At 35.0% G+C, this 72,089-nt stretch overlaps 2 protein-coding genes and 2 long non-coding RNA genes across 4 annotated transcripts in view; all 4 read right to left on the bottom strand.

Annotated features, from left to right (window-relative positions):
* Positions 1-27,297: 27,297 nt before the first annotated feature.
* LOC136800584 (uncharacterized) lies at positions 27,298-29,224 on the bottom strand. The gene is made up of 3 exons (XR_010845726.1): positions 28,901-29,224; positions 27,864-28,065; positions 27,298-27,606 (listed from the first exon to the last, which is right to left on the bottom strand). It is a non-coding gene; the product is annotated as an uncharacterized lncRNA (long non-coding RNA).
* Positions 29,225-44,388: 15,164 nt separating this feature from the next.
* LOC136800583 (uncharacterized) lies at positions 44,389-46,112 on the bottom strand. Its single transcript, XR_010845725.1, has 3 exons — positions 46,012-46,112; positions 44,975-45,176; positions 44,389-44,717 (listed from the first exon to the last, which is right to left on the bottom strand). It is a non-coding gene; the product is annotated as an uncharacterized lncRNA (long non-coding RNA).
* A 7,224-nt stretch (positions 46,113-53,336) lies between these two features.
* Positions 53,337-54,953, bottom strand: LOC136800608 (uncharacterized). The gene has a single exon (XM_067057255.1). It carries the CDS (start codon positions 54,910-54,912, stop codon positions 53,560-53,562), a length of 1,353 nt encoding a protein of 450 aa, XP_066913356.1. The 5' UTR covers positions 54,913-54,953; the 3' UTR covers positions 53,337-53,559.
* Positions 54,954-71,596: 16,643 nt separating this feature from the next.
* Positions 71,597-72,089, bottom strand: part of LOC136800777 (uncharacterized) — a 1,667-nt gene continuing 1,174 nt past the window's right edge. Inside the window, exon 3 of the mRNA XM_067057434.1 lies at positions 71,597-72,089. This exon is cut by the window's right edge and continues 437 nt beyond it. Coding sequence (XP_066913535.1) covers positions 71,597-72,089 — 493 coding nt within the window.

The raw sequence follows: 72,089 nt of genomic DNA, 5'->3' as shown, positions 1-72,089 counted from the left end.
ACGATCGAACCAAATCGAATGCAATCGACCGATTGAAATTCGATTGTCGAACGCAATCGAATCTCAATCGAACGTCAAAATTCTGGGTAATATTCGATTGGTTCGATTGTTGTTCGACTGGTTCGATCGTCGATTCCGTTGATTGAGATCGTCTGGCTTTATTCTTGCAGCTTCCCAACATCCAAGCTCTCAAACATCACAAGCCGAATGAAATTAATTTCGATTTCCCGTAGAAATTATGCGATGAACAATCCGGGGGTCAATGATGAATCGGCGATCGATTGCGTTCGATTTGGTTCGACTGGTTCGATCGTCGATTCCGTTCGATTGAGATCGTCTGGTTATAATGTATTGCCACATACATAGACCTTTTTTCAAAGAGGCCACCCTGTTGAATAATTATGTAGTCCAGCAGAAAAACAATGATAAAACCATGCATAATTATTACAATATGCATGATACAGCAATTATGCATGGCTCTATCATTGTTTTTATGGCTGGACTACATAGTCATTCAACAGGACGTCCTCTTTGAAAAAAGGTCTATTAGATTACCAATAACAACAATTGTTGCACAAACACTTGTAATTTATGGGCGCGAGCACCCTGTTGCTAAGAGGTTGGCTTAAAATCGAAAATGAAACCACTGAAAATAAAAGTAAAATTGGCTCGCACTTAAAATCCCGTAATCTTGATATACTAGTTTCCGTTCCACTTGTCCGTTAATTTTTTTAATCAAACTTTAATCGTTCGATGAAGTTCGATTAGTTCGATGGTTCGATTGGTACGACAAGTCCACGATTGATTGGGTCTGGTTTAGTAGGTCTTTACTGTCTGGACGACCCTGTCGGGGCGCACCGGACAGTCTGGTGTTTTTGTCCGGTGCCAAAAAGTATCCTTTCTTTACACCGTGGTGGTGGTGAGTCCAGTGTCCAGTGTCAAATGCCGGGAGCTCTAGGCACCGGACATGCGTCAGAAAAAAATTAATGCGCACCAGACACATCGGACTTCGGACTTCCATAAGTCCAGTGTTGGGGTTGTCCAGTGGTAAAAAGTATTCTTATCTGACACCAGACATCCACTATGTCAGACGTGCTGTCGAGTCCGGTGCGCCGGCAGGGTCGTCTGTCTGGAAGTTAGTCCGGCGGCGACCCAGGATCACCCTTACAATTAGTAAATATGGGTTTTTGTTTTATTTTCCCATCATATGGTCCCTTGGGACCCCAAAACCGGTTTTTGCCAAGCTGGCAAAGGTGGGGAAAATTTTTTATGGGGGCTTGAAGGGGGTAGGGTCATTTTAGCCTGGGGGTCCTTAGAAAGTCGATTTTTGAAGTTCTCATTTAGCTAAAACTGATTGTACCATCAGATAGAGCTTGAAGAGTAGATCTCCAAAATGGGGTCATTTGTCTCATTTGGCGGACTTAGTCCCCCGGAATTGGCTGATACGTCTTCAAAAATTCAATATTTTATGCTGACGTCAGCATTTTTGAGAGAATTTCCAGCGAAAGATACCACTTTTAACAGATGCGTCTCGAAGAGTACTATCGATTAGAGGGGTCATTTATAGGGTTTCCTAGTCTAGATCATGAGATATTTGAGTTTGAAATTTTGCTGACTCAGCAGAAAAGGGCCAAAAACGTTGAAAAACGCTGACCTTGACCCTACCCCCTTCAAGCCCCCATAAAAAATTTTCCCCACCTTTGCCAGCTTGGCAAAAACCGGTTTTGGGGTCCCAAGGGACCATATAATGAGAAAATAAAATAAAAACCCATATTTACTACTTGTAAGGGTTGATGCAAAAAAGCCCTTTTCGCCGCCGGACTAAGTGCGAAAAAACAGCACTTTTTGCTCCAGACGTTTCCAGAGGGCACCTGAGGGTCCTATCATAACGATAATGTACTGTGAGAAAGGGTAACTTGCAACAGTGGAGGCTAAAATGCAAATCAAAGATCTGGTTAATGGTCATTAAAATACAAAGTTAAAAATCAAAACAAACCTGATTTTAAAAATGTATACCGTGAGACAGGGTAACTTGCAACACTGGAGGGAAACATGCACATACTCCAATTAATTGACCAACTAAATCAGTAAAATTTCAAAACAAATGATTCGCTCACTGCTCTGCTCTACCATTTTAGAATCTCATATTTTGCCGCACAAGTATTTTTTCAATAAAATCGCAAGTAAAAAAAACAGCATGGTTGGATAATAAAAAATCATAAATTTTCAGATGGCGGGAGTTCAAATGTTTCTCGATGGCTGCTGGACATGCAATCTCCAGTTACGAACATTTGGCACGAGTTCCTGTATAATCTAGGCAAAAAACGTTATAAATAAGAAAACATAGTAAGTATAAGCAGACTGTGTATTTAATTGCCTCTAAAACTCTTTGCACTCAGGGCTCGAAATAACGATATTTAGGTGGTCGGACACACTGTCCGATCAAAAATTGATTTGGGTCGGACATGTCCTAAGGCTTTTAAAGTAAAATGGGTCGGACATGTCCGATTGATTTTTATGTGGGGTATACTTCAAGTCTAATACAAGCCTCTGATAGAATTTTACATTGATCACGAAGAAGCTAAACAAATGTCAATTAATGGTCAGAAGCCCATGATTTTTACTTGAAGCATGCTTTCATTTGTTGAGAAAAAGCATCACACAAAATGAATATCTAGCACTAATGATCGCAACTTTGAGAGTTTTTGTGTGTAAATAAAGAAGTTACTAATTCTATGTGAATTACAATTTCTTTTGGAAATTTCACAACGCATCTGACAAATTTTTCGAAGGCACCAAAAGTAATTGGGTCGGACATTTCAGCAATTGGGTCGGACAATGTCCGATGTCCGACCGTTATTTCGAGCCCTGTGCACTGGTAGAAATTTCTCAAACTTTCAACAATGAGGTCTTGATTTAGAAAGGGCTGAGCATTTTAGCCTCCACTGTTGCAAGTTACCCTTTCTCACGGTATTAGTCTGTACTTTGAAAAATATATTTGAATTTTTCCTGTTTTTCAGGCAAAATGTTTGACACTTTGAATGTTAATGTTGATGATTGTGACATCAATGAAGAGGACTTCTTGACTGAGATAAATTCATATCCATACGACGAGCCAAAGCCATTGTGCAGAGGAGTAAATATGTCACTTGAAAATTCGCTGCTTCTTCACATGGCATTTTCCAGGAGGCACAATCTTACAAAGGCTGCGTTGAAAGATCTGTTATCCTTGACATCATTGCATTTATGTAAACCAAATGGATTCCCAACGACCATTGATCAAATGTATAATGTACTTGGTTTGCAAGAAAGTGAAGTAACAAATGTATATTACTGCAGTAATTGTAATATATCGTTGGATAAACCAAGTGACAAATGTATTCATTGTCCAAGTAAAAAACAAGACCATTTTGTATACAATAATGTTCAATCCCAACTGAAAAGGATTTTAAAAAGTAAGGACTTTTATATTTGTATCAAGATTTATGTACTGACTTTACATGTATGTAATGGGAAAAACTTTCGTGAATTTGAATAATTGGAGTATTTATGCATTTTACATTTTGTGAAGATAAATTTTCATGAATAGACCAAATGATTGTTTAATAGAAAAATAAGGTTTCATTAATTATATTTAGAACCAGGTGTAAAGAAATCGTTGTATAAGCCAAAAATAAAAACACAACCAATTTACAGAGACGTTTATGATGGAGAAACATACTGTACCAGAATCTCATCAAAGCAGGATATTTTAACAAGAGCCTGAGTTTAAGATGTCAAATGAACACGGATGGTGTTAGTCTTTTCAATAGCAGTTCTTTCTCTGTTTGGCCAGTATATCTCCGCATCAATGAGCTGCCACCTAAAACGAGGTTAGAGTTTTAATAAATCAATTATGATTAAATTGACTTTTCAAAGATCCTCATTCTTTCGAGGTTTGAAAAATATATATTTTTTTATCATTGCTTTAGCCCAGGTTTAAAGTTCCCCCTAAAATTTAGTCGAACCCTTATCGTATTTCCTGAATAAGAGCCACTGTTTATTTTAATGATTTTAGGGGCGACACTTATTTTGAACTTGAGATTTAATTTAACATTTCTATTTTTCTTCAGAAAATCAAAGAAGTACAGAATATTTGCAGGTCTTTGGTTTGGATTCACTAAACCATACATGCGCACGTTCCTACGGCCATTGGTTGACGAAATTAAAAAACTAACATTTCAAGGTGAAAATCTGTTTGTTTTCTCTGAAAACAAAATTGAATCTGAATTTGAGATCAAACATGTTTCTGTTTAAAATAATTAAGTTTCACTGCATGAAAAGTTGTCTTCTCTAACGCAAGATATATGACGAAAAGTTAACTTTTCTCTCAATTTTCTTGTTTTGAAATCATTGAATTTTCTTCTGTGCGAAAACAAGTAACAGTGAATCTTCACTATTTCTCGAAAAGCTTAAATTTTCTAAATATCGACATAATTAACTTTTCGATGTACAAAATGATTACATTTTTAGCCACGAAAAGTACTACTTTTCTCTGAAGTGAAAATATAAGACTTTCTCCACGCAGTGAAGATTCACTTTTACTTGTTTTCTTGTCCATGGAAATTTTAAATTCAAAATTGAGAAAAGAGGAACCTTTTTTGTAAAAAAAATAACGAAATTCTTTTAATGAAAGGAAAGATTAACAATTTATTATTTACGCATTTTCGAAAAGATGCAGATGTCTAGACCAGAAATAACCAACGTTTCGTTATTGGGAATATATATTCTAGCTTAAAAAAATACTTGATCCGCCTCATTTCATAACATTGAAAAGGTAAAAAACTTCTAATATGGAAACAATAAATTTCTGGTTACTGTAGCGACAATTAGATGCGAGATTAAATTCGATAAGATATTGAATTATTAAATATTCTTCGATGATTTTCTTCTTTAAAATTAAAGTCAATATTAAAAAAATCATATTAATATCTATGTACTCATAATTCTTGTGCTAAAAATCTAAAGTATGCCTTATTTACATAAAATGACATAAATTTATAAGATAATGTAAGATAATAAATCATGATATATAATTTTTAAAACAATGGCAATAATTAATATGGTATAGAAGGAGCTTATAGGGTTGGGGGATATTTCTGACAAAATTTGACATTGTAAAGCATTTTTCGAATTTAAGAAATAAGATTTAGGTTACGGTTCAAGAAATTGTATTGGTATAAAAAATGATGAACTAATTAATAAAAGAAGTACAACAATTACTCCTTCAGTTGTATATCGTTCCTCTTTTCCCGAGGGTTCTCCGATTCTTCGTTCATTGAAGCATTGAAGATGTTTCTTTTGTTGTGTTGTCGAACAATCATCTTTACTTCTTTTTCTTAATACCATTTATTTCTTGGTCTTCTGATGAGACGATGTTCATTTTGTGATAAGTTTTCTCCACACGTCTTTGACATTGCACAGAATTGATGTTTCGGCTCCCACCGCCGAGCTCGCGATACGTTTTTCGACCTTCTGTAGAGAGAAAATGATAAAAATTATATTCTACTTTTTAAACAGGATTATCAAACAGATTAATTGTCCATTTATTTTTATTGAAAATTGAATTGAACTTTAAATTGAAAATAACTAGTAAAAATCCAAAATGACTTGAAGATTACAAAAAAACATAATAGCAAGAAAGAAATTACGCGTTTTAGACAGGTTATTTCAAAAATAACTTGAACGAGTGAGTACTTACATGATCATTGCATGGCCTCTTTAGCATTATTGACGCATATTCATCGCCAAGTCTTTACTTGGTTCACTGTAAAGTTCGTGTGAAAGCATATTACAAGATTTCGTGACAAATCAAATTTCTTTCCCTCTTTTAATTTCTGCCAATTAAAATCTCTTTATCAACATTTTTCTATAAGAGACTTAATTGGACTGCAATTGAAAATATCGTAATTTCTCCACAATTATAAATGTGTTAACACAGGGTCCCAAAGGGAATGGTGTTGTTCAGTTCAAACAGTTAATTGTAATTTTTTGATGAAACCGCCGAACAAATTTTTCAGCCTTTGAAATATCGCCAAAAAAGAGAAACTACGAATCGTTCTTTTCTTCCATCAAGTTAAAGCATTCGAGTTTAATTTTAACAAGTTTAATTAATTGAACTGTTTTTAGGAGCTCTTCGTATACACCACTGCCCCAATTTTACGAGAATTAGTTAACGCAAAAGCTTAATACTACACGTTTTTTTATAAAAACAAACTATATAAGAACATAAGGCTTAAAAGGCCAAAATGTTAAGAACAAGTTAAGAATATTTCAAGGCTTTGGGAACTCAAAAACACCCGATTTCTTACGAAAATGGCCATAAATACTCATAAAATGGGGGGGGGGGTAAGAACATGTTAAGCACACTTTTTAGGCTTATTTCCGAAGGCAAAAATTTTGGATGTTCTTATATGCCATCTATAATGTAAAATACAGGCTTAAATGCAACCTACTAGCCGTAAGCAAAGCGTCACAAACGCTGCGAGGCCCAAAACAGTGAATCGCTATACATTCAAAAAACTCAAACGAAACAAAGGTAGCTGTCGAAGGATTATACTATTTTCATTTTATGAAAGAATTCCTCAAATAAATTGTTCTTCTTTCCTTCTACAAAACACCCTTGCATTTGATTCAAATATATAAGGAGTAAAAATTGCCTCGCATTACATTTGTCAACTATAATGAAGTAAATCGAGATTAAGACTTAAATAAAAGATCTTTGAAAGATTTTGAAAAGTTTTGCAAGTTTTACAAAAACACAAAATTTTAAAAATAATCTCAAAATGGAATGAAATGAAAGCTTTAAGTCATGTATAATGAATTTGAAGAAGATTAATTTGAGCATATCCAGTTTCCAGCCCTTAAAACAAAAATCGTTTCTAAACATCTCCAATTAGTCTTGTTGTAGAAAATCTGGTGAAGATGCTAAAGCACAATGCTTCAAAGCCAAGAAGGGGAGGATTTGTAAAGCTTTTTTAGTAGATTGACAAAATGTATAGAAAATATTTTAAACTTTTAAACTAACACGAGTAAACGTATCGATGAATAGATTTTACCGGTATTTTTGTAAAGATTAAATATTTCCAAGAATAAATTCAGGCGAATTTTCAGCTATAGCCTCACCTAAAACTTTTATGTTAATAATGAATTAATGAGTTAATAATTTTATGTTAATGCGTATAAAATCAAAAAAACAATTTTGCATACAATGCATTAAAATCAATAAGTAATTGAAGAGGGAATCTTCATACACAACTATTTACTCAACTCCATTGAGACACCCCTGTGTCAAGACCTGCCGCTGGATAAACAATTCTTTCAAAATCCCAATGGGGATAGAATTTATATACTTTTTGAGTTCAAAAATATAGTGGGATGGTTTTGAATGCAATTTCTTAAATATAATTTTTATATGGGGATGAATTCAAAGTCAATTTCCCAGTGGGGCTGAAATGATAGGGTATTTTTCATCAGAGGATGAAGTTTTTGCTAAATTTTCCAGTGGGTTGTGGTTCCATGTGGGAAAAAGTTCCACAGGGGCTGTGAGACAGGGATGTATTGAGTTTCTTTAAAAGTAGTGATACAAATTTTACAAAATTGGCCTGCAAATAATGCAAATAATGCTGAGGTTGCGCGAAGTGTGGTTTGCACTTTCAGCAATTGTTGATCTGACTTAATTGTCAAAATTAAAGATTTAAAAGAAAAATCTAGAATTTAAAAAATCTGTAAATCATAGAGTACAAAGAGAGCTAATTACACCCCTGTCACAGTGTTACAGCCCCGGTGGAGCTTCTCCCACTATGGGGATGAAAGTTTATACAGTGCAATTTCTAAGCGGAGACGAAACAAAGTAAAAGATGTAGGACATTTCTTTCTCCTTTCGCCTTAAAAATTCTAAGGTGCGAAAAAGAAAAGCGGCACCTAGTTTGGTCAACAGAGGACACCTCTTCTTTTTCCTGTCATCACGCTAACAGGCACAGGGGTCATTGGACAATATAAAATTTCTTAATTAAAAAATAATCTTGTCAATCAAGAGATCAATCCTAAAAAACACATTCTCATCTTGCTCCCATAAAATTGAAATATTTATTTTACGTTTGCCAAATCAGCTGCAAGAAAATCTGCTCCTTACTTTTATCCCGACGTAGAGATTATAATGTTCTTAAAAAACGAAATTATTAACTTTTTTTATTGTATTTGATGATTGTATTTTCGATAAATTTGGCATGAAAATTTGATATTTTCATGAAAAATATTTTCGTTTAAATTTCAAGACGAAAACTTTATATTTTCTTGAAATACAAACGAAGAAAAGATAGTCAATCTGGAAACATGAGAGATTTCCTTTTTAATGAAAAACGACAAAAGAAATTATCCACCTTTTCGAAGCAAGAAATATTTAAAGATTATCTTTTTTCAAGAACTTAAAGAAAAAGAATCTTTTCTTAAAACTGTAAGGAAAAATCGATATTTCCGCAATCGTACGTTCGAAAACATTAAGTTTTCAAGGACAAGAAACTGGAAAGACATATATTTCATGCAGTGTTTAAAGTTAAAGCTAATTTATAGAGAATGATTTGAGATATTATGAGATTTTGTTTTGAAATAAAATAAAAAAATAATGTGAGCACAATTCAAATAAAATGATTCCATCAAATTTTTTTTACTAAGTGAGCAAACAATCTTTTATCTTAGCAACAGTAGCTAAGCAATTAGAGTATTTCCCTTGGTGGAACAACCCCAATTGGGGGTTTGCCTTGCGAGTTCAACTAACGGTTTCAGCCCCCCAGAAATCTGAAAGGCACCTAGGCCAAGTTAGGGGTGGGAGGTATTTTGTTGCAATTCTTTGCAATTCTTAATATTGAATTTTAGATATTTATATTTTTTACCCACAGCACTCAGCTTCTCATCCAATTTTGATCCCGTTTCTCGTTTCCTTCAACATCATCTTTTGCTACATTTTTCAATTGTGATTGTTTTGATTTACAGCCGCCATTTTTTTAACATAATAATAAACCAAACCACCCCAAAATTCAGAGAAAGGAGTGGCGCTTTCCACTACCTTTGGGCAAATAGCTATCGAAAAGAGAGCCTTTGGATCGCCTCAACTGTGATCGTAAACTTACAACTTACGTTTGTTCAGGCTTTTCAGTTCAGATTGATGATGAAGAATTTGATGGAAAGTTAACCATTATTGGTGGATTATTTGATTTGCCAGGTAGTAATTTTTTATCCTGCATGATTTGAATAGCTTGCTTTCGTATCGTTTTCTTATATGAGATGAAAGACTTTTTACCAAATCAAACATGATTAATTTTTGTAATTTTTGTCTTTTCATCAGTTTTCAATGACTTAAATCATCCATTTTAGGATTAAACTGACTTTTTAAACTTTTTCTAATCTTCAGCAAAATGCTTGGTTCAAGAAATGGTCCAATTTAATGGGTATCATGGTTGCAGCTGCTGTGAGGGTGAAGCAGAAGGATCAAATGTTTATTTTCCATTTGATGAAACTGAAAACGAAGGAAACCAAGAAAAAACATTTGCGCAAGCTGCAGTTGCATTGGATAACAATGAAACAGTAAGAAAATGTTACGTCATTTATTATAGCAGATTGAAAATAATTTTTCAGTGTTTATGGTAAATTAAACATTGTATTGGTAATAACGTCATCATAAAATGTTGGCCTTCCGCTGACCAGTTTAAAATAAGATTACTAAAATCACAATCTTAGCATTTGCTTATTTTTTTGCAAATTCAACATAAGGATGCTTATAAGCGTTATGCTTAAAATAAGAGAGTGAAATTATTTATTGCCATGAAAAGCAAAATGTGAAAATTATGTTTCCAATATCAAGCCTGAACATGTTTCTTCAATGTTTCCTAATAAGATTTTGACAATTCAAGCCTTGTTTCTTCAAATTCTGAATCTTGTGTACAACTATCACTTTTCACGATGCTAGCCCGAAAAGTTGGAATCATTTTGATTTATTTTGTTTTAAAACTTTTTTATTGGACAGGTTTTCGGAGTACGTGGATATTCAATTCTGGGTGAACTCCCCTACATTGATATCATATGGGATATTCCATATGATTACATGCACGGAATATTTTTGGGTGTTACTAAGTAAGTGTGGAAAAATCGTCAGTTTAAACCAATCATTTTACAGAAGTACTTATATAACCTCAGGATGACCTACTACCCTTTTACATTATATTGTTACATTACAACTTTTTTAATTCAATTTCAATTTTATACTACTAGGCTGTTATACTTTTGCAAACAAAGAGCCTCTGCGGCAGCAAATATCTAAATAATTTTTGTTCCTGTTTATTCTGTCACAATTTGATGTATTAACAATTTTTACACTTCTTTTGCACATATAGATCTTTGACGAAGTTGTGGTTGGATAGTTCCTTTTCTAAGGAGGAATGGTATCTTGGTAATGATATTCATGTTATTGACAAGAACCTACTCTCCTTAAAACCACCAGATGAGGTCACCCGCCGTCCGCGTAGCCTGTTTGCCCATCGAAACTATTTTAAAGGTATTTAAAACCAACGTTTATATGTATTAAGGCAATTACAGACATTTATTTAATGTGTGGTGGTATATCAACTGAAACTTTGAACGTAAATGATAATGATTACAGTTATCCTGTGAACATGTAATGTTAGAATAATCAAATGTGTTTGAAAAAAGGACAAAAATAATTTATGCATCGCAAGTGTAAGGGTATTGATATTATTTTATTCATTTCATTTTATTTATACTTCTAAAAACCCCATGACACTGCATTAAAACTTTTCATTTTTATTCCATTTATATAGCAAATGAATGCAGAAATTGGCTCTTCTACTACGCGCCTATCCTCCTTCAAGGAATTTTACCAGCACCTTATTTTAGGTAATTAAACATGAATTTATACAAAATTTTTCATCATCAAATAGTATATAATGATAAAATGAAAAGTAATCGAGTCTTATCTCAAAATAAGTGACAACTTGATAGAGGCTGATATCCTTTGAATTGAATTATATTTTTATTGAGCTTTTATTAAAACTAAGAGGTTCTTTTATTTGCTATATTACTACATACAACATGACATTTTTTTGTTTTAATTCGTTTTTAGTCATTTTCTTCTTCTGGTTAATGGATTTTTCGTTCTTCAAAAAGAGGAAGTAACTGAAAGTGATCTATCCTTAGCAGAAAAATTCTTGAGGAGATTCGTTAAAGATACTGAAAAGCTTTACGGTAGGCTTTCTTTGAAATGCTTTCGAATCTGTAGCCATTGAATATATTACATTACATACATACATTTAAGGTTAGTAAATACAGAGGGTTAAGTCCACGTATAGATCTAAAAACACTGAAAAGATACTGATTTTACAATGAATATCTTTTTCTACATTATCTATTACTTTTCTTACTAGGTAAATCAGAATGTAAAGCAAACTTTCATAATCTAGTTCACTATCCAAGACAAGTACGTGTTAATGGACCTCTTTGGGCGTCTATGTCAGGGTTCAACTACGAAAATTGGAATGGGGATTTCAAGTATTATTTTCATGGAACACAGATGATTGAAAAACAGGTATAAAGCTGTGATACTGTATTTTCTTTCTTTTCTCATCTGTCATGAAAGTTTTATACATTTTATATGTTTTAATCATATATTTTTTGCTTTAATTCAGGTAGTTAAAGCAGTCAATGTAGACATGAGACTCCCAGAGTTAGTTTCAAATATGAGCACTTTGACACCAGAGTGGAGTTTTTATAACAAACTAGTTGGAAAAAGGTATATATTTAAGCTGAAAGCAAAAAGACCCCTTACAAAAATATTTGAAAATACAAACCCCTAGGATTAGGGGGAGAAACTATAAGTTAACGGTTTTCTTTCATGAGAAATGCATGAAAATGTGCCAACAACCACAACCCCACTATTTTATTACCATGGTAGATTATTTATTTCCACAGTATTACCAGTATCTACAGTAATACTACATAGAATTGTTCCAATTTTGGTTTTTACTCAAGCTTTAGCAAAAAAAAAATCATTTATTTGATTTTTTTTAACACTTTAGAGATGCTGAAAATGAATTTCAATGTCATGGACCCTTCACAACTCTCACAGAGACCCCTAACATTCCTCAACTCAAGGAATTTGTCAATCAAGGGTAATTAAACATTAATACTATATATTAAATACCAAAACCTTTAGCTATAGGTTTTATTGTGTTCAAAAATTGATTTAAAGTTTTCGGATCAAATTGATAAAACGAATTCAGAGGAGATCTCAGAGCCCTTGAAGACGAGCTGCATTGTTTGCTAGAGATTTTAGAACTCCTGATTAACAAATTTATGATTTATTTCTCGTGAGTAAAAGTTACTTTGATTGAGGTTTTTGCATTGTATTCTAGAGATACTTTGTATGAATTCCAAAGACTACAAACAAAATGCTTTGCTCTTAAATCTGAAAAATATACCCGCTCACCATCAAGAGACAACGCTGCCATTCATTTCGATTTTCATGGTGACAACAAGTTTGGTTTGATTAACTATTTTATACAGGTATATGTACATAAAATTTTCATGTAAATACACGGTCAGCTTCAGACTATACATGATTTCAATCTAATTTACTCGTAATTCACAGAGATTCTAAATCTGAATATATTATTAAATTTCAATGTTTTATTTGTACTTAATTATGTAATTATTAAATGAATTACAAAATTATTTATTTATGTAGTCAAAATTTTGACCGCATTTTTACAGACACAGTGTAATGTCAAATTTTGTTATGCTAGATTTTTAAACCAAACTGGGACATATACTTATTTGTATTAACTTTGAGGCCTTTTTAAGAAATAAAGAATGTATGAAACTGATGTAATATTAAATGTATTAATTCACTCAGCATGACATTGCCTTACGTATCTTGGTTAAGCGAACTATTCGGTCCAAAAATTTGAAGTTATAGATTTATAGATAATATTTCATCAAAAATATATTTCAAAACCAAAAAATTAAAAATCCATAACTCGGAGTTTCATGCTCTAAGCAATCATCAGATGTAACTAAAAAATTAAAGACAGTCCAGACAGTTTCCGTTTAGAGGACATTCATTTTTTGCACGACAGTTGCAGGTTTCATGGGTGGTATCATTGGCTGTTTTGAATGTCCTCTAAACGGAAACTGTCTGGATAAGCATTTAATATACCAATGCACGGTAAAATCCTCCCCAGACGACGAGGGTGTCAACTACATCGGCCTTACCGAAAATACATTCAAAACGAGATGGAACCAACACAAACATACTTTTAGGTATGAGGAAAAAGAGAATTCCACTGAACTTTCAAAGCACGTATGGAAACTACAGCGCAAAAACATTTCGCCCCTGTTATCCTGGAAAGTCATCGATCATGCAAAACCCTATTCAAATGGGGGAAAATCGTGCAACCTTTGCATGACCGAAAAGTACCATATAATTACTTCCAAAGACAAACTTATAAACAAAAGAACCGAACTTATCTCCACTTGCCGTCATATGAGCAAATTCTTTTTAAAAAACTTTAAAGACGTCCCTCCGGACACATTTGATGTCCTTCGTGACAATTCATAGTTTTACGATTTTATCACTTTTTTACGACTTTTTAATCAGCATTTTACCAACTTTGTAACATATGTTTTCACACAGCTTTTTAATTTTTTAGTTACATCTGATGATTGCTTAGAGCATGAAACTCCGAGTTATGGATTTTTAATTTTTTGGTTTTGAAATATATTTTTGATTAAAGAAGCTCTACTCCTGGTTGGTTTTATCGAGCACTCTTTGAATATGATTTCACCTTATTTGATAGATAATATTTCATGTTTTAGGTAAACGAACGTGAGCATATTTTGGCTGTCTTGAATTTATTGACGATGGTAGATGAAGTTCCTTACGGAAAATTTAATGATGAGACTTTCCATGTATCTCACATAAAGTCTTTTAAAAGGTATATCTATTCGTTTTTTTTCTTTTTTTACTCTTTTATTAATAGAAATATAACGTCAAAATATAAAATAAGGGAAAAAAAGTAAATGTCCATCTTAGAGGTGGTAAAACATATTTAGGCTGAAAAAATGCTCAAATATATCTGTTGCTCCAGGAAGATTAGTCCTTCTGAAATCATTTCTTAATTATTGTTCTTTGTTCTAGGTCAGATGAGTATGTAGCTATCAAAGTAGGCAGCATTTTGGACAAAAAAGTTTGTCTAACCAAGAACGACACTATATTTTTAGTTGATTTTGTGAACAGTAATGAAAGTGATTAAGAAGAAATAGAATTTTAGGCCATTTTTCGACGTTTTCGTTGTGCCATTTTCCTGAGAGTGGATTTAATTTCGAGAATGAGCCTGAAATCAGCTAAAAGTGGTCTTGAAACGGTAATTATCTACAAAAATAGAAGATATAGGGTGGGTTTTCTTTCTAAATACAATTTCAAAAATTTCCTGTCGATTTAATTTTGCTAGTCAGCAATCTTCTTATAAGTATTTTTCTGGTAATAATTTTTAATTATTATTCTGATAATTATCGAAATAAAAATTGAAAGTATCATAATTTTTCTATCCCCAACGTACTAAAAATCAAAATAAGTGGAAAGAAATTAAATAAAAATTATTCATAAGTTCACTAAACGAAATTTTGCTAATTACACTTCTTTCCCTGTGTGCTTAAAAAAGAGTGTATTTTAAGTGGCTAGCCATGAAAAATATTCAATACTTTTAGATAGTATTTATTGATATTTCCCCCCAGAAGCCTATCAAACAGAACGGTATAACAGTTAACATGAAATGTCTTTCATTAGTTACACGGTCTTCTTGAGGTGGGATACGGGATATACTCAATCTATAATTGTAGCAGCACATTATCACTCGTCGTGAAAATAACCTCGTAATCTTTTTTTGTTATAGACAATGAATAATAACTAATGATAAAAAATAATAAATGATTGGATCGCTGATGTTACTGATCAAGTCGGAGAATTTGAATGGTGGAGATTTTTAACATTGCTACTGACAGCTACTCTTAGGTGCCAAATAAACGGGGGGGTTCGAGTAAATGGGGGGGGGTTGGAAAAATTTTTCAAATTAAATAAACGGGGGGGACCTAATTACCGGGGGGTTGGAAAATGGACCTTTAAAAACCCTAAAAAGGGTCAAAATTTAGGCTTTTTAGAGTAAAACAAGGAATTTTCCTTTTTGTAGCTGGGAATTTTTTCAAAAATTAATAAATGGGGGGGGTCCTAATAAGGTCCGGGGGGGGGGGTTGGAAAAAAATCGAAAAATTAACAAGCGGGGGGGGGGGGCGTTTATTTGGCACCTAAGAGTACTGAACATCTTAGAGAGACTCACTCATTGGTGGACAATCAATTATTGAATAAGTGAGTCTATTGGGCCTTTCCAGAAAAAAGATTGAGCAGGGAGATGGAGGATATGTGGTTAACAGGAAATCAACCCATGTCCAGAGGTAAATTTACGATGTCCGGGGTCAAGTTACCTTTTCGTCCAGGGGTAGTACTACTCTCCGGGTGGTTGAAAGAGCTTTTATCCTCCTTCCCCTGCACATTCCTTTTCGGGATGGTATTTAGGCAAGTTTATTTTATTGAAATATGGTAATTTTGCAAATGGAAACTTTGATAAATCGGGTGCTTCTGGGTGGTTGTTATCTTTAATATTTTCTTATACAAGGTTGATGGGCTCATGCTTTTTTCCTTCTTTTTTCCCGTCGTTCAAGGGTTTTTTTGTTATTAAAGGTTAATTTTATTTTCATAACCAGGTAGATCTATCAAAGTATAGGTTGTCTTCTATGAATGTTGACTAGACTACAGTTGGTAGCAAAGTTTTTATGAGAATAATCTAAATGGTGTGATACAAATAGGTCGATAGGTTATAGAAACCATTTTCTGTTTTGTTTACTTGATTTTTTCGTGCATATTACATGGAATCAAAGCAAATAAAACGCTAAAAATCAAAAAACTAATTCGAGACCCTTGTATTAGATTTGACACGGCAAGAAACGGCAGACAGGCCTTACAATCTGTAGCATGTAATATTTATGTAATCCAGATCTATTTTCATTTTCGAATGCTGATATTGGAGCTAATTTATTAGCTTAGGTTAATAATCGAACCTGCTTCTCCCGCACACAGATTCCCATGATTAGCATCCGACTTTAACGGGTCAATATTCCCGCCAATACTTTTCCGCCATGTTATTTCTCAATGATCGGCTGACGGCAATTATCTCTGGAACCATGGCCAGCGTAGATCCTACAAATAGACTCCACTTGTATTCTCCACCTCTGCCAAATAACTTAAAATAATTTTACACCATGTTGATATGAAATTGAATAAAAAACAAAACTTTAGATCATCTTACTATGGATCAACAAACATCTGTTGTAGTTCTAAAAAATCGAAGAAACAATGAACTGACAGCAACACAACCTGATCTGCCATTTTCTATTCGACAAAATCATAACAAACCATCGGCACCGGTATATTTCTTTTAACTTCAATATCAACAAGACGATCAATATGGCCGCTCTTAGAACTCGCAAAGTTACAATCATCTCAAGTTCCAGCCAATGTTACCAACTGCATCAGACGTGGTGAGTTTGTAAACTTGGATTCTTTACCTCCTCAAATGTTTGGGTGAGCTACCAACACCAATAGTTGCCAAATTTTTTTCTATGGGAATAGTATTTTCTGGGTCAGCAATAACCTCGACCAAAAGAGAACTACTCATAAAGGACAAGGCATTTAAGAAGTTGAGATTTTCTTACTTTGTCTTTAGCTTGGACCGCTTTTCACTCAACCGTTACAGTTTTTTTTTTATGGCTTAATCCGCTGTGCTATTTTTACAGTTAATCCTAATGTTGGCAATATACATTTTCTCAGCCTGGTATACTTACGATAAAGCCCTGTCTTGTCTCAGTCTCTTGCCTACCTACACAACTTGCTACAAAAGTTACATTGAGCTCAACCGAGGGTCATATTTCATTCTGTATGTAAGGAACCCAACTTTAAATGTCTTGTGACCCCAGAATATACTTTCACACCCCTGCCTATTATTACGGAGGATGCCATAAGTTAAATTTAAAGAAGACCTTTGTAAGGGGACATCTAAGTTAGCTGGAAAACTAGGAGGTCTATTAAGGAGAGGTTTTGGAACTTTGATCAACTTAATCACATACAAATATGGTCAGTCTGCTTTTATAAGTATAAATAAGTATATACCACCCAAACACGTGTATCATGTTAAAACACATACTATTATATATGTGTTTATTATTATATTGTTGAGTATATTGCAATATTATCGTGGAATCGTTGGCTTGTGACTATACATATGTACTCTTTGATAACTACCTAAGCAACATCAGGCCTGAAGGCCCATTCCTGCTACATGAAATACATCACTTAAGTAGTAAGTTACCTATAAAACAGATTTTCTAGATATTTCATTACAGAAGGGGGATAGGTATAATATAGGGAAATAAGTGAACACAAGAGTTTAACTTTTCAGCAACCACTCCTCTCCCTCCTGCCCTCAGGGGCAAGAGTCTAGCTCCTAGCACAAATAATGCACAAAGTTCAAAATGAGATGCATATTTTAATATAATAGGGGATATCCCAAAATTTGGGGGTCTTTGTAAGGGGTTACCAAGATTATCCTAACAATTGGAGGGGATGTGAAAATAAGGGGTTCAAATAATAAAGGGGGCTGGCAATTTTGGTCAACGTAACCATATACACAGTCTCTTTTTAAAAGCAAATATGAACCTCCGAATACAAAGTAAACAATAAAAACACAAATTATATTTTGTATTGAGAAATTATTGGCTTGTAGCTGTATACATTTTGTTATGTAGTGCATAGAATTAGTTTCCTTCTAAACAGACTACTTACAGATAATAATTTTGTCTTTCCAATACTGTTAAATCTCAGTTAGTTCGGAAGAAATGAACCAAGCACAATCTCCTTTCTTCCCTAATAGGCTCTCATTCCTTTGCTTGCAGGGTTATCAACTTCGTAGAATTTTCTTTGTTGCCCATCTTACTTCTGTAGCCAAGCTTCTCCATCATCTTCATAGCTCTCATCTTATTTATCAAGGTGTTTAGAAGATCTTACCATGGGGCTTACCTTCCTCTGCTCTTAGAATGGGAATTCCTTAAGCTAAGTCCTATTAATTGTTCACTATCCTAGCTTTGTCTACCAACGTGTCTTTTGGATTTGGTTCCTTTTCAGGGACAAGAATCTAACAGTTACTCCCCTTCACGTTTTCATCTGTTTTCTTAGCCAATTGCAAGCTATCCTTCAAGTCTATCAAGTTTATATTATATTTATATTTTCTGGAGTTCTTTACCAAACATGCTGGGTTATTTTTTTCACTTATTGGATTTAATATCTTCAAACTCTATGTGAAGCTAACAATTTAAGGTAACTCGTTTTCTGGACTGCCCAGGTTCCATGTCACATTCAACACCTTCACATTATCTTGGATTATTTTAACACCACTCTAGATTTTCACTTGCTAACAAGGCAATGTTTCAAATCTGCCCCTCTAGTAGCAGTCTTCGAATCACATGTTTTTGTTTTTATTTTTTCTGGAACCACGTTTAAAGTATAGGGGAGCTCAGTTTCTGGCACCTAAATAATGACTCTATTGTTTAAGAACAATAGAATGTTAAGCATAAGAATGTGAAGGGTAGACAAAATATATGAAAGGTGAGAATTATGTACTAGAGTATCAAGTATGCCTGGTCCTTCTTACAGTTTTTACCCAACTTCCCACCGTAAAAAGTGGGGGGGGGGGGTGCACTAAAGTTCTGGGGGCTGATTACAATCAATATAAAAGGGGTTGCGCGCGTTTCAGAACTCTTACGTCCCTCCACTCTGTTTGCATAGCAAAGACATGCGGGAGGAGTGACAAAAAAAAAACAAGCCGTAAATGTCATGTTTATAAGTTGCGAAGCGATCCAGAGCCTCCTCGATTTGTAAGTTGCAAACAAAAATTTAATGACAAACAAACGCCGTATATCAAAGTAAGACAGCGTAAGATGAAAACCCTAAACACTCTCGGGGGATCTTGAATTTAAAAAGAGTTACTGTCACAATAAACAGACTGTACCTTTATAATCATAAAGGTTGGTGAGTCCAGTCAAAACACAGATTTGATCTGTAGCGTCATGCTTCACCTTACACCTTTACTTTACAAAATGGAAATTTTTTTACAATAAACCAAGGAAAATGTCAAAATTTCTGAGATGAATTTTTTTTTGCAAACTATCATGTGTAAAAATACTAAAAAAAGGAAGTGAGTTACTGCTTTAATGTTAGAGTTTGTAATCATTCAAGATGAACCGTAAATAGCAAAAGGTCTATTTTCAAATAATTTTTTTTTAAATAAGGCACGGCAAATTTTACTTATTGTTCTACAGGAAGGCCTTCCGAAGAATATGGGTCAGTCCTGGTCAGCAAGTCAGCATATAATAAAATCAAATCTCTGAAAATTTAGGGTCAGAAGGTCAAGATTGACATTTTGAAGCACCTGACTTTTTCCTCTTTATTGATGAATGATATTTGTGTCATTTCCATTGTGATATTTTGAATTGATCTAGGTTTGGGATGAATTTACAAATACATTAATTTTCAACTTGTTCAGTGGCAAATTCAATGTTATTATTTTTTCTATTTTGAAAAATTAGGGTCGGTCAGGCCTGTAGAACAACAAATTAATTTGGTCTCACTTAATGCCAAAAAGAAAAAAACTTTCGAGCCAGAGAAATAATTTCATTTTTCCAAAAGAATGCAAAAAAGGAATATTCATGACAAAAGTATTAAACCTCACTTTAAACGCATGCAAAGGAAAGTTCATAATTCACGACATAAGTTTTCCAAGTTTTAAACGCACGTTGAAAGAAATCTCCAAATTCATGACAAAAGTATTCCACATTTTGAGCGCAAATTGAAGAAAATCTTTAAGTTCATAACAAAAGTTTTCCCCATTTTAAACGCATGGAAATGAAAAGTTCATAGTTCACAACAAAAGTTTTTCCCATTTTAAACGCATGCAAAGGAAAAGTTCATAGTTCACGACAAAAGTTTTCCACATTTTAAACGCATCTGAAGGAAAAGTTAATAGTTCACGGTAAAAGTTTTCCCTATTTTAAACGCATGCGAAGGAAAAGTTAATAGTTCACGACCAAAGTTTTCCCCATTTTAACAGATGCAAAGAAAAAGTTAATAGTTCACGACTAAAGTTTTTCCCATTTAAAACGCATGCAAACGAAAATTTCATAGTTCATGACAAAAGTTAATCCCTGTTTTAAAAGCATGCAAAGGAAAATTTCATAGTTCACGACAAAAGTTTTTCCCATTTTAAACGCATACAAAGGAAAAGTTCATAGTTCACGAAAAAAGTTTTCCCCATTTTAAATGCATGCGAAATAAAAAAGTTAATAATTCACGACGAAAGTTTTCCCCGTTTTAATTGCACGTTGAAGAAAATCTCCAAATTCATGGCAAAAGTATTCCACATTTTGAGCGCATACAAAGGAAAGTCCATAATTCAACATAATTCACGACAAAAATATCCCACATTTTTCAATGGGGGGATTAGCTAACTTTTTCAGAAGTTAACGTTCTTTGTTGGTCATGTCCCGTGAGTGTGATGTACGTTCGGGTTGTCGGCGCTTCAAAATTTGGAAATTGGCCGCTATAGAATTTCCCTCACAAAGAGGTTTCACTTCCCAGCAGATGAGTGCCATTATTGTTGTAAGAAGATGCACCAAGAAAAATTCAATCATCAGATATCATCAATCACTCAATTTTGCTTCAGGTTCAAATTTTTTACAATTAATTACTCCCTTAAGGAAAAATCAGCAGTAAACTTCTAAGTACACAATCAGTAAATTTTTTTGTCTCAATTGTGTACTACTTACGTACTCCTGTGTACTTCAAAAAATCTAGTACACAGTGTACTGAAATGAGTAAACAATACAGTACGTAAATGAGACAGTAAACTGTGTACTTGTTTACTTGTTGTGTACTTCAAAAAATCTAGTACACAGTGTACTGAAATGAGTAAACAATACAGTACGTAAATGAGACAGTAAACTGTGTACTTGTTTACTTGTTGTGTACTTCAAAAAATCTAGTACACAGTGTACTGAAATGAGTAAACAATACAGTACGTAAATGAGACAGTAAACTGTGTACTGACCCATTTCAGTACACTTACAGTACACTTGTACTCAATTGAAATTTTTGCCTTGTCCAAAGTTCAGCTCAGGCGCAACAGACTAATGTGAAATAAAATATGTAGAACTTACAGAGATCCAACTGTCTTGTGCTACCTCCTTTGCTTGTCATCAAAACTTCTTGAAACATTCTTCCATCACATTCCACTCAACTCAAACATAATCACAAACTTCACATAATTTGTTTACAAAACCATATAGAAAACTGATTCTAATTCACTCCAATCTAACCAAAAACCTCCATACATGGCTAAAATTTCCTGCTTTCCATTGATTGATAGTAAACTGGTGAACATATAATATGTAATTAAAACAAACTTTTACAAACAAATAAGTCTTTGCAATAATGTTTATTCTTTCTGTTTTTCTTTCCATCTTCACTTCACCCAGCTTCACCATCTTGTCACCATTAAAATTTTGAAAGAAATGTTTTGTTTTGGATACCAAGACAGCTAAATAGCAAAAGCATTCGAATTTGACCAAAACATTCGAATTTAACATTCGAATGGAAGTCATTGCATTGTTCGAACGCGCGAACGCGCGCGCGGCAAAATACGATGGAAAAGAAGAATAAAACAGTAAACAAAAAGGCAAGCAAGTGAGACAGGGTGCTCCTAAAAAGTTCCATATAAAGGTATGATATTTATATGTCCTCTAATCTTATAGATGACTCCCATAATTATGTTTGGATGTTTTTGCTGGGAATATTCAAACATAATACCCAACTTCAGTGTGCAGTGCAGTTCTCAATTTCCGTTGAGCTAGAATCTCTGACAATGTCTATTAGTTGTCTGTGTAGTATCTGTCTGTCTGTCCCCTCAGACTTTGGGGCAGGCTGGAGACTTCAAAAATGATCTGATTGGGCTGAAATTTTGCACACTTCATCCTTGGGCAAATCTCTGGGGGTAGTTTTTTCATTTTTTCTAAATTTTGATTTTTGGGGCCTGGGGACAGGTTTTTCGCCAAAACGAGGCTAATTAAAATCCAAATTTGACGAACGCCCCAGCTGGCGTTTAGTCGAAGTAGTATGGTAGCTGTGTACTGATTTTCCATGTCTAAACCTTTTTTTACTGTTTACTCATAATTTGAATCACTTTTCATTCTGCATACTGTTTTTTTCATTGCATCCTTATTTTGTGTACTGATTTCTTTTTGTTTACTGGGCCTCTTTAAAGTTTACTAAAAATTGTGTACTGTTTTTTTTATTGTTTACTGCCTTTTTCAATGTGTACTAAAAATTGTGTACTGTTTTTTTATTGTTTACTGCCTTTTTCAATGTGTACTAAAAATTGTGTACTGTTAATTTATTGTTTACTCATTTTTTCAATGTGTACTGAAAAAAGTGTACCACTTTTTCATAGCTTACTGGTACTGCGAACTGTTTGGTCAGATGTTTACTTTATGTTTACTATGTTTACTTCAAATTTACTTGATGTGTACTACATGTTTACTACATGCGTACTGAATTTTTCCTTAAGGGCTTACTTGGATAACTTGGAAACAAACCACCAAAACGATTCTTCTTTGTTTGATGATGACATTCAGTGTTTCTTTTTCATTCAGGGGTATCCACAAATATTCAGTCACTTGCCTTGTCACCACAATTTAAGTATAATATACAGGCAAATTGCAGTTAGTTTGTTCTGAAAGTTGACAAATATTGTGTCCATCCTGCTGTTTTTTTCAACCAACCAACAGGGAAACAAAACAGACTTCATAATTAACCATTTCGTCAAAAACCAAAGAAAAATTGAGAAGGCGAGCAACAGTTGTTGTACGAAGGTAGGCTATAGTTTGTTTGGCAAAAACAGCAGTTTAATCATCATGTAGAAGGTATAGATAACTCTCTTTGTTGTTGTACCAGCAGAAGAAAATTGAGGATCCAAATCAATGTCATTCCAATCCAATCCACAGCAAGCTGATGTGCTGGCAAGGGCAAGACGCAAGAAGAGAAAGTTTTTTGTTGGTAGGCAATAGCAACCGGTCCAAATAAATAAACGCGCGGGAAAACGGGGAAAACAAACCAATCATAGGAGTTCTTTTGCTGCGACATGAGGATTCAGTTTCAAAAGCGATGCGATCTGAGGAAACACGAGAATTTGGTGTCATGTAGTCATACACGAACACTGAATTTTCAAAAATGTTTAGCGATATAGGGCAATTTAGTATATCACGCGCACATTTTACCAAACGAGATACGCGCTGCGCGCGCAATAATTAAGAAATTTGTAAAAAATTTTTTTTTTTTGGTTTTAATGTTCTGGTTTTAAGTATTTTACTGTTTCTTTCTTTATCTGCGTGCCAGAGAGTGTGGTACTTTTTGCGGGGGCCTGGGCCTTTAGATTTCAACTGGGACCTGAACCTTACTGAAAGTGGGGGGACCTAGAACTCTATTCGGAGCCATGCACTGTGTTCAAGTTTTGTTTTATCTATCGTGTATGCTATGTTTTTTTTTTGCATTTGGGGTGGCTTTGGGTGTGTTGGCTTACCTTCGGTAACCTTAGAGCCTCCTTACATTCCTAGTGTCATTGTCCTGGCTGCTCAGCCCATACAGTGCACAGGATATCATGGCTCACTTGTTTGATCAGAATTAAGGTACACAGCACATCCCCAATGTTACCCCAAAGCAATTCATCGATTTTCATGTTATTTCATTTAATAAATTTCGGCTTCATTCAATTATCTTGTCTCCATTTATTCCCACTCAGATCCATGCTAGGCAAAACAGGATCTTCATTTCGAACAACAGACTAAGTAAATCTAATTCAGCCTTATCCTTTGATCCCCATTAGGTATGTAAAACAGGATCATCATTTTGGCATACTACTCATGATACTTTTACTGTGCTCATTTAGAGCAATTTTATCAATCATTTCCCACAGGTCAGATAATTAATTGGAGCTAATTTATTAGCTTAGGTTAATTATCGAACCTGCTTCTCCCGCACACAGATTCCCATGATTAGCATCCGACTTTAACGGGTCAATATTCCCGCCAATACTTTTCCGCCATGTTATTTCTCAATGATCGGCTGACGGCAATTATCTCTGGAACCATGGCCAGCGTAGATCCTACAAATAGACTCCACTTGTATTCTCCACCTCTGCCAAATAACTTAAAATAATTTTACCGCCCACCCACCCAACATATGTTGTTTTTTGGTTTGCTCCCTTTTTTTTTTTTCTCTCTTTAGGTGAACACGACGGGTCGATGTCATCAACCAATCACCACCCAGCGCCTCGGACCTAGAGTTTTTCCTGATGGCAGGTTTTTTAGCCCAAGGACCAACCATTTGGGATGTGCTGTGTAATTACTAACCGGTAGTTTTTATCTCAAATCTACCCTTTTCACAAATCCTAATAATATGGTCTCTTACACTGGCTCGGCCACGGTCCACAGTGCTTACAGATACTATTTACACTGGCTCGGCCACGGTCCACAGTGCTTACAGATACTATTTACACTGGCTCGGCGTCGGTCCACAGTGCTTACAGATACTATTTACACTGGCTCGGCCTCGGTCCACAGTGCTTACAGATACTATTTACACTGGCTCGGCCACGGTCCACAGTGCTTACAGATACTATTTACACTGGCTCGGCCTCGGTCCACAGTGCTTACAGATACTATTTACACTGGCTCGGCCTCGGTCCACAGTGCTTACAGATACTATTTACACTGGCTCGGCCACGGTCCACAGTGCTTACAGATGCTATTTACACTGCTTGGCCTCGGTCCACAGTACTTACAGATGCTATTGACACTGCTTGGCCACGGTCCACAGTGATATTTTTAAGGTGTGTTGGCTTACCTTCGGTAACCTTAGAGCCTCCTTACATTCCTAGTGTCATTGTCCTGGCTGCTCAGCCCATACAGTGCACAGGATATCATGGCTCACTTGTTTGATCAGAATTAAGGTACACAGCACATCCCCAATGTTACCCCAAAGCAATTCATCGATTTTCATGTTATTTCATTTAATAAATTTCGGCTTCATTCAATTATCTTGTCTCCATTTATTCCCACTCAGATCCATGCTAGGCAAAACAGGATCTTCATTTCGAACAACACACTAAGTAAATCTAATTCAGCCTTATCCTTTGATCCCCATTAGGTATGTAAAACAGGATCATCATTTTGGCATACTACTCATGATACTTTTACTGTGTTCATTTCGAGCAATTTTATCAATCATTTCCCACAGGTCAGATTAATGGAAAATATGAAATGTAATCCAAATGTATTTAGAGTTTTCCTTTAAATTGGATTACATTTAAAACACTTCATGAAATTGATTGATGTAAATCAAATGTAATTCGATTTTTTTCTTTCATTGGATTACATTTAAATCAATGTTTAGAAAAAGGGGTTACGCGCGCTCCAGAACGCTTAAGTACGTTCCTCCACTCTGTTTGCGTTGCAAAAATATGTTTGGGAAACACAGAATAGCTCCATCGAGTGTTTTGGATAAGATATCTGTGACCTTAACAGACCGACCTAGCACGGTAAGTTTTTTCAAAATATAAAAAGAACGCCGTTTACTAGTTAACCCATGATAGTTCTTGGTTAGGGTAGACTCTTGAGGGGACTGAGCACTAGCAAAAAGTGAAAAACAACAGGTCAGATTCACAGCTTTTTAGTTGGACACTCTTTTGAAACTTTTACCCGATTTTTTATCTCCGACCGAATTTGTTTAAAGGATATAGAATTTCAAGTCCAAAATATTTAATGATTTTCAAAATATTTGAAAAACACGCAGATTGGGAGGAACTTAGTACTAAGTCTTTCAAAAAGAGCCTAAGAGCAACTAAATTAGTTTGTGTTAATTGCCGATCATTATGATGAATTGATGAATTGGAAAATTTATAAATTATTAAATTTTTTTGTAATTTAATTTTATTGAATAGGTATTTTTAAATTCATTATGAACAATTGGAAATAAATAACATTTTACAAATAAATAAAATTTTTACAAATAATTGAACTATTTTAAATCAATAAATAATCTTTTGATTATAAATATTACCATAAATTTTGATTGCACTTTAATCCCTGTTGTTCATCAGTAATTGGCCCGTAATCGGTTAAATTGTTAGTTATTAAACTCTAGTGCAAAGACGAAAAGTACAAAATGGAAAAAAGCTCCAGTGTAAAAACGAAAAAAGTGGCTTTTGTCTCCCACTTTTACTTTATATTACATCTCATCAAGAAGAATGTAAAATGGAGATAAAGCAGCGAGATCAAAATGTTGGACGAAAGCACAAAAAAAAAAAAAACGTTTTATTGGACGAAGGAGCTCAAGGATACTACCAGACGAAAACAACGTAATAGACACCGAAGGAAAGAGGACATCAAAACTGTATTATTTTCGCAAAACCTGGACATAAAATCTTGACTGAGGAACAAGCGAAAAAATAAGGACTCAAATCTGAAGTAAATAAACTACGAGAAGGAACTACAAAAGAAGATATTGAAAAAGAAGGACTCTTCTAATGCGAAAATACTAATGATCCCCACCTTTACAATATTCAAAACATATGGCATGACAAAGGCATTACGACTAATAATCATCGTCATAAAAATCACCCTTGCTCCAAGAATAACCATCGCTATTCTTGGAATATGGGTGATAATTATTACGGCGATTATTAGCACGCTCAAAATTGTCACTCGGCCGATTATAACCACTGGAGGCAGTACTGGAACTTCTTGACTCTTCGCTCTGGAAGGAGTCAAGATTCCCAGTACTCTTCCACTGTTTAAAATTGGCCGAGTTGATCTCTTTTGAGGGAATACGTTTGTCATGACATGTGCTTTTGAAATTGCGAAAGGTGGGGATATTACCTTTTAATTTCCACAATTCGGCAACTTTCGGCTTTAGTTTTTCAATATCTTCTTTCATCTTCTTGTTCTCCTCTCGTATTTCAGATTCGAATTCTTCTTGTTTCACTTGTTCCTCAGTCAAGACTTTATGTCCAGGCTTGCTAAGGTACAGTTTTGATGGCCATCCTTCCTTCGGCATCCATATGTTATTGTCTTCGTCTGGTAGCAGGACCGACTAAACCCCTTCATCCGTTAGATACGTTAGGTACATGGCGCTTTCGTCCAACGTTTTTATCTCCCGCAACGGTATCGCTGGTCTCTCCCGTTTGGATTTCGACTTCTTTCTTTCTTTAAAATGAGCCTTTAAGGTCACAACGACCAAGTTGAACAAAACGATTGTTACGAAAGACATGATGACTGTGAGTTTAGTGTCTGGAAATGGAAAAAAATATCATTAGCGAAGTGCCTAAAATAAACCTAGCCTGGGTACTCTCTAAACGAATAGGGTTGAAATTATGGAGGCATAAAAAATTGAAGGATTTTTTCTTTGAGAGTGGCTGGGGCAAATAAAGGATATTTGCTTTCTTGACAAATAGATAATCTCTGAATAGTCAAAGATGTTCATTTATTATTAGAGACAAAAGTACGCACTTGAATCAGAAGAGCTTTGTCAAAATTAATAGACATACCTGTTGTAAGTTATTTACACACCAGGGAGTGGAGAGGTTGACAGTAAGCTTAACGTCTTAACCAGAACAAAAGCTGTATGGAATCGCCCTTTTGTTTTATACTGTTTCAACAGTCGGATATTGGATAAACGAACGTTCGATTCAACTTTCGAATCAGAGAAGTTTCCGCATACGTCCGCAAAAAAAATTTCCAGCTCCATTTCTAAAAAAGAGATAAAAGAACGTTCGAATGAGAAGTTTCCGTGTACGTCCGAAAAATAAAATTAGAGCTCGATTTCTAAAAAGGATAAATGAACGTTCGAATAAGAAGTTTCCGTGTACGTCCGAAAAATAAAATTAGAGCTCGATTTCTAAAAAGGATAAAAGAACGTTCGAATGAGAAAAGCTTCCCTGTACGTCCGAAAAATAAAATTAGAGCTCGATTTCTAAAAAGGATAAATAAACGTTCGAATGAGAAAAGCTTCCCTGTACGTCCGAAAAAAACAAAATTAGAGCTCGATTTTTAAAAAGAGATAAAAATAAAAGACTGTGTACATCCACAAAGTAAAAGGGTTAATCGATACCCATAAAAGGCAACTAAAGTTTGGTCTTTAAATGCCAAAATTTTACCCCAAATTCAAATTGAAACATTTTTTAAGTTTTCCTGAACACTTGCAATGTTTCCCCTCAATGTTCCCCTGTCTTAGTCATGGTGAAACATTTTGCTTATTTTTAACTGATAGTACCAGAGAGCTTATTTTAGAAGACATGCTTGGGTCAGCCTTGCGTGGATGGTTTCACACCCATATCTCTCTTCAGTTGATTTTACAGTGAAAGTTTCTAAAACCCAAATGTTTTTCATTCACACTTGAAAATGTTACAAAAATAGGAATTATTTTTGACCTCCGAACAAATTATTTAAATACCTGTTTATGGGCGCTAAAAATTCCAAAGTTATCCTATATTTCAACCCAAATGTCATAACCAAGGATTTGAAATCCTTATGCCATGAAAAGACAAGGGAGGTAGAAAATATTTAAAATTAAATATGAACTGACCTTTGATGATGATCTTTTGTAAACTGATGGAAAGATTTGTTCATTTATATAGACGAACACGAACAGTACTTGAAACTGGATTTCCTATCACAATAAGTATGAAGATGAAGATGCTCTGAAAAGAGGGGAAAAAAATTAATTTGAATATTTGGAGATGAGTTTTAACATTCTAAATACGTTCCTGCGACTATACGACTGCCAACGTATTGCTAATTGTTGCCAGGTTTCACGATTTCTTCACTTTCACTTTCATATCTAAAAAGAATACAGAGATTTATAAATATAGATATAATTGAAATTTGTTTTGTTTCAGATTGTGCTATCAAATCTTTGAGATCAGTGACTTTCACTCAAGTCTCAACTTTAACAAAAGAATTGAAAACCGTTTTAGTCCAGAACCTCATCACTTTTACTTTCTCTGTAATGAATTGATCACTTGCAGTATAGAATAAGAAAAAAATTTTCTACCGATCCCCTGCACATAAACGTATCAACTAACCACTTCTACTTATGTGTAAGTGTATCACGACTGCCAAGTACGCTCATTGTAGCCAGTTTTTACTGCTTACAGTATACTGGAATGAATGATGTAATCGGATAAACAGATAGAATGCAAATTTTATATGAGAGACATAAAATTTAAAAATATGTTCACATAGAGCTAATTTGAATATAGGTTGTCTGAATCGTCATTTGATGGAGCATCTGGCTTTTTTTCAGTGGTCCTCCCTTCCTCCCTTTGCAACCACTTTAACACCTTCCCTTTTATTCATAATTTTAATAGAAATCTGTAGAAAATGATGGAACACTCTAGGCTTGGTTAATACACGTTTTTTTTTTTATAAGGAACACGTTTATAAGGAACTCGAGGCTGAAAATGGTTCAAAAAATAAGGAATTGTTAAGGAACTGCTCAGGCTGAGAATAAGTGGATTTGAAAATAATGTACCTTATTGGGACTAGTTTGACCAAATTTTGATCTTTCAAGGGGCAAAAAGTTCAAAATTTCCTATGTAGTAAGGAACTCGATAAGGAACTTTGAGACTGAAATTCTCTGTAAAAATAAGGAACTCCAGGCTCAGAGCAAAGTTAAGGTTCCTTATAAAAAAAAAACGTGTATTGCCATAGGAGTTAGTATAGAAATATGTGGAACATTGATTAGTTGAACTCTAAGCTTGATCATTTTTGCAATATGATTAAAAATAAAAATATGTGGAACATTGATGGAACACTCTAGGCTTGATCATTTTGCCATAGGAGTAAGTATAGAAATATGTGAAACATTGATTGATGGAACTCTAAGCTTGGTCAATCTTGCAATATGAGTAAAAATAAAAATCTGTGGAGCATTGGTGGAACACTCTAGGCTTGATCAATTTTGCCATAGGAGTGAGTATAGAAAGCTGTGGAACATTGATTAACTCTAGGCTTGGTTAATTTTGCCATAGGAGTTAGTATAGAAATCTGTGGAACATTGATTAATGGAACTCTAAGCTTGATCATTTTTGCAATATGAATAAAAATAAAAATATGTGGAACATTGATGGAACACTCTAGACTTGATCAATTTTGCCATAGAAGTCAGTAAGAAAACTGTGGGACATTGATGGAACTCTAGGGTTGACGAAATTTGCCTGGTAGTTATCGAAATGTAAAAATTGTGAAAGATTGAATACATTGAATGAAATGAGAACTCTACATAGATGCCATTCTAGGCGTTGAATTTTCATTTTTAAATTATGTGTGTTTTTGATGAAATTTTCAGTTAGTACCTTGTTTTTGAATTGAGCAGAATACGCAGCTACAGTTTTGGCTTTCACTGGTACATACACTTGTTATAATGCCATCGTTACATTCTATGTCAAATTCTTGCAAAAGTTCCAGATATTTTGTCTTATCCGTAAGATGTTTATATCTTTTGATAGTATCCTCTGATAATTTATGTAATCTTTTTTCTTCATTCCGACGATTTTCGATTTGTGGGTGGTGTTTATGTAAGTTAAACGATCCTGTGGGATGCGATTAATCAGACACCATCTATCATCACTTTCGGCTCTCGATAAAGCAGTATATGTTATACCTAAGCTTTGTTGTTCCATATATTTCTCTTCTTGTATTTTCACTCTCATGTATTCTGCAGGTTGGCCTTTCCCAACAGTGATGCCTTGCGCCTTGGCAATTGGAAGGGAATAGCCAGGCATCAAGGGTAAGCCGGTTCGACTACAACATTCACTTTCACATTTAGAACGGATCGCAATTATAGGAACAAATTTTGGATTATCGATATCCCAAGGAGGTCCAGTATACTTTGGAAAATACACAACAACTGCTTCAGGAAACTGCGGGGGAGATGCATCTTTCTCATATAAAATAGCTTTCACAATGCCAACTGCACCATTGTGCAGGCCATAAGGGGTGAATGCCTTTTGATTTTTTGTCAATATAACCTTCGAGTTCACAGCAATCGTGGCTTTAGGTGCTATTTGACCAACTTGTTTGTCTCCTTTCTTATGATGATAACCTCGACCAGTAGATGGTATTATAGCAACAGGGGCATTTAATTTGGCTAGGTTTTCTCTATTCTCTTTGTTGACTTCACGCCAAGTTTCGTGCAAAGTAATTGTTGTTTCTGCATTTTCATAATTCTGTTTTTCAATCTTAGGAAGTTCTTTTTCATACCTGTCATTTACAGCAAGCCAATCCTGTTGGGTTATTGTGCCACCTCTTATTCTCAATAGCCTTTCCAGAAACATTTTCTCGCTTTCTTTTTGTCTCATGGTCTGATGAAGCAATATAACATCATGGAAGTTTCTGTAAACAGTAAATCCAGCAAGTTCATCAGGGGCAGCATTCTTAGCAGGGCGAATGTGGAGGTCTAGCTTCTTGACTGGACCAAGCTGACCGAGATCACCAAATAATTGACAACTGGAATTGCTCCGAAAGTATGGTCATAATTATTGGTTGCTTGAGAAAATCTTTCACTAGTCCACCCAAGAAGCCTTTTTGAAAACATGCTACGTTCATCCATATTTAAAACCATCAATTCAAGTTCCTTACCTCTGTACCCAATAGTTTCCCAAAGCTTTCTCAAGGCCTTTTGATTTAATGGATAGTCACTCATTTGAGCTGACTTAAGGTCGTTGGTCTTGGATTTTGAGAGGGGAGGTGTGGTAGAATGAACAGTTCGACCACCTGGGAGAAGTAGACTGGCTGTTCCAGTAGGAGCAAGATTCAACACTGCATTATTTCTATGACGCAATCTCCTTGCTATAAAACTTATTGCTTTTATAATGTAAGTTTTTCCTGTGCCCGCAGTTCCCTGAACCAATAAGCGTAATGGTTCAGGGCTTTCCCCTCTATGAACTGACAGTAATCTGTCAAGGTTGATAGATATTATCAGTCTCTGCAGCTCATTAGCCAGAAGTAGATTAATTTGTGGCAAATCACATCTACCATAAGAACTAACAGTTTGTTTCTCAACTTCAGAATCCATATCGTCTAGCCAAGAGCCAACATTGTCTGGCCAAGTGCCTCCTAAGCATTGTATAGCATACTCATGCCAATCAAAGTCTGGTCCTCCATCAAATAGTGGCACCTCTACTTCTTCAACGGTTGAAGGATTGGCATCTTTTAATTCATTTAAAAGTTCATTAGCTAAATTCATTTCTCTCATTTGAGAGTCTTGTGAGAAGGCACTAGAACAGTACGAATATTGAGATTCAGGCTGTGAATTTTGATTTGTGTCGATATTTGCCTGTTCAGTGTGTCTTTTTCTTCTTTGTTCTCGCTCTACTTTTTCATCATGCCTCCTTTTTGCAGATTGTACATTTTCTTTTACAACTTCTGGACATTGTTCTGTATCAGTGAATCGTGCAAATGCATCAACAAAAGTTCATCCTCTAACTTCAAGTCTTCAGGTTTTGTCCAAGTTCCAGGTGAAAAGATTATTAGCATTGCTTGACAATAGACATCTGAAAGAGGCCAAATAGGATTAATTTGTGTACCTGTAAAAACAGGGCAGTGATCCACAGAGCAACATGTCCTACAGGAACACTCCATAACAAATTCATATAGTGTCTGTGTAGGATTCTTTTGTCTGCGCTCAGCGCTCAGAAACTTATCAATTGCAATTTTTTGCGTCAAGTTTTCGCCATCAGGCTTTTTGCTAACAGGCCTAAATCCACTCAAGCCAACAGATTGAAACCTTCGTGTACAATGCCACAGCTTCCCTCCGGAATTTATAAAGTCACAACAAGCTGCTGGAGTATCAATTTTTCCAAGTATCCTATTAAGAAGTTTTAATACGATACTCTTAATTGATGCATTTAGGTCTGAGCTATCTAGCAGGTGGCCATAGATTGTAACTAGATCATCTGTTGCAGCAGCACCTTTGCATGCGTACGATGTAATATACTTTTGCAAATTTAATAGATCTTGATCTATTAATGCCTGAGTGTCACAGTTGGCCATCCAGGATAATAAATGAAACACATGGAACACAGATGATTGAAAAACAGGTATAAAGCTGTGATACTGTATTTTCTTTCTTTTCTCATCTGTCATGAAAGTTTTATACATTTTATATGTTTTAATCATATATTTTTTGCTTTAATTCAGGTAGTTAAAGCAGTCAATGTAGACATGAGACTCCCAGAGTTAGTTTCAAATATGAGCACTTTGACACCAGAGTGGAGTTTTTATAACAAACTAGTTGGAAAAAGGTATATATTTAAGCTGAAAGCAAAAAGACCCCTTACAAAAATATTTGAAAATACAAACCCCTAGGATTAGGGGGAGAAACTATAAGTTAACGGTTTTCTTTCATGAGAAATGCATGAAAATGTGCCAACAACCACAACCCCACTATTTTATTACCATGGTAGATTATTTATTTCCACAGTATTACCAGTATCTACAGTAATACTACATAGAATTGTTCCAATTTTGGTTTTTACTCAAGCTTTAGCAAAAAAAAAATCATTTATTTGATTTTTTTTAACACTTTAGAGATGCTGAAAATGAATTTCAATGTCATGGACCCTTCACAACTCTCACAGAGACCCCTAACATTCCTCAACTCAAGGATTTGTCAATCAAGGGTAATTAAACATAATACTATATATTAAATACCAAAACCTTTAGCTATAGGTTTATTGTGTTCAAAAATTGATTTAAAGTTTTCGGATCAAATTGATAAAACGAATTCAGAGAGATCTCAGAGCCCTTGAAGACGAGCTGCATTGTTTGCTAGAGATTTTAGAACTCCTGATTAACAAATTTATGATTTATTTCTCGTGAGTAAAAGTTACTTTGATTGAGGTTTTTGCATTGTATTCTAGAGATACTTTGTATGAATTCCAAAGACTACAAACAAAATGCTTTGCTCTTAAATCTGAAAAATATACCCGCTCACCATCAAGAGACAACGCTGCCATTCATTTCGATTTTCATGGTGACAACAAGTTTGGTTTGATTAACTATTTTATACAGGTATATGTACATAAAATTTTCATGTAAATACACGGTCAGCTTCAGACTATACATGATTTCAATCTAATTTACTCGTAATTCACAGAGATTCTAAATCTGAATATATTATTAAATTTCAATGTTTTATTTGTACTTAATTATGTAATTATTAAATGAATTACAAAATTATTTATTTATGTAGTCAAAATTTTGACCGCATTTTTACAGACCAGTGTAATGTCAAATTTTGTTATGCTAGATTTTTAAACCAAACTGGGACATATACTTATTTGTATTAACTTTGAGGCCTTTTTAAGAAATAAAGAATGTATGAAACTGATGTAATATTAAATGTATTAATTCACTCAGCATGACATTGCCTTACGTATCTTGGTTAAGCGAACTATTCGGTCCAAAAATTTGAAGTTATAGATTTATAGATAATATTTCATCAAAAATATATTTCAAAACCAAAAAATTAAAAATCCATAACTCGGAGTTTCATGCTCTAAGCAATCATCAGATGTAACTAAAAAATTAAAGACAGTCCAGACAGTTTCCGTTTAGAGGACATTCATTTTTTGCACGACAGTTGCAGGTTTCATGGGTGGTATCATTGGCTGTTTTGAATGTCCTCTAAACGGAAACTGTCTGGATAAGCATTTAATATACCAATGCACGGTAAAATCCTCCCCAGACGACGAGGGTGTCAACTACATCGGCCTTACCGAAAATACATTCAAAACGAGATGGAACCAACACAAACATACTTTTAGGTATGAGGAAAAAGAGAATTCCACTGAACTTTCAAAGCACGTATGGAAACTACAGCGCAAAAACATTTCGCCCCTGTTATCCTGGAAAGTCATCGATCATGCAAAACCCTATTCAAATGGGGGAAATCGTGCAACCTTTGCATGACCGAAAAGTACCATATAATTACTTCCAAAGACAAACTTATAAACAAAAGAACCGAACTTATCTCCACTTGCCGTCATATGAGCAAATTCTTTTTAAAAAACTTTAAAGACGTCCCTCCGGACACATTTGATGTCCTTCGTGACAATTCATAGTTTTACGATTTTATCACTTTTTTACGACTTTTTAATCAGCATTTTACCAACTTTGTAACATATGTTTTCACACAGCTTTTTAATTTTTTAGTTACATCTGATGATTGCTTAGAGCATGAAACTCCGAGTTATGGATTTTTAATTTTTTGGTTTTGAAATATATTTTTGATTAAAGAAGCTCTACTCCTGGTTGGTTTTATCGAGCACTCTTTGAATATGATTTCACCTTATTTGATAGATAATATTTCATGTTTTAGGTAAACGAACGTGAGCATATTTTGGCTGTCTTGAATTTATTGACGATGGTAGATGAAGTTCCTTACGGAAAATTTAATGATGAGACTTTCCATGTATCTCACATAAAGTCTTTTAAAAGGTATATCTATTCGTTTTTTTTTCTTTTTTTACTCTTTTATTAATAGAAATATAACGTCAAAATATAAAATAAGGGAAAAAAAGTAAATGTCCATCTTAGAGGTGGTAAAACATATTTAGGCTGAAAAAATGCTCAAATATATCTGTTGCTCCAGGAAGATTAGTCCTTCTGAAATCATTTCTTAATTATTGTTCTTTGTTCTAGGTCAGATGAGTATGTAGCTATCAAAGTAGGCAGCATTTTGGACAAAAAAGTTTGTCTAACCAAGAACGACACTATATTTTTAGTTGATTTTGTGAACAGTAATGAAAGTGATTAAGAAGAAATAGAATTTTAGGCCATTTTTCGACGTTTTCGTTGTGCCATTTTCCTGAGAGTGGATTTAATTTCGAGAATGAGCCTGAAATCAGCTAAAAGTGGTCTTGAAACGGTAATTATCTACAAAAATAGAAGATATAGGGTGGGTTTTCTTTCTAAATACAATTTCAAAAATTTCCTGTCGATTTAATTTTGCTAGTCAGCAATCTTCTTATAAGTATTTTTCTGGTAATAATTTTTAATTATTATTCTGATAATTATCGAAATAAAAATTGAAAGTATCATAATTTTTCTATCCCCAACGTACTAAAAATCAAATAAGTGGAAAGAAATTAAATAAAAATTATTCATAAGTTCACTAAACGAAATTTTGCTAATTACACTTCTTTCCCTGTGTGCTTAAAAAAGAGTGTATTTTAAGTGGCTAGCCATGAAAAATATTCAATACTTTTAGATAGTATTTATTGATATTTCCCCCCAGAAGCCTATCAAACAGAACGGTATAACAGTTAACATGAAATGTCTTTCATTAGTTACACGGTCTTCTTGAGGTGGGATACGGGATATACTCAATCTATAATTGTAGCAGCACATTATCACTCGTCGTGAAAATAACCTCGTAATCTTTTTTTGTTATAGACAATGAATAATAACTAATGATAAAAATAATAAATGATTGGATCGCTGATGTTACTGATCAAGTCGGAGAATTGAATGGTGGAGATTTTTAACATTGCTACTGACAGCTACTCTTAGGTGCCAAATAAACGGGGGGGTTCGAGTAAATGGGGGGGGGTTGGAAAAATTTTTCAAATTAAATAAACGGGGGGGACCTAATTACCGGGGGTTGGAAAATGGACCTTTAAAAACCCTAAAAGGGTCAAATTTAGGCTTTTTAGAGTAAAACAAGGAATTTTCCTTTTTGTAGCTGGGAATTTTTTCAAAATTAATAAATGGGGGGGGTCCTAATAAGGTCCGGGGGGGGGGGTTGGAAAAAAATCGAAAAATTAACAAGCGGGGGGGGGGGGCGTTTATTTGGCACCTAAGAGTACTGAACATCTTAGAGAGACTCACTCATTGGTGGACAATCAATTATTGAATAAGTGAGTCTATTGGGCCTTTCCAGAAAAAAGATTGAGCAGGGAGATGGAGGATATGTGGTTAACAGGAAATCAACCCATGTCCAGAGGTAAATTTACGATGTCCGGGGTCAAGTTACCTTTTCGTCCAGGGGTAGTACTACTCTCCGGGTGGTTGAAAGAGCTTTTATCCTCCTTCCCCTGCACATTCCTTTTCGGGATGGTATTTAGGCAAGTTTATTTTATTGAAATATGGTAATTTTGCAAATGGAAACTTTGATAAATCGGGTGCTTCTGGGTGGTTGTTATCTTTAATATTTTCTTATACAAGGTTGATGGGCTCATGCTTTTTTCCTTCTTTTTTCCCGTCGTTCAAGGGTTTTTTTGTTATTAAAGGTTAATTTTATTTTCATAACCAGGTAGATCTATCAAAGTATAGGTTGTCTTCTATGAATGTTTGACTAGACTACAGTTGGTAGCAAAGTTTTTATGAGAATAATCTAATGGTGTGATACAAATAGGTCGATAGGTTATAGAAACCATTTTCTGTTTTGTTTACTTGATTTTTTCGTGCATATTACATGGAATCAAAGCAAATAAAACGCTAAAAATCAAAAAACTAATTCGAGACCCTTGTATTAGATTTGACACGGCAAGAAACGGCAGACAGGCCTTACAATCTGTAGCATGTAATATTTATGTAATCCAGATCTATTTTCATTTTCGAATGCTGATATTGGAGCTAATTTATTAGCTTAGGTTAATATCGAACCTGCTTCTCCCGCACACAGATTCCCATGATTAGCATCCGACTTTAACGGGTCAATATTCCCGCCAATACTTTTCCGCCATGTTATTTCTCAATGATCGGCTGACGGCAATTATCTCTGGAACCATGGCCAGCGTAGATCCTACAAATAGACTCCACTTGTATTCTCCACCTCTGCCAAATAACTTAAAATAATTTTACACCATGTTGATATGAAATTGAATAAAAAACAAAACTTTAGATCATCTTACTATGGATCAACAAACATCTGTTGTAGTTCTAAAAAATCGAAGAAACAATGAACTGACAGCAACACAACCTGATCTGCCATTTCTATTCGACAAAATCATAACAAACCATCGGCACCGGTATATTTCTTTTAACTTCAATATCAACAAGACGATCAATATGGCCGCTCTTAGAACTCGCAAAGTTACAATCATCTCAAGTTCCAGCCAATGTTACCAACTGCATCAGACGTGGTGAGTTTGTAAACTTGGATTCTTTACCTCCTCAAATGTTTGGGTGAGCTACCAACACCAATAGTTGCCAAATTTTTTTCTATGGGAATAGTATTTTCTGGGTCAGCAATAACCTCGACCAAAAGAGAACTACTCATAAAGGACAAGGCATTTAAGAAGTTGAGATTTTCTTACTTTGTCTTTAGCTTGGACCGCTTTTCACTCAACCGTTACAGTTTTTTTTTTATGGCTTAATCCGCTGTGCTATTTTTACAGTTAATCCTAATGTTGGCAATATACATTTTCTCAGCCTGGTATACTTACGATAAAGCCCTGTCTTGTCTCAGTCTCTTGCTTACCTACACAACTTGCTACAAAAGTTACATTGAGCTCAACCGAGGGTCATATTTCATTCTGTATGTAAGGAACCCAACTTTAAATGTCTTGTGACCCGAAATACTTTCACACCCCTGCCTATTATTACGGAGGATGCCATAAGTTAAATTTAAAGAAGGCCTTTGTAAGGGGACATCTAAGTTAGCTGGAAAACTAGGAGGTCTATTAAGGAGAGGTTTGGAACTTTGATCAACTTAATCACATACAAATATGGTCAGTCTGCTTTATAAGTATAAATAAGTATATACCACCCAAACACGTGTATCATGTTAAAACACTACTATTATATATGTGTTTATTATTATATTGTTGAGTATATTGCAATATTATCGTGGAATCGTTGGCTTGTGACTATACATATGTACTCTTTGATAACTACCTAAGCAACATCAGGCCTGAAGGCCCATTCCTGCTACATGAAATACATCACTTAAGTAGTAAGTTACCTATAAAACAGATTTTCTAGATATTTCATTACAGAAGGGGGATAGGTATAATATAGGGAAATAAGTGAACACAAGAGTTTAACTTTTCAGCAACCACTCCTCTCCCTCCTGCCCTCAGGGGCAAGAGTCTAGCTCCTAGCACAAATAATGCACAAAGTTCAAAATGAGATGCATATTTTAATATAATAGGGGATATCCCAAAATTGGGGTCTTTGTAAGGGTTACCAGATTATCCTAACAATTGGAGGGGATGTGACAATAAGGGTTCAAATAATAAAGGGGGCTGGAAATTTTGGTCAACGTAACCATATACACAGTCTCTTTTTAAAAGCAAATATGAACCTCCGAATACAAAGTAAACAATAAAAACACAAATTATATTTTGTATTGAGAAATTATTGGCTTGTAGCTGTATACATTTTGTTATGTAGTGCATAGAATTAGTTTCCTTCTAAACAGACTACTTACAGATAATAATTTTGTCTTTCCAATACTGTTAAATCTCAGTTAGTTCGGAAGAAATGAACCAAGCACAATCTCCTTTCTTCCCTAATAGGCTCTCATTCCTTTGCTTGCAGGGTTATCAACTTCGTAGAATTTTCTTTGTTGCCCATCTTACTTCTGTAGCCAAGCTTCTCCATCATCTTCATAGCTCTCATCTTATTTATCAAGGTGTTTAGAAGATCTTACCATGGGGCTTACCTTCCTCTGCTCTTAGAATGGGAATTCCTTAAGCTAAGTCCTATTAATTATGTGTTCACTATCCTAGCTTTGTCTACCAACGTGTCTTTTGGATTTGGTTCCTTTTCAGGGACAAGAATCTAACAGTTACTCCCCTTCACGTTTTCATCTGTTTTCTTAGCCAATTGCAAGCTATCCTTCAAGTCTATCAAGTTTATATTATATTTATATTTTCTGGAGTTCTTTACCAAACATGCTGGGTTATTTTTTTCACTTATTGGATTTAATATCTTCAAACTCTATGTGAAGCTAACAATTTAAGGTAACTCGTTTTCTGGACTGCCCAGGTTCCATGGCACATTCAACACCTTCACATTATCTTGGATTATTTTAACACCACTCTAGATTTTCACTTGCTAACAAGGCAATGTTTCAAATCTGCCCCTCTAGTAGCAGTCTTCGAATCACATGTTTTTGTTTTTATTTTTTCTGGAACCACGTTTAAAGTATAGGGGAGCTCAGTTTCTGGCACCTAAATAATGACTCTATTGTTTAAGAACAATAGAATGTTAAGCATAAGAATGTGAAGGGTAGACAAAATATATGAAAGGTGAGAATTATGTACTAGAGTATCAAGTATGCCTGGTCCTTCTTACAGTTTTTACCCAACTTCCCACCGTAAAAAGTGGGGGGGTGCACTAAAGTTCTGGGGGCTGATTACAATAATTAAGAAATTTGTAAAAAATTTTTTTTTTTTGGTTTTAATGTTCTGGTTTTAAGTATTTTACTGTTTCTTTCTTTATCTGCGTGCCAGAGAGTGTGGTACTTTTTGCGGGGGCCTGGGCCTTTAGATTTCAACTGGGACCTGAACCTTACTGAAAGTGGGGGGACCTAGAACTCTATTCGGAGCCATGCACTGTGTTCAAGTTTTGTTTTATCTATCGTGTATGCTATGTTTTTTTTTGCATTTGGGGTGGCTTTAGGTGTGTTGGCTTACCTTCGGTAACCTTAGAGCCTCCTTACATTCCTAGTGTCATTGTCCTGGCTGCTCAGCCCATACAGTGCACAGGATATCATGGCTCACTTGTTTGATCAGAATTAAGGTACACAGCACATCCCAATGTTACCCCAAAGCAATTCATCGATTTTCATGTTATTTCATTTAATAAATTTCGGCTTCATTCAATTATCTTGTCTCCATTTATTCCCACTCAGATCCATGCTAGGCAAAACAGGATCTTCATTCGAACAACAGACTAAGTAAATCTAATTCAGCCTTATCCTTTGATCCCCATTAGGTATGTAAAACAGGATCATCATTTGGCATACTACTCATGATACTTTTACTGTGCTCATTTAGAGCAATTTTATCAATCATTTCCCACAGGTCAGATAATTAATTGGAGCTAATTTATTAGCTTAGGTTAATTATCGAACCTGCTTCTCCCGCACACAGATTCCCATGATTAGCATCCGACTTTTAAACGGGTCAATATTCCCGCCAATACTTTTCCGCCATGTTATTTCTCAATGATCGGCTGACGGCAATTATCTCTGGAACCATGGCCAGCGTAGATCCTACAAATAGACTCCACTTGTATTCTCCACCTCTGCCAAATAACTTAAAATAATTTTACCGCCCACCCACCCAACATATGTTGTTTTTTGGTTTGCTCCCTTTTTTTTTCTTTTCTCTTTTAGGTGAACACGACGGGTCGATGTCATCAACCAATCACCACCCAGTGCCTCGGTCCTAGAGTTTTTCCTGATGGCAGGTTTTTTAGCCCAAGGACCAACCATTTGGGATGTGCTGTGTAATTACTAACCGGTAGTTTTTATCTCAAATCTACCCTTTTCACAAATCCTAATAATATGGTCTCTTACACTGGCTCGGCCACGGTCCACAGTGCTTACAGATACTATTTACACTGGCTCGGCCACGGTCCACAGTGCTTACAGATACTATTTACACTGGCTCGGCGTCGGTCCACAGTGCTTACAGATACTATTTACACTGGCTCGGCCTCGGTCCACAGTGCTTACAGATACTATTTACACTGGCTCGGCCACGGTCCACAGTGCTTACAGATACTATTTACACTGGCTCGGCCTCGGTCCACAGTGCTTACAGATACTATTTACACTGGCTCGGCCTCGGTCCACAGTGCTTACAGATACTATTTACACTGGCTCGGCCACGGTCCACAGTGCTTACAGATGCTATTTACACTGCTTGGCCTCGGTCCACAGTACTTACAGATGCTATTGACACTGCTTGGCCACGGTCCACAGTGATATTTTTAAGGTGTGTTGGCTTACCTTCGGTAACCTTAGAGCCTCCTTACATTCCTAGTGTCATTGTCCTGGCTGCTCAGCCCATACAGTGCACAGGATATCATGGCTCACTTGTTTGATCAGAATTAAGGTACACAGCACATCCCCAATGTTACCCCAAAGCAATTCATCGATTTTCATGTTATTTCATTTAATAAATTTCGGCTTCATTCAATTATCTTGTCTCCATTTATTCCCACTCAGATCCATGCTAGGCAAAACAGGATCTTCATTTCGAACAACACACTAAGTAAATCTAATTCAGCCTTATCCTTTGATCCCCATTAGGTATGTAAAACAGGATCATCATTTTGGCATACTACTCATGATACTTTTACTGTGTTCATTTCGAGCAATTTTATCAATCATTCCCACAGGTCAGATTAATGGAAAATATGAAATGTAATCCAAATGTATTTAGAGTTTTTCTTTAAATTGGATTACATTTAAAAACACTTCATGAAATTGATTGATGTAAATCAAATGTAATTCGATTTTTTTCTTTCATTGGATTACATTTAAATCAATGTTTAGAAAAAGGGGTTACGCGCGCTCCAGAACGCTTAAGTACGTTCCTCCACTCTGTTTGCGTTGCAAAAATATGTTTGGGAAACACAGAATAGCTCCATCGAGTGTTTTGGATAAGATATCTGTGACCTTAACAGACCGACCTAGCACGGTAAGTTTTTTCAAAATATAAAAAGAACGCCGTTTACTAGTTAACCCATGATAGTTCTTGGTTAGGGTAGACTCTTGAGGGGACTGAGCACTAGCAAAAAGTGAAAAACAACAGGCAGATTCACAGCTTTTTAGTTGGACACTCTTTTGAAACTTTTACCCGATTTTTTATCTCCGACCGAATTTGTTTAAAGGATATAGAATTTCAAGTCCAAAATATTTAATGATTTTCAAATATTTGAAAAACACGCAGATTGGGAGGAAACTTAGTACTAAGTCTTTCAAAAAGAGCCTAAGAGCAACTAAATTAGTTTGTGTTAATTGCCGATCATTATGATGAATTGATGAATTGGAAAATTTATAAATTATTAAATTTTTTTGTAATTTAATTTTATTGAATAGGTATTTTTAAATTCATTATGAACAATTGGAAATAAATAACATTTTACAAATAAATAAAATTTTTACAAATAATTGAACTATTTTAAATCAATAAATAATCTTTTGATTATAAATATTACCATAAATTTTGATTGCACTTTAATCCCTGTTGTTCATCAGTAATTGGCCCGTAATCGGTTAAATTGTTAGTTATTAAACTCTAGTGCAAAGACGAAAAGTACAAAATGGAAAAAAGCTCCAGTGTAAAAACGAAAAAAGTGGCTTTTGTCTCCCACTTTTACTTTATATTACATCTCATCAAGAAGAATGTAAAATGGAGATAAAGCAGCGAGATCAAAATGTTGGACGAAAGCACAAAAAAAAAAAAACGTTTTATTGGACGAAGGAGCTCAAGGATACTACCAGACGAAAACAACGTAATAGACACCGAAGGAAAGAGGACATCAAAACTGTATTATTTTCGCAAAACCTGGACATAAAATCTTGACTGAGGAACAAGCGAAAAAAGAAGGACTCAAATCTGAAGTAAATAAACTACGAGAAGGAACTACAAAAGAAGATATTGAAAAACTAATGCGAAAATACTAATGATCCCCACCTTTACAATATTCAAAACATATGGCATGACAAAGGCATTACGACTAATAATCATCGTCATAAAAATCACCCTTGCTCCAAGAATAACCATCGCTATTCTTGGAATATGGGTGATAATTATTACGGCGATTATTAGCACGCTCAAAATTGTCACTCGGCCGATTATAACCACTGGAGGCAGTACTGGAACTTCTTGACTCTTCGCTCTGGAAGGAGTCAAGATTCCCAGTACTCTTCCACTGTTTAAAATTGGCCGAGTTGATCTCTTTTGAGGGAATACGTTTGTCATGACATGTGCTTTTGAAATTGCGAAAGGTGGGGATATTACCTTTTAATTTCCACAATTCGGCAACTTTCGGCTTTAGTTTTTCAATATCTTCTTTCATCTTCTTGTTCTCCTCTCGTATTTCAGATTCGAATTCTTCTTGTTTCACTTGTTCCTCAGTCAAGACTTTATGTCCAGGCTTGCTAAGGTACAGTTTTGATGGCCATCCTTCCTTCGGCATCCATATGTTATTGTCTTCGTCTGGTAGCAGGACCGACTAAACCCCTTCATCCGTTAGATACGTTAGGTACATGGCGCTTTCGTCCAACGTTTTTATCTCCCGCAACGGTATCGCTGGTCTCTCCCGTTTGGATTTCGACTTCTTTCTTTCTTTAAAATGAGCCTTTAAGGTCACAACGACCAAGTTGAACAAAACGATTGTTACGAAAGACATGATGACTGTGAGTTTAGTGTCTGGAAATGGAAAAAAATATCATTAGCGAAGTGCCTAAAATAAACCTAGCCTGGGTACTCTCTAAACGAATAGGGTTGAAATTATGGAGGCATAAAAAATTGAAGGATTTTTTCTTTGAGAGTGGCTGGGGCAAATAAAGGATATTTGCTTTCTTGACAAATAGATAATCTCTGAATAGTCAAAGATGTTCATTTATTATTAGAGACAAAAGTACGCACTTGAATCAGAAGAGCTTTGTCAAAATTAATAGACATACCTGTTGTAAGTTATTTACACACCAGGGAGTGGAGAGGTTGACAGTAAGCTTAACGTCTTAACCAGAACAAAAGCTGTATGGAATCGCCCTTTTGTTTTATACTGTTTCAACAGTCGGATATTGGATAAACGAACGTTCGATTCAACTTTCGAATCAGAGAAGTTTCCGCATACGTCCGCAAAAAAAATTTCCAGCTCCATTTCTAAAAAAGAGATAAAAGAATGTTCGAATAAGAAGTTTCCGTGTACGTCCGAAAAATAAAATTAGAGCTCGATTTCTAAAAAGGATAAATGAACGTTCGAATGAGAAGTTTCCCTGTACGACCGAAAAAATAAAATTAGAGCTCGATTTCTAAAAAGGATAAAAGAACGTTCGAATGAGAAAAGCTTCCCTGTACGTCCGAAAAATAAAATTAGAGCTCGATTTCTAAAAAGGATAAATAAACGTTCGAATGAGAAAAGCTTCCCTGTACGTCCGAAAAAACAAAATTAGAGCTCGATTTTTAAAAAGAGATAAAAATAAAAGATTGTGTACATCCACAAAGTAAAAGGGTTAATCGATACCCATAAAAGGCAGCTAAAGTTTGGTTTTTAAATGCCAAAATCTTACCCCAAATTCAAATTGAAACATTTTTTAAGTTTTCCTGAACACTTGCAATGTTTCCCCTCAATGTTCCCCTGTCTTAGTCATGGTGAAACATTTTGCTTATTTTTAACTGATAGTACCAGAGAGCTTATTTTAGAAGACATGCTTGGGTCAGCCTTGCGTGGATGGTTTCACACCCATATCTCTCTTCAGTTGATTTTACAGTGAAAGTTTCTAAAACCCAAATGTTTTTCATTCACACTTGAAAATGTTACAAAAATAGGAATTATTTTTGACCTCCGAACAAATTATTTAAATACCTGTTTATGGGCGCTAAAAATTCCAAAGTTATCCTATATTTCAACCCAAATGTCATAACCAAGGATTTGAAATCCTTATGCCATGAAAAGACAAGGGAGGTAGAAAATATTTAAAATTAAATATGAACTGACCTTTGATGATGATCTTTTGTAAACTGATGGAAAGATTTGTTCATTTATATAGACGAACACGAACAGTACTTGAAACTGGATTTCCTATCACAATAAGTATGAAGATGAAGATGCTCTGAAAGAGGGGAAAAAAATTAATTTGAATATTTGGAGATGAGTTTTAACATTCTAAATACGTTCCTGCGACTATACGACTGCCAACGTATTGCTAATTGTTGCCAGGTTTCACGATTTCTTCACTTTCACTTTCATATCTAAAAAGAATACAGAGATTTATAAATATAGATATAATTGAAATTTGTTTTGTTTCAGATTGTGCTATCAATCTTTGAGATCAGTGACTTTCACTCAAGTCTCAACTTTAACAAAAGAATTGAAAACCGTTTTAGTCCAGAACCTCATCACTTTTACTTTCTCTGTAATGAATTGATCACTTGCAGTATAGAATAAGAAAAAAATTTTCTACCGATCCCCTGCACATAAACGTATCAACTAACCACTTCTACTTATGTGTAAGTGTATCACGACTGCCAAGTACGCTCATTGTAGCCAGTTTTTACTGCTTACAGTATACTGGAATGAATGATGTAATCGGATAAACAGATAGAATGCAAATTTTATATGAGAGACATAAAATTTAAAAATATGTTCACATAGAGCTAATTTGAATATAGGTTGTCTGAATCGTCATTTGATGGAGCATCTGGCTTTTTTTCAGTGGTCCTCCCTTCCTCCCTTTGCAACCACTTTAACACCTTCCCTTTTATTCATAATTTTAATAGAAATCTGTAGAAAATGATGGAACACTCTAGGCTTGGTTAATACACGTTTTTTTTTTTATAAGGAACACGTTTATAAGGAACTCGAGGCTGAAAATGGTTCAAAAAATAAGGAATTGTTAAGGAACTGCTCAGGCTGAGAATAAGTGGATTTGAAAATAATGTACCTTATTGGGACTAGTTTGACCAAATTTTGATCTTTCAAGGGGCAAAAAGTTCAAAATTTCCTATGTAGTAAGGAACTCGATAAGGAACTTTGAGACTGAAATTCTCTGTAAAAATAAGGAACTCCAGGCTCAGAGCAAAGTTAAGGTTCCTTATAAAAAAAAAAACGTGTATTGCCATAGGAGTTATTATAGAAATATGTGGAACATTGATTAGTTGAACTCTAAGCTTGATCATTTTTGCAATATGATTAAATAAAAATATGTGGAACATTGATGGAACACTCTAGGCTTGATCATTTTGCCATAGGAGTAAGTATAGAAATATGTGAAACATTGATTGATGGAACTCTAAGCTTGGTCAATCTTGCAATATGAGTAAAAATAAAAATCTGTGGAGCATTGGTGGAACACTCTAGGCTTGATCAATTTTGCCATAGGAGTGAGTATAGAAAGCTGTGGAACATTGATTAACTCTAGGCTTGGTTAATTTTGCCATAGGAGTTAGTATAGAAATCTGTGGAACATTGATTAATGGAACTCTAAGCTTGATCATTTTTGCAATATGAATAAAAATAAAATATGTGGAACATTGATGGAACACTCTAGACTTGATCAATTTTGCCATAGAAGTCAGTAAGAAAACTGTGGGACATTGATGGAACTCTAGGGTTGACGAAATTTGCCTGGTAGTTATCGAAATGTAAAAATTGTGAAAGATTGAATACATTGAATGAAATGAGAACTCTACATAGATGCCATTCTAGGCGTTGAATTTTCATTTTTAAATTATGTGTGTTTTTGATGAAATTTTCAGTTAGTACCTTTTTTTGAATTGAGCAGAATACGCAGCTACAGTTTTGGCTTTCACTGGTACATACACTTGTTATAATGCCATCGTTACATTCTATGTCAAATTCTTGCAAAAGTTCCAGATATTTTGTCTTATCCGTAAGATGTTTATATCTTTTGATAGTATCCTCTGATAATTTATGTAATCTTTTTTCTTCATTCCGACGATTTTCGATTTGTGGGTGGTTGTTTATGTAAGTTAAACGATCCTGTGGGATGCGATTAATCAGACACCATCTATCATCACTTTCGGCTCTCGATAAAGCAGTATATGTTATACCTAAGCTTTGTTGTTCCATATATTTCTCTTCTTGTATTTTCACTCTCATGTATTCTGCAGGTTGGCCTTTCCCAATAGTGATGCCTTGCGCCTTGGCAATTGGAAGGGAATAGAAATTGGAATTTTAATAGAAATCTGTAGAAAATGATGGAACACTCTAGGCTTGGTTAATACACGTTTTTTTTTTTATAAGGAACACGTTTTATAAGGAACTCGAGGCTGAAAATGGTTCAAAAAATAAGGAATTGTTAAGGAACTGCTCAGGCTGAGAATAAGTGGATTTGAAAATAATGTACCTTATTGGGACTAGTTTGACCAAATTTTGATCTTTCAAGGGGCAAAAAGTTCAAAATTTCCTATGTAGTAAGGAACTCGATAAGGAACTTTGAGACTGAAATTCTCTGTAAAAATAAGGAACTCCAGGCTCAGAGCAAAGTTAAGGTTCCTTATAAAAAAAAAAACGTGTATTGCCATAGGAGTTAGTATAGAAATATGTGGAACATTGATTAGTTGAACTCTAAGCTTGATCATTTTTGCAATATGATTAAAAATAAAAATATGTGGAACATTGATGGAACACTCTAGGCTTGATCATTTTGCCATAGGAGTAAGTATAGAAATATGTGAAACATTGATTGATGGAACTCTAAGCTTGGTCAATCTTGCAATATGAGTAAAAATAAAATCTGTGGAGCATTGGTGGAACACTCTAGGCTTGATCAATTTTGCCATAGGAGTGAGTATAGAAAGCTGTGGAACATTGATTAACTCTAGGCTTGGTTAATTTTGCCATAGGAGTTAGTATAGAAATCTGTGGAACATTGATTAATGGAACTCTAAGCTTGATCATTTTTGCAATATGAATAAAAATAAAAATATGTGGAACATTGATGGAACACTCTAGACTTGATCAATTTTGCCATAGAAGTCAGTAAGAAAACTGTGGGACATTGATGGAACTCTAGGGTTGACGAAATTTGCCTGGTAGTTATCGAAATGTAAAAATTGTGAAAGATTGAATACATTGAATGAAATGAGAACTCTACATAGATGCCATTCTAGGCGTTGAATTTTCATTTTTAAATTATGTGTGTTTTTGATGAAATTTTCAGTTAGTACCTTTTTTTTGAATTGAGCAGAATACGCAGCTACAGTTTTGGCTTTCACTGGTACATACACTTGTTATAATGCCATCGTTACATTCTATGTCAAATTCTTGCAAAAGTTCCAGATATTTTGTCTTATCCGTAAGATGTTTATATCTTTTGATAGTATCCTCTGATAATTTATGTAATCTTTTTTCTTCATTCCGACGATTTTCGATTTGTGGGTGGTTGTTTATGTAAGTTAAACGATCCTGTGGGATGCGATTAATCAGACACCATCTATCATCACTTTCGGCTCTCGATAAAGCAGTATATGTTATACCTAAGCTTTGTTGTTCCATATATTTCTCTTCTTGTATTTTCACTCTCATGTATTCTGCAGGTTGGCCTTTCCCAATAGTGATGCCTTGCGCCTTGGCAATTGGAAGGGAATAGAAATTGGAATTTTAATAGAAATCTGTAGAAAATGATGGAACACTCTAGGCTTGGTTAATACACGTTTTTTTTTTTATAAGGAACACGTTTATAAGGAACTCGAGGCTGAAAATGGTTCAAAAAATAAGGAATTGTTAAGGAACTGCTCAGGCTGAGAATAAGTGGATTTGAAAATAATGTACCTTATTGGGACTAGTTTGACCAAATTTTGATCTTTCAAGGGGCAAAAAGTTCAAAATTTCCTATGTAGTAAGGAACTCGATAAGGAACTTTGAGACTGAAATTCTCTGTAAAAATAAGGAACTCCAGGCTCAGAGCAAAGTTAAGGTTCCTTATAAAAAAAAAAACGTGTATTGCCATAGGAGTTAGTATAGAAATATGTGGAACATTGATTAGTTGAACTCTAAGCTTGATCATTTTTGCAATATGATTAAAAATAAAAATATGTGGAACATTGATGGAACACTCTAGGCTTGATCATTTTGCCATAGGAGTAAGTATAGAAATATGTGAAACATTGATTGATGGAACTCTAAGCTTGGTCAATCTTGCAATATGAGTAAAAATAAAAATCTGTGGAGCATTGGTGGAACACTCTAGGCTTGATCAATTTTGCCATAGGAGTGAGTATAGAAAGCTGTGGAACATTGATTAACTCTAGGCTTGGTTAATTTTGCCATAGGAGTTAGTATAGAAATCTGTGGAACATTGATTAATGGAACTCTAAGCTTGATCATTTTTGCAATATGAATAAAAATAAAAATATGTGGAACATTGATGGAACACTCTAGACTTGATCAATTTTGCCATAGAAGTCAGTAAGAAAACTGTGGGACATTGATGGAACTCTAGGGTTGACGAAATTTGCCTGGTAGTTATCGAAATGTAAAAATTGTGAAAGATTGAATACATTGAATGAAATGAGAACTCTACATAGATGCCATTCTAGGCGTTGAATTTTCATTTTTAAATTATGTGTGTTTTTGATGAAATTTTCAGTTAGTACCTTTTTTTTGAATTGAGCAGAATACGCAGCTACAGTTTTGGCTTTCACTGGTACATACACTTGTTATAATGCCATCGTTACATTCTATGTCAAATTCTTGCAAAAGTTCCAGATATTTTGTCTTATCCGTAAGATGTTTATATCTTTTGATAGTATCCTCTGATAATTTATGTAATCTTTTTTCTTCATTCCGACGATTTTCGATTTGTGGGTGGTTGTTTATGTAAGTTAAACGATCCTGTGGGATGCGATTAATCAGACACCATCTATCATCACTTTCGGCTCTCGATAAAGCAGTATATGTTATACCTAAGCTTTGTTGTTCCATATATTTCTCTTCTTGTATTTTCACTCTCATGTATTCTGCAGGTTGGCCTTTCCCAATAGTGATGCCTTGCGCCTTGGCAATTGGAAGGGAATAGCCAGGCATCAAGGGTAAGCCGGTTCGACTACAACATTCACTTTCACATTTAGAACGGATCGCAATTATAGGAACAAATTTTGGATTATCGATATCCCAAGGAGGTCCAGTATACTTTGGAAAATACACAACAACTGCTTCAGGAAACTGCGGGGGAGATGCATCTTTCTCATATAAAATAGCTTTCACAATGCCAACTGCACCATTGTGCAGGCCATAAGGGGTGAATGCCTTTTGATTTTTTGTCAATATAACCTTCGAGTTCACAGCAATCGTGGCTTTAGGTGCTATTTGACCAACTTGTTTGTCTCCTTTCTTATGATGATAACCTCGACCAGTAGATGGTATTATAGCAACAGGGGCATTTAATTTGGCTAGGTTTTCTCTATTCTCTTTGTTGACTTCACGCCAAGTTTCGTGCAAAGTAATTGTTGTTTCTGCATTTTCATAATTCTGTTTTTCAATCTTAGGAAGTTCTTTTTCATACCTGTCATTTACAGCAAGCCAATCCTGTTGGGTTATTGTGCCACCTCTTATTCTCAATAGCCTTTCCAGAAACATTTTCTCGCTTTCTTTTTGTCTCATGGTCTGATGAAGCAATATAACATCATGGAAGTTTCTGTAAACAGTAAATCCAGCAAGTTCATCAGGGGCAGCATTCTTAGCAGGGCGAATGTGGAGGTCTAGCTTCTTGACTGGACCAAGCTGACCGAGATCACCAAAATAATTGACAACTGGAATTGCTCCGAAAGTATGGTCATAATTATTGGTTGCTTGAGAAAATCTTTCACTAGTCCACCCAAGAAGCCTTTTTGAAAACATGCTACGTTCATCCATATTTAAAACCATCAATTCAAGTTCCTTACCTCTGTACCCAATAGTTTCCCAAAGCTTTCTCAAGGCCTTTTGATTTAATGGATAGTCACTCATTTGAGCTGACTTAAGGTCGTTGGTCTTGGATTTTGAGAGGGGAGGTGTGGTAGAATGAACAGTTCGACCACCTGGGAGAAGTAGACTGGCTGTTCCAGTAGGAGCAAGATTCAACACTGCATTATTTCTATGACGCAATCTCCTTGCTATAAAACTTATTGCTTTTATAATGTAAGTTTTTCCTGTGCCCGCAGTTCCCTGAACCAATAAGCGTAATGGTTCAGGGCTTTCCCCTCTATGAACTGACAGTAATCTGTCAAGGTTGATAGATATTATCAGTCTCTGCAGCTCATTAGCCAGAAGTAGATTAATTTGTGGCAAATCACATCTACCATAAGAACTAACAGTTTGTTTCTCAACTTCAGAATCCATATCGTCTAGCCAAGAGCCAACATTGTCTGGCCAAGTGCCTCCTAAGCATTGTATAGCATACTCATGCCAATCAAAGTCTGGTCCTCCATCAAATAGTGGCACCTCTACTTCTTCAACGGTTGAAGGATTGGCATCTTTTAATTCATTTAAAAGTTCATTAGCTAAATTCATTTCTCTCATTTGAGAGTCTTGTGAGAAGGCACTAGAACAGTACGAATATTGAGATTCAGGCTGTGAATTTTGATTTGTGTCGATATTTGCCTGTTCAGTGTGTCTTTTTCTTCTTTGTTCTCGCTCTACTTTTTCATCATGCCTCCTTTTTGCAGATTGTACATTTTCTTTTACAACTTCTGGACATTGTTCTGTATCAGTGAATCGTGCAAATGCATCAACAAAAGTTTCATCCTCTAACTTCAAGTCTTCAGGTTTTGTCCAAGTTCCAGGTGAAAAGATTATTAGCATTGCTTGACAATAGACATCTGAAAGAGGCCAAATAGGATTAATTTGTGTACCTGTAAAAACAGGGCAGTGATCCACAGAGCAACATGTCCTACAGGAACACTCCATAACAAATTCATATAGTGTCTGTGTAGGATTCTTTTGTCTGCGCTCAGCGCTCAGAAACTTATCAATTGCAATTTTTTGCGTCAAGTTTTCGCCATCAGGCTTTTTGCTAACAGGCCTAAATCCACTCAAGCCAACAGATTGAAACCTTCGTGTACAATGCCACAGCTTCCCTCCGGAATTTATAAAGTCACAACAAGCTGCTGGAGTATCAATTTTTCCAAGTATCCTATTAAGAAGTTTTAATACGATACTCTTAATTGATGCATTTAGGTCTGAGCTATCTAGCAGGTGGCCATAGATTGTAACTAGATCATCTGTTGCAGCAGCACCTTTGCATGCGTACGATGTAATATACTTTTGCAAATTTAATAGATCATGCCTGAGTGTCACAGTTGGCCATCCAGGATAATAAATGAGCTTTTACATTCATTACCATCCTAGAGTGGTCTCTGGGACCCTCATATCTTGGATGTTTGTTATCAGTAATAATAGGGTTAAAAGGATGCAATTCTTTTCCTGGTGTTTTTTTAGTTATAGGGTCTTCTTTTCCAAAATGAACTCTACAATATCTTGTTTTTGAGTCAACCCTTTTCTTTAAAAGGCAATAGTCGTTACACCTGTGTAATGCTACCCGATTTACAAGTAGAGGTACAATTCCCTAACTTTCTCGGGTGTGGTGCAATAATCAGACATTATCAAATTCAAAGGGTCAATCTTAGGAGGGTCTTGGGTACCTTCTGGTTTCGGCCATTTTTCTTTGTTTGGAATCCAGACTTGACTCTCGTCCTCAGCAGTGACTTGAGAACCACCTGCAGGGTGCATACTGACAAAACCAGGTGAAAAAATCCCAATGCTATCCTCTTCGTGTGTTTGCAGCCACCTATATAAAGCTTGAGCTTTTTCTTGGTCACTGGAAGGGCCATTAATATCAAGAGCTTGTTCAATATTTTTAGCATGGGTTTCAGCAAATATTAATCCATGGCTATGAATTTGACCCCTTGACTTGGCAAACTCAAAGCGGAACCAATAATCAGTTAAATCAAACAACTCTTTAGCCACGGTGTTGTAATAATTAATGGTTCGACTTTCAAAATATAAGGTTGCAATATGTAAGTTTTGTAGGACTGTTCTTCGCAGGAAATGCATGTCTGTATTCAATTTATTTAAAATGCCGTCATAGGTGTCTTCACATGTAGAGCTTAGATATTTAGCTAAAAGCTGTCTAAGGGGTGCCCAGTGTAATTCAGCCATACTATTTGTATGGAAGTAACTGGGAAGATCTCCTATTGAGTATCTTCTAAAAAAAAGTAATGCATCCAATTCTCTTTTACATCTATTCCAATATGGATCAGAATTGACAAGATTGGATCCCATTCTTATTATTTTTTTTGGAATTGAGTGATCATTATTATTGAAGCGCTCTTGCAATTCTTCAATGCTAATGTGACTATCAGTTAACTGTTGTGCGACTAAAAAGTTACCATTGTTTAAAGCTTTTTTACGCAAGGACAAATTGTATAAAAAAAATTTCAAAAAAGGATGCTTAGAGACACGATTATCTTTCTGGAAATAGATATGCTTAATCCATTCATCCAAGCCAACTGTTACCAAAGGCTTGTGAGTAAAATCGCAAGTAGCTCCTGTGAAGATTGACGGAAAGGCTTGAGCGAAGAAGCCTGGAGTCTTCAATTCGGATAAAGGTTCTTCGTCTGCATATTTCCAGTCTGCTAGAGCAAAAGTGTTTGCTATATCTTCACTTTCAGTTACATTTTTAACAATGGTTTTGATTTCTTCACTAACATCTTTAGGTTCTGCTGGTAATATGATACTTGATGATGTATAACTTTCATCCTCAGCAGAAAAAGGTACTTCAAATTGTGCAGGTGCTGGACCTTTCTCATTTTCAGGTATATCATTTTCCATAAATACAGTCTTTAATCCTGAATACATTTTCCTTTCTGTTGGCAAATCATTCAATCTTTCAACCATTATCTCAACATTATTATAGTAGGGGTTGGGAAAATGCACAAAATATTTGTTGGTCAAACGCATATTTTTATGGTCAGGTCCATCATATTTTCTTGTATTCGCTGCAGATGTGTTATAGCCGCCGTTTGGTATGCCAAAACATAAACATTTCAGTGCGTTTTCAACTGCTTTTCTTTTAACTGTATAATGCTTGGATTTCTGTTGTTTTTTGCCTCTACGTTTTAAAACCACAATGCATACTTCTTCAGGAAGTTTAGGCAATTGAGTGGCAATGGACATCCTCTGAGAGATGCTTACAGAATGCCCCTTTGAGGACATCATTCCATGTCTTAGCATGTGCACACGCATACAGACAGTTATTTTTGATATCAATGCTAGTTCAACAGTGGTGAGATTTTTCAAAGGATCCGGTATTGGTCCAAAATGCATGTTATTATGCCTTATAATATCATTCTTTGGGCCAAGATCACTTTCTGGGCTATCAATACCTGACCATTTTGCAGCCCTGAGCTCTTGATTATTATTTGGGCTAGAAATTTTTCCCTTTGAAATGTTGTTATCTTCACTATTTTTACCTTTAGGTTTTTTTGGTTTCCGCTTTCTTTTATCAACTAAACATTTTTGGCAAACATTATTTTTATTGAGTTTTACATTATTTATATTGACTAGACGATTATCTTTATTTTCAAACGATACATGAAAAAGTGGGTTTATTTCCTGGCAAACTGTGCACTTTACTAATTTGTGACTCATTTCCCCTTTTTCAAATTTCTGGATTGTTTTAAAGACTTCTGGATTATCATGGACTTCTGAGGAAGGATCTGTCACATTCTCAGTTGTAGATAATACACCAGTCTCAACTACATCATCAATCATTTTTGATATAATTTCGGAAATTTCATTGTCTCTAGTTTGAGATATTTTATTTTTCTCAGAATGTTGTTTATTGTAATCTGTTTTGTACTTTGCTTTGATTTGGTTTTTTGTATTTTTCATTTCGTTGTGCTGAGAAGATAAGTTTTGGTCTCTATTTGTAATTGAATTTTCATGATCATTTTTATTTTCATGTTTGTTTGGGTAAAAAAGTTTAATTACTGGCCTTTCAAGCAGATTTTTCAAGGGCAATCTCGATTTTCTGAATTTCTTTGGAATATGACTGTAATCTGATTGGGAATTGATAGAATGTGTTTTGAAATTAGGATTGTGAGGAAGAGTGTGCACTGTCAGGTGTGGCTTACTGGTTTCCCCAAATTAGCTTGATTTTTGGATTGATCATTGATAGTATTTTTTTTACTAAAAGTTTGACATGATTCAATAGTGAGAGGTATATTTGAATTTGAAATTAGGTCTTCTCTAATTTCAACTTTCCTTTTCTTCTGCTTAATTTCACTACGCATTATTTTTCTTCTTTTTCTAACAGCGGTGGTTGTTTCATTGTCAAATGGTGGTAAGAAGGGAACGCCGTATAAATCACATTCCTTTTTTAAAGATCTCTCTGTTCTATCTTTCTGATAGTTTTTTGATTTACTCACCATTTCAGTGTTTGAATGTTTTGAAGAAGGAGATGTTGCTAGCTTCATGGAAAAGTTTTTAGAACCATTGTCTTCCCTTACTTCTTTCCGCTTTGAAAATTCTATTACGAAATCTGCCTGTTCACAGTCGTCTTTCAAAGAGGACACTGGTTCAGGTGTGGTGACTATGACATTTTTAGATTTCTTGTAGATCAACAAATATGGTACAACTTTGTCATTAACATAACAACGAAAGAAAGGATTCGGAATGGGTTCAATCTTATTATCATTTGCAGAGTACCATACCTCTCCATGCTTTATAGCTGCAGTATAATGACCAGTATTAGGACTTTGACCATGGTGAAAAACAATTTTAAACAATTGCGTTTAAATCAAGGGTTCCTAACAGTATATTATGAAATTGCAATTCAACATTCAAGTTTGGAGCAATTTTGCCAGTCGCGAGAGTTTTCCTATCAAATTTGAAAATGCTTAATTGGATGATTAAATAATCTGAGACATGAAAAAGAGTTTTATTCTTTGTTGCATTTGTTCGAAACGGGCAGACATTACAGTCATATAACTCATCCATAAAATTTCCATGGGGATCATTGACAAGTTTTGATATTTCATTTTCAATTGAATGATTGTTAAAAGGATTAGGAAATTCGATGTGGCATGTGATGTCTTCTAGAGTTTGTTCTGATGGAATAAGACAATTTTGGCATAATATTGATTCAGTAAATGAAAGCCGGAATATGTTATTTTCAGATATAGAATTATTGTCAAGAGTTGAAGTGTATACCGTGTTTATGAGATGCCTTAAACATTCTTCAGCATCAAACTGCTCACGAAGTTGGTGATTGTAATGTAAAAGCTGGATTGATGGCATTAATCTATATGTTTCTATTGGTATGTCAGAGAACTTCATAGAAGTAAACAATTCTTTAATTACCAGCTGTGGACTACTATCAGTTACTAGGTTAAAAATGTATTCACGAAAACCATCAAGAGAAAAGAGGGCTTGGAGAACTGAATTAAAGAAACAAATATTTTGTCCCATGTTTTTCAGGGGCAATGGTGAATTTCTCTGTTGTTCACGAGAATTCATATTTGAGATGGTGGATATTGAAAAACTTTGATGAATTTTTTGTTAGCTAATAAATTCAAATACAACTATTATGCGTTTTATAACTGAGAGTGATGATACAGCTACCGGTAAATATTCAAAATATATTTTGTATAAATCCCTTTTTTGCTTTTATTTGTTAGTTGTACAGTATACTGGTCTTTTGGGTGTTGCTAGCGCTAGCCTAGGTAAGTTAAGGCCAACAACCCTCAAGTTGGAAAATCAAGGGGCGATGTTGTAGATATGAATAGCTATACAAAATTTTATACTTCCCTTTGTACTGTTGATTGGTGCTGCCCTGTCTATCTGTTTGTTTGGTGCTGTCTACTGTTGATGAGGTATGAAGAAATTTGACTTGAATACAAGCTTCTTTGCATTGATACTCAAAATTCTATATTCAATTATAACATAGAATATGGTCCTTTTGGAAATAGCTCGGAGGAGAAAATTCCACAAATTTCAACAGAAATTGCTTCGGTCAATGGTCATCGGTCCGCAACAAGTCATCTTTACGTAGCTAATGGTAACGGATGAGCATTTTTGAGCAATCTCATTATTTAAGATATAAAGCACTGAGGATCCTTCACTTGCGATCGGAGTGATCTGAGGATTTAAAAATTGATACGAAAATTGATGTCATGTAGTCATACACGAAGTCTGAATTTTGAAAGTGGTTGAGCGATATATAGGAACTTAGTCGACCGCGCGCACATTATACCAAAGGAGACGCGCTGCGCGCGTAATTACATAGCAAAGATATTTGCTGTGATTTAAATGTAATCCTTTTTTTTCAGGAATTACGAATTACATTTAAATCATATCATGAGTTGGATTACGTTTAAACCACTCCTTGATTGCATTTAGATTTTTTTCCATTTGTAAGGGATGTCAAATATGCTTGTAACAAGGTAAATTCTTCTAGATGATGAAAACGATGAAAATGATGAAGATCAAACTACAGAAGTGTCACAAAATATTCATGATAATAGTAAGTGAATCGTACAAAAAGGTCACTATTGCCAAAATATAGGTACTGATAAATTTTTGAGTGTATCAGGTCTCCCACTCTTGATTTAGCTAATTTTTTTATGAAATTATGACAGTTTTTAATGCTTTTTTAGGACATTTTATGACATTTTTGGGTGTAAAGTTTATGACAATTTATGATATTTCAACAAAAGTTAGGACATTTTTATGAAAAAAATTCTTGCCCTCTTTCAAATTATTGTTTAACAGGTTTTAAGCCCTATGAATTCAAGTCCAGTAAAAGCAGAATAGAAATTATGTAAATCAAAGCCCTCTGGCAATTGTGACACTATGATCACTGTGTATTCATTATCTGTTTAATCAAAATAACTAAATGAACAATAACATAAAAAGGAAGCATAAAATGCAAAACTTGGGTTCAGACCAGACAATGTCAACCGAACTTTATCGAACCAATTTTCGTAATCGAACATACGAATTTCATTGAACTAATTGAACGATAGCTGTTCGATTACGGAACCAAATCGAACAGTAATCGAACTTTACCGGAAATTCGATTATAGTTCGATAATAATATATTATTCGATTAAGTTCGTTTAGAGTTCAAATAGAGTTAATATATTGTTCGATTAAGTTCGTTTAGAGTTCAAATAGAGTTCTATTAGTTTGTAGATCTTAAATAATTCTGTTTGTTTTACGGGACGGGCGTCAACTACTTCTGCCCCACCCTGATGGTGCATTTGTGGGTGGCTGCCCCTGAGAACGAGTGGAGGTTGAGGTCTATGGAATTGAAATCGAACACATCGAACAGCTATCGAACACAATCAAACTTTACGGGGATTTCTCGGTTCGATAACTGTTCGATGAGGTTCGGTAATCGAACAGCTATCGTTCGTTTAGTTCGATGAAATTCGATTAGTTCGATTGTTTGTCTGGTTCAGAAAAACTCAAACACTTCAGTCTTTAAACTTTAAACAGGGAAAACTAAAGAATGAAACTATGCAACAACTTTTTTCAGTCTAGCATTAAAATAGATCGATTATGTACACAAATAAATTTATTATTCCAACTCATTTTCATTACTCTTAGGTGCCAAATAAACGCCCCCCCCCGCTTGTTATTTTTCGATCCCCCCACCCCCCCCCCCCGTTTTATTACTTTTGGAAAAATTCCCAGCTACCAAAAGGAAAGTTCCTTGTGTTACTCGAAAAAGCCTAAATTTAGTCTATTTTGACCCTTCTTAGGGTTTTTTAAGGTCCATTTTCCAACTCCCGGTAATTAGCCCCCCCCCCCGTTTACTTGGCACCTAAGAGTACATTCAAAATGAATCTTTCATGATATTGGCTCAGCCTCAGCCGCATTCCAGAAGATATGGGTTTAAGTGTTGTGAAATCTATGTAAAAATTTTGTAATCATGGTTAGAGCTGGCTGAAGATCGATAAAGAGTTGATCTTTTCTAAAGAATGACTTAATTAAACTAGAGTGATTGATGGGAAAGTTTGTAAGAAATTTATGACAAATCTTCAAAATTTATGACAATTTATGACATTTTTACCAGATTGGTGAAAATTTGTAAAAATTTAGGAATTTATGACAAATGGGAGGCCTGTAGGTTGATGGGTCGCAAAATCTTTTGTTTTTTATCCAAAGAAGATAGAAAGAGCCATGACCAGGGGTTGCACCTGAATCTTATTGCTAATGCAACCAGACAAGAACATTAATCTACCATGGCTATGACCGACAATATCTGCGACACTAAGAAACTTTACGGGCTTCAACAGTTTTCCAGATCATAAGAGCACAGAAAATCACGTTGTTTCATGTGGAAACGATTGCCCTTGCTCTTTTGTCTACATCTACCCGAAAGACGAGGATGATAAAAGACAATGGTTGGGCTGTCTTGGTATCAAACCCCATAACCACTTCCATGGAAGCTCATGGCAAAAACAAATGAGGATATCAGGTCCGCTCATCAATCGAACCCTATGTCAAAGCCTAAAGAAATCCAAAAAGGAATTGGCATGGCCTACGAGCCAATTTTGGTCGATGCAGTTGCATCTCATACCGGGAAGATTTCAAGGGAATTAAAAACCAATCTACCACGCGAAACGTCCGACTTGTCAACAATGAGAGTGCTTCAAGAATTTGATCAAATGAAGAAAGATATGGAAGGGAGAACAGATAGTGAATTAGTTGACCATGAAGTTAAGGAAGATATCGAAGACTTGTTGGGACCATATACAACAGATAATCATGCTGTGATGGTAGGATGTCGGCTGTTTTTTTGTTTGTTTTTTTTGCTGCTAACTGGCAGACAAAGCTACTATCAGAATCGTCGTACTTTTTTGTGGATATTTGTTATATGCAGAACAAAGAACTACCAGGACTCATAAATATTGTAGCTCCGTGCGAACAATTGAAAGGGTATGTTTCTGTTTACAGAATTTTTCTGAACAAACAATATGCTGAGGCAATTGCATTTGCAATAAAGAAGTCATTTAATGACACCAACAAGCTACACAGCAAATTTGGAAAAGGCAAGCATCTTGAGCAGTTTATGGTCATCTTGAGCAGTTTATGGTCGATTTCAGTGACGCTGAGGAAAATGGACTCAGGGAAGCGCTTGGAGACGAACTAATCGATAAGGTAAGATCATACTAAGAGTAAGCATTAAATTCTCAAATTTGAGACGTAATTGTTATTTGCATCCCCCTCAGGGGGACAATTAGCCTGGATATCCAGGCTGTAAACTATTTCACAGTCTAGTTTTTGATATTTTATGTTCTGGTTTACAGCCTGGTCTCCCTAGAGCGATTTGCATTCTCACATAGTTTTAGATCTTGTAAGACTGCTTTTTATTAATTTCTGTTTTGCTGCCCTGGGTTGGCTAGGAAACATGGGTTTTCACTTTCATTCTCTAGGGAGACCAAGCTCTATAATTTTAGAACTTTGTATGTTGAGGTAAATTTTGTTTTTTCTAAAATTTTGAGCTTGGATATCCAGGTTAGGGGACAATCCAATGTTCTGAAAATTGCAAAAGGGGGAGAATAAGGAATTTTTCCTAGAAGGGGAATTTTTCAAAGAGGTTTAATCTAGAAAGGGGGAGGGTGATGCTTTAGCAAGATGCTCTCTTTGTAAATTTCTAACATTAACTTTTGACATTGTATTTAACAGTTCTATGTATCCTTTTATTAATCATTCAATGTCCAACCTTTGATTGTGTATTTTTACACTGTGAACGGATGTGCAAAGATTTCAGAAATTCGACGACGCTTACAACTTATATCAAAATTTGAGGTGGTAACCCCCTTCCAAACTATGATTGACAAATGCTATTGTATAAAAGCAGCACTAAGAACCTTCAACTTCTCTTTACCAAGGGTGACTTTTGATTTTTAGCTTGGATATACCCGGCATATACCCGTGATATCTCTTACCCTATAATACTCATTCATCTGTTTTTGTTTAGATCATAAGAGGCTGCGAGTTTCATTTCACATAAACAACACTGAAAGTAGCCAAACTTGTCACAGAAACGGAAAGTCAATTAAACCTTTTTGTGGCCCTTGCAAAACAGATACCCAAATGTAACGGTCAGCAAACTGTATTGCTAATTTTTTATGTTCTTAAAGGAGAACAACCAATCAAACAAGTAGCACACCTTTTAGAGTTCAACAACATTGATGTCATCAGTAATGAATCGTGGAAGGGAGCCAGCACTTGGGTTGATTGGTGGTTAAGACCAAATCATCCCCAAATCATCCCCAAATCATCTAAGAAAGGTAAAATCTAAGTTACAGTACTTGATTAATTTATTTTGGAAAAAATTGTGTCAAAGTTTGTGTCAACAAATCTGTATGACATAAAACAAGCTGTTACCATTGGAAAGCTACTGAAATTTTTTTGAATTTGGACCGCCACATAATGCAAAATGGGAGAAGGCTTATTTTGTTTTCCGAGGGTTTAGAGGGCGCATATCAGCAAGATGCGTAGTAGTCTACACAATAGACAGCTCCAGGCTTTTAGGCCCTCCTCTTGGTCTATAGGTTTTTGTGTGCCTGACCAATAATGACCCCCCAGGATTTGTAAACAATCTTATATAAAAAGTGACGTAATAGTTTCTTTGATTGACAAGATGTAGAACAAAAACAAAAGAAAGTTATCACAGCTGATTGGCCGACAAAGTTTATTGTTTTATTTTTGTTGTTTCAAAAAGAAATCATAATGCGCATGTGCGGATTGCCTTAAATGGAAAGAATTTCTCAATAGCAATTTAGGAAGGAAATTGGTTCCAAATCGGAAAAAACATTTTATCAAAGCTAATAATTTTGAATATCAGCTGGAAGAGGATGATGACGAGGGAAATGAAAATATTTTTCTGCGAGAAGAATGGATGGATATAGCAGATGTAAATTTCACAAGACCAAATAATATTGTAACTGATGATAATCAATATTGGGCTGAAATATCAAATTCCTTTACACTAGAACAAATCAACGCCATGCCCTTTTGGATCGAGGACCAGAACAAAACATATGAAAACTTGCAAGTAGAATACAGCCTTTTTAATATAAATAAATTGAATATAGAACAACTCAGGGGGTTTAATATTGTATGTGATCATTTTGAAAATAGAAAAATTGACCCATTATTGATGATTATTACCGGGATAGCGGGGAGTGGAAAATCTTATTTAATTAATTGCATCAAAGGAATGCTAGGTGAAAAGTGTTTATTGACATCATTTTTTGGAATGACTGCTTTTAACATAAATGGTAAAACGTTATATAGCACACTTCAGTTACCAATTAAAGAGAAAAACAATCACGAGTTAAAAGGAAAATCTCTTGAAATATTACAAGATCAAATGAAAAATGTTAAATACATCATTAGCGATGAATTTTCAGTTGATGGACAAAGGATTCTAGGCTGGATTGATAGTAGATGTCGCCAAGCAACTGGAAAAATGGTGACATTATTTGGTGGTATATCAGTTATATTGGTTGGAGATATAGCACAGTGCTTTAAACAACCCTTACACAAAAAGTGGTATTGCAACTGCAGGTTATGTTGCTTATTTCTGTTTTAGAATTGTTGTAAAGCTTAAATCAAACATGAGATCTTCTGGACAAGAAGAAACACAAATTAAATTTAGAAAAGCTTTGAAAAATTTACGAAATGGTGTGTCTACAGAGAAGATTGGAATATTTTTCTTACAAGGCAACCTGAGAGAAATGGCATGAATTATGAACATTCTACCAGATTGTAATTTTCAAATGAGGCTGTCAAAGAGCATAATTTGAAAATGTTTGATCGCTTGGAAACTCCAATCGCAGCAATCAAATCAAGAAATACACCAGCAAGTGCATCAAAACTTAGAGGACTTCGGTCTCGAGAATGAAATAATTCTTGCTCAAGGTGCAAAAGTAATGCTCACAAGAAATCAGTGGCCAGATGTAGCTCTTTGTAATGGAAGCTTAGGTGTTAAACAAAACATTGTATTTCAAAGAAACCAATTTCCACCAGCCCTTCCTATAGCTGTAATTGTAAAGTTTGACAAATATACAGGACCAAGTTTCTTTAATGATATTGATAATTGTGTACCAATCGTTCCATTAATAGCTACCACTTCCGAAAATAGTACTGTTCAGGAGAGAGTTCAAATACCATTAAAACTTGCATGGTCCTTAACTATTCACAAATCACAAGGATTAACTTTAGACAGTGTAGTAGTCGATTTGGGAAAGAAAGAAAGCATGGATGGACTGACTTATGTTGCGTTATCGCGAGTTAAAAATTTAAATAACATGTTTATTGAACCATTTCCATTTGATAGAATCTGAATGAGTGACTGAATGAGTTAGCAAAAAGGTCTTAAGAAATACAGTCAAGAAACTAGTTTATTAAGAAAAATGGAGGGGGGGGTGCTTGATAATTTAAATTTTGATATTCAAATTTTGTTGGTTAAGATATGTTTACTAACTAAAAATTGTCATTTTGTATAAGATCTCATTAAATTTTGAACAATATTAATTAAAGTTGATACAAGCCATTTTCCCAAAAGCCAAATTTTCATAATCATCTTGGAAATTTATTCTTTTGCAATTTTAGATTGCTTTCCAGCAATAAATTTCTACATTTTTGACATAAATATTTTTGTTCAGATTTAGGATGAAAAATTGTTAAATTTCTTGTAAAAATATTTGACTGTTTTCAACAAACGATTTATATGCTCAGAAGAAACATGAAATCTTTTGCGAAGGTTATTCAATAAAGGATTTGTTGAGCATTGTACCGGTTGATAACCTTCCAAAAGTTGCCGAAAAACTTGCTGGGGTATTAATCAAGAACAAAATTGAAAATTCAGGAAACAATTGTATAAACATCTCTTCCAGTGGACCAAAGGTGAGATTATTATTTTATATACTAGAAATAAAAATAGAATCAAAGATTATAAAAGCTTTGAACTGATACTGATATGAAAACTTATTCAGGAAGGCACTTTAAGAAATATTTTACAAACAGATTCTGTAGAAAAATATGTAAATAATTCGAAACTAAACAAGATTAAAATGCGAAAACTTATGAGGTTGGAGGGTGTAGGAAGTGCTTAAGAGATACCAAATAGAATATTTTCACAAATTCAATTCAATACTTTTCAAGCCATTGATGTTGACGGTCATACCTGCGGCAGAGAAGGGCCGATTCATCAAAACGCACAATCCAAAAAAGAACAAAATTATTAAGAGAGACGATTGTTTTGGCTTCTGGAGGGGTATTTCTTCATCAAACAAGAGATATTTTAAAATCGATTGGGGCAGATGATAGGATGAAAATCTTGGATAATGGTGGTATTTCGGCAGTTCATATTGATCCTGAACTATTAGTTGCAATGAAAGCTAACCATGACATGTCCTGGCAATGCATGAAAGCACTTTCAAGGTAAAATCAATTCTTAGAGTATGCCATATGCTTTTCTTAACCAACACTGAATCTTTATCAAATTAAAGATTTTTTCCAGACCAGTCAAGTCAATCTAACATGAAGTTATAATTTCTATTAGATGGATGTTAACATTCAACATTTCGATGGCTTCCAACCATAAGCAAAGAGCGATCTCTAAAGAATGGTGTGGTGAAAACTTCTGCGTAGAAGCTCCTTTCTTATTTGATGTAAAGGACAAGAAGGGCGTCCACGTAGTTGGTTCTGCTGCATGGGGCTTCATTCCTGATCTTCCAAGTGCTGCAGTCACCTTTGTGAACAATCTTGATACGTAAGTCCTGAAGAAAAATGACATTTTTTTATGAAAGAAAAATATATAAATGGTAAATATCTTGAAATTCTCCAATGTCTAAAATTCAAAAAGAGCTTTTGAAAATCCGGTACAAAAATTTCTGTTTAGGGAAGGCAGATTGGTACATCATCCACAGATGGATGATCAAATTCATATCGAGATTGGCGGTGACCATGGAGGAAAGTCGTTCAAAGCCTGTTATCAGGTCTGCAACACTGTGAATCCTAACAGCAAGGGCAATACAGTTGTATTTTCCTTGTTTGAAGCAAAGGATAAACGCCCAAACCTACAAACAGGTCTCAGTATGTTTACCAGTCAGGTTGACCAATTGCAAGACATGAAATGGAAGTGAGTCTGTAACAATATTTTTATCTGTTTAAGCAAATTTGATATTTCAGGATGTCAAAAATCGCAGCTTTAAAATTGGCTTCCCTAGGAGATCTTATGAATCAAATTCTTATCTCAATCATTACAGAGAGCCGGTCCAAAACAATAATCAAAATTTTGAGACTATACATTTCTTTTATAGTGATCACCCCTTCAGAGTTTTCTTTACTGGTGACTACGAGTTTTTGTTTGCAGCTTATGGGTTGACAGGAGCAAGTGGTAAGTATTAATTTCAATTGTCCACCATGAAAATCTTTTTTGTTTGATCAGCAAAGTATATGTATACAACTAAAGTTTTTCTTTTTTCGGGAAAGTACCCATGCTTGTTATGTGACATCAAACAATCGTGGATGAAAATTTGTAGAGACCTTCAAGGGAGATCTGAAAAATGCAAAACTGTGTAAAAACGTGATAGGAAAACGATTATTCAGCATCCCACTTGATCAGGTAACTAGAATTCTTTTTTCTAGCCCATCGAAGGGAACAAAACCAAAGAGCCCTTAGTTTGGGTAAACAAAGATATTTTTGCTAAATTCTCTTTAGGTTGCACTGCCAGCTCTCCATATATCGTTGGGAACCTTCAAAAAGTTTTTAAATCTATTGGAAAAAAACGAGGTGAGCATTGGTAACTTTTTATTTTCCTTGATGCGTAAAAAAAGCATAGAAGTAGACAAAAAACAAGCAAAATAGGGCTATGAAAAATATTTTCTCTGCATACATTTTCCTTTCAGCCCTCCCCTCCCCTGTACGCAAGCATACGTTTTTGAGAAGACCCCCTCTCCCCTTAGTGCGTACGTACTATGTGGACAGCCCCCTAAGGAAATTGATGAAAATCAGCTCAAAAATTGATGATGAATAACCCAGAAAAACCTTAATATTCTTTTTAGTTGATTGACCTTAAAATGGCAGTTGCAAAAGGAGAATGTGACGAGAGTATTATTTCCACTTACCAGAAGATCTTCGATGATCATGAGATTATCGACATCATTGAAGCAGCTATTGCCCACCACGTTAGGACTGACCCTACAATAGAAGAGGAAATATATAAAGCGTTTAAACCTCAGCTCGAGCATAACCAAGAGTAAATCCTAGAAAAGGTATTTTTTTCTATTTCAGGGGCCAGGACAGTTAAATATTTTTTTATTATCAATTTATAGCTTAGAAATAAATAACACAATAAGTCTATGTACAGGATTTAATGCCTTTAAATAGCGCAATGAAAACCAGGACAGCGCCTGTTAAAATAAATCTTTCTACTAGATTATCAACATCAATTACAACACTTCAATTACAACGTCTAACCACGTTTGACTTAAAAAATAATTTTCCAACGGTGGACGGTGGGTACCGTCAAAAAATAAAAACCTTTAAAAAAAATATATTTCTTATTTCTTTCAACGGTACCCACCGTCCACCGTGGAACATTTAACAAAAATATAAGTTTCGGTAAAAAACAGTTATTGAGGCTTAAAAAAATTTCCAACGGTGGACGGTGGGTACCGTCAAAAAATAAAAACCTTTAAAAAAATTATATTTCTTATTTCTTTCAACGGTACCCGCCGTCCACTGTGGAACAGTTAACAAAACAGTAACTTTCTCTATGAGAAAGTTATGAAGTTGAGGAGAATAATAAACAACAACCCAACAGAACACAACCAACGAGGCCTGTTAACATGCCAAAGATGTTTCGATTCGATTACACATCCAAAATGAGTTTCGCAAAACAGGCACCACAAGGGGTGATATTGTAATTGATGTTGTTTTTTTTCCTTTAAAAACTGATGATTAAACCTGAGATACTCCCAGCGCTCGTTCATCTGGTCTGTCTCCCCGGCAATAAATTCCCCGTTGACCACCCTCACAATTTTTTGTTCCGCAGTCGCAAACACCGGTTGTCTAGCGGACCACTCAATATCTGCTGGGTGGTTGTTCTTGGGTGTGGGTACGTTAATGGTAGAACCATCCAGGAAGTTGAGAAACGTGCTCCAGGCCATTACCTTATCATCACCGTCCTTGTCATATCTAAGGTCGTTCAGAAAAATCACTTCCTTTTTTGGTGCACTCACCCAATTGAAATTGCCCTTGGCCGGTGTCATGAAGCAGTCGTAGATTTTGGTTAGGGGGCTCACACGGCGATTCTTCTCTTAGTTTTCGCGGGAAGAAATAATTTTAAATTTGCTACTTCGGTTCCGTAAATTTTAATGTTCACGGAAAAATTTGCTTAGTCAGCGCATTCCTGTGGCTTGCGGTTTTCCTGATTCGTCTGGTCGTGGTGTCTCGTGTGGTTTTCTAAGAAGTAGTTTGTTGTAATATATTGTGGTTTTAAAAGAATTTATCAGTGCTTTCGATGGAGAATTATAAAACTATTTTCAAGCAATGTTGTCAAGAGTTTTCTCAAAACACAATAAAGAGGATTAGAGAAAACAACGTGTTCAGAAATTCACCTGATGATGTTGTGAAAAAAATTTCCACCCATCCCATCCACCAGTCAATATTCAAGAACACTTTCAAGTCTGGTGAACTTAAAACATTAGCAATGATTGTAAATATATTTGGAGCTAAAGCAACAGTGAAATCCAACCACCATCGTGATTTCTCGATCATAATGCCGCATTATTACATAACTTGTTGTGTAGCAGCAAACAACTCAACGTTGAATCGTGGGGATTTGGTTTCCCAATTCAGAAGATTACAAATGAGATTGCTGACCCCGAAGAGAACTCTTTCAATGTTTTTATACCAGCCAGTATAGAAGTCGATAGAGATGATGTGCCCAAGGTTAAGCTTTCAGACCTCGTTCCACTGTTAAAACCAGATGATGCTGATATATTTCCCGAAGAACGAAAGGACGGTTTTACCATTACAGTTAGAAAAGACGATAACTATGTTTCACTCAAAGCAGATCATGGGCTTAATGTAAATGACTTCATTATTGTGCGAGGAAAAAACTATCGAATTGTGACTGTTCATGATGACGATTGTTTTTTTCGAGCTGAGGGGTCACGTAATTCAGTAACTGTTGATAGACCTTTTGAAAGCAATGCAAATAAGCAAAGTTTTCGTTATCGAAAAATGGTATATTTAAACGGACACGTGAAACCTGTGAAACAATCACTCTTCAAGTCACACCGCCCTGTAATGGTTGCTTTCAAGCCCAATAAAAACAAAAATGGACATGGCGAAATGGAAGTTAGCTTCTGTTGCGCAGTTTTTAATTCATCTGGGTACTTCACCAGATGTCGTGCCATCTCAGAAGCAGATATTCAAGAATAATATATTTTTTATCTCATTAACTTTTTCATAATATTTGCTAGGAATTTTGATTTCAACCTTCTATTACTTTATTTATGTGCGGATAACAATCAGGGAAATCTTGTAAGGCGACCATCAATAATGTTCTGTCTGTTCGCCCGACCGACTCACCTTCAAAGTCCTTCAAAACATCAATCCCAAGTTGGACGAGTCAGAAAAATGTCGGAAAATTTTTTTGATAGCTAAGCACTTCTTTGAATTATCATTCGCTTCAAGTTTTTGTTGATTGCCAACTTGATTTACTAGATCCTAAAAACCTGAAAAAGTTTACTCTACCAACCACCAACCAACCGGATTTGAAGATGAATAAATATGTACTCTGATCGTTGTTTAGTAAGAAAGTTTTGTCCAACTAAAGTTTGATTTTTGCTTACTGATATCTTGTAATATTTATTTAGTTTTAGGTCTACTGTATAAATTCTTTATGGTTTAATTTTAAAATTTTAATTTGTATTTTTAGTCAGCTCTCATTATGCCAGTTAACTAGAATCCTGGTAAAATATATTCTTATGATTCCACAGATATTGTTCGCTCAAATCTTATATAAATATTATTGAAGTTTCTCTTTCCCATATAAAATGCCAGGTGGTGATAAAAGTTGGCCGAGCAAAAAAACACTTTTCAGAAAGATTTTATTACCTACTCTCTTACTATTGATTCTATATTCACCTATTCACTTCAGAAGTGGATAAATTTTTTTTTTAAGGATGAAACCTTCACTGTATAATTAACTGAAGAGAGATATGGCTGTGAAACCATCCACGCAAGGTTGACCCAAGCACGTCTTCTACATTAGCTCTCTGGACACCTTCAGTTAAAAATAAGTAGTAGAGAATTTTTATAGACCAAAAAATTGTGTACACTCATTCCCTATTCCCGCAAAAAGTCTCTTTAATGGGAATCAATAAACGATATGAAGAAAGCGGTAGAAAAAAGTATAGTTTAAGGCCTTAGGCGGCCATTGAAAAATTGCTCTGTTCGCGTCGGTACAGGTGTTAAAAATGCATGCGGGCGGGCGGGCAGTGTGAAAAATTGCGCCAGTAAGATGGGAGCGTGCGGTGACGCGAACAGAACAATTTTTCGATGACCGCCTTACTCGAAATAGGGGGCGAACAATTAATACGAAAGCTTAATTTTTTCAGGGCAGGGTCACAGATATCTGTAAAGCCCGAAGGGCTAGATAGGCAACTTTAAGCTTTCTCCAGCAAAAAATTGACTTTTTAAATTTCGTGCCGATGGATAGGATCTAGCATTTTAATTGTTTTCGGAGCGCGAGATCAAAAAAAGTAGGCGGCAAACGCTATTTCACATCTCTCAAACCGGTGAAATTGCATATTTTAGTCACGTGACTTTGGTAGGAAATCCTTTAAAAGCCGCAAATGTAGCCCTTCGGGCTTTACAGATTTGTGGGCAGGGTCTGATTTTTCAAAAGCTCATTGGTAGGAAAGGGGATAAATTTTGAAATAGCTCTGCAGCAGACTTTACAGGTCGCTCTCTGAAACTATTTTCAAAATCTTAATTCTTTAAAACATTTTCTAGTGGGAAAGAGTCTAAATGATTCCGACTCTAAAGGTCGCTGTCTTAAAATATTTCACATTTTTCAAAACAAATAGTGGAAAAGTGGTTAAATTATTGTTTTTGAAATAGTTCTGCAGCAGACTTTACAGGTCGCTCTCTGGAACTATTTTCAAAACCTTATAATTCTTAAAACAATTTCTAGTGGGAAAGGGTCTCAATGATTCCGACTCTACAGGTCACTGTCTTAAAATATTTCACATTTTTCAAAAAAGAATAGTGGAAAAGTGGTTAAATTATTGTTTCTGAAATAGTTCTGCAGCAGACTTTACAGGTCGCTCTCTGAAACTATTTTCAATATACATTTTTAAAAAACTTGGCCGTGGGAAATCGTTCAAAAAATTCTTTTTGAAAAAAGTGCGATTGTTTTATAAATTCACCTTCTATGGACTGTAAAAATAGGGATTCTGAGAAAAAAATAAGAAGCAAGTAGAATGGAAAACGAAATGAATATTTTCTTCATGTCAAAATACAAATACAAAAAAGTAATCATTCTATAAAATTATATAAAACGTCAGGAAAGGAATCCGAAGTTGTATTCAAAAGGCTTATAGCGACACTATCAATTATCTTCTGATCCTCTGAGTTATCCATGTGATTCGCGAAATGAGAGACAAAAACACCCAAACTATAGACATCACAACTAAAGGAAGGTACTGACTTTCCTTTTATAACATCAATAGGGAGATGATTGGATGACTTAAATCTCTCTTGAAAAAGTCGATCAAAGACTTTAGCACTCTGCTGTGGACAACAGCAAGAAAAGTCAAAGATAACAGGGTAATGCAGCATTTTGTTGGGGTCAAATTTCATGACTATCGCGGCCTCTACCATATTCAAATGAATCATGTCCTTGAAATGTATGAAGTCTAACGCTCTTGTTAAACCTTGAAGCAAAACCTTGATTAGAGAAATTCTGAAAGGTCGATTAACCAATTTGTAGCGCCCAAAATACATATTAATACAATGATCATACATAGCC

The sequence above is a fragment of the Clytia hemisphaerica genome, unplaced genomic scaffold (genome assembly GCF_902728285.1).
Source record: "Clytia hemisphaerica strain Z4C2 unplaced genomic scaffold, Clytia hemisphaerica genome assembly, whole genome shotgun sequence".
Lineage (NCBI taxonomy): Eukaryota > Metazoa > Cnidaria > Hydrozoa > Leptothecata > Clytiidae > Clytia > Clytia hemisphaerica.
This window is presented reverse-complemented; position numbering and strand designations above follow the sequence as displayed.

What these genes read in the sequence shown, in the direction of transcription:
- LOC136800608 (XM_067057255.1), bottom strand. Translation starts at nt 54,912, where the DNA reads ATGGTTGAAAGATTGAATGATTTGCCAACAGAAAGGAAAATGTATTCA.